We start from the raw sequence: 72089 nt of genomic DNA, 5'->3' as shown, positions 1-72089 counted from the left end.
TCCTTTATCTTGAGCTCATGACCCGCCCTTAATGTAATATACTTTGGTTCATAGTACATATCATCATCCTTTATCTTGAGCTCATGACCCGCCCTTTGTGTAATATACTCTGGCTCATAGTACATATCATCATCCTTTATCTTGAGCTCATGACCCGCCCTTTGTGTAATATACTTTGGGTCATAGTACATATCATCATCCTTTATCGTGATCTCATGACCCGCCCTTTGTGTAATATACTTTGGGTCATAGTACATATCATCATCCTTTATCTTGAGCTCATGACCCGCCCTTTGTGTAATATGCTTTGGGTCATAGTACATATCATCATCGTTTATCTTGAGCTCATGATCCGCCCTTTGTGTAATATACTTTGGGTCATAGTACATATCATCATCCTTTATCGTGATCTCATGACCCGCCCTTTGTGTAATATACTTTGGGTCATAGTACATATCATCATCCTTTATCTTCATCTCATGACCCGCCCTTTGTGTAATATACTTTGTGTCATAGTACATATCATCATCCTTTATCTTGAGCTCATGACCCGGCCTCTGTGTAATATACTTTGGGTCATAGTACATATCATCATTGTTTATCTTGAGCTCATGACCCACCCTTTGTGTAATATACTTTGTGTCATAGTACATATCATCATCCTTTATCTTGATCTCATGACCCGCCCTTTGTGTAATATACTCTGGGTCATAGTACATATCATCATCCTTTATCTTGATCTCATGACCCGGCCTCTGTGTAATATGCTTTGGGTCATAGTACATATCATCATCCTTTATCTTGAGCTCATGACCCGCCCTTTGTGTAATATACTCTGGGTTATAGTATATATCATCATCCTTTATCTTGATCTCATGACCGGGTCTCTGTGTAATATACTTTGGGTCATAGTACATATCATCATCCTTTATCTTGATCTCATGACCCGCCCTTTGTGTAATATGCTTTGGGTCATAGTACATATCATCATCCTTTATCTTGAGCTCATGACCCGCCCTTTGTGTAATATACTCTGGGTTATAGTATATATCATCATCCTTTATCTTGATCTCATGACCGGGTCTCTGTGTAATATACTTTGGGTCATTGTACATATCATCATCCTTTATCTTGAGCTCATGACCCGGCCTCTGTGTAATATACTTTAGGTCATAGTACATATCATCATCCTTTATCTTGATCTCATGACCCGCCCTTTGTGTCATATACTTTGGGTCATAGTACATATCATCATCGTTTATCTTGAGCTCATGACCCGCCCTTTGTGTAATATACTTTGTGTCATAGTACATATCATCATCCTTTATCTTGAGCTCATGACCCGCCCTTTGTGTAATATACTTTGTGTCATAGTACATATCATCATCCTTTATCTTGAGCTCAATACCCGCCCTTTGTGTAATATACTCTGGCTCATAGTACATATCATCATCCTTTATCTTGAGCTCATGACCCGCCCTTTGTGTAATATACTCTGTGTCATAGTACATATCATCCTCCTTTATCTTGAGCTCATGACCCGCCCTTTGTGTAATATACTTTGGGTCATAGTACATATCATCATCCTTTATCGTGATCTCATGACCCGCCCTTTGTGTAATATACTTTGGGTCGTAGTACATATCATCATCGTTTATCTTGAGCTCATGATCCGCCCTTTGTGTAATATACTCTGGCTCATAGTACATATCATCAACCTTTATCTTGAGCTCATGACCCGCCCTTTGTGTAATATACTTTGGGTCATAGTACATATCATCATCCTTTATCTTGAGCTCATGACCCGCCCTTTGTGTAATATACTTTGGGTCATAGTACATATCATCATCCTTTATCTTGAGCTCATGACCCGCCCTTTGTGTAATATACTTTGGTTCATAGTACATATCATCATCCTTTATCTTGAGCTCATGACCCGCCCTTTGTGTAATATACTTTGGGTCATAGTACATATCATCATCCTTTATCTTGATCTCATGACCCGCCCTTTGTGTAATATACTTTGGGTCATAGTACATATCATCATCCTTTATCTTGAGCTCATGACCCGCCCTTTGTGTAATATGCTTTGGGTCATAGTACATATCATCACCCTTTATCTTGATCTCATGACCCGCCCTTTGTGTAATATACTTTGGGTCATAGTACATATCATCACCCTTTATCTTGATCTCATGACCCGCCCTTTGTGTAATATACTTTGGGTCATAGTACATATCATCATCCTTTATCTTGAGCTCATGACCCGCCCTTTGTGTAATATGCTTTGGGTCATAGTACATATCATCATCCTTTATCTTGAGCTCATGACCCGCCCTTTGTGTAATATACTTTGGTTCATAGTACATATCATCATCCTTTATCTTGAGCTCATGACCCGCCCTTGTGTAATATACTTTGTGTCATAGTACATATCATCATCCTTTATCTTCATCTCATGACCCGCCCTTTGTGTAATATACTCTGGCTCATAGTACATATCATCATCCTTTATCTTGAGCTCATGACCCGCCCTTAATGTAATATACTTTGGTTCATAGTACATATCATCATCCTTTATCTTGAGCTCATGACCCGCCCTTAATGTAATATACTTTGGGTCATAGTACATATCATCATCCTTTATCTTGAGCTCATGACCCGCCCTTAATGTAATATACTTTGGGTCATAGTACATATCATCATCCTTTATCTTGAGCTCATGACCCGCCCTTTGTGTAATATACTTTGTGTCATAGTACATATCATCATCCTTTATCTTCATCTCATGACCCGCCCTTTGTGTAATATACTCTGGCTCATAGTACATATCATCATCCTTTATCTTGAGCTCATGACCCGCCCTTAATGTAATATGCTTTGGGTCATAGTACATATCATCATCCTTTATCTTGAGCTCATGACCCGCCCTTTGTGTAATATACTTTGGGTCATAGTACATATCATCATCCTTTATCTTGATCTCATGACCCGCCCTTGTGTAATATAGTTTGGGTCATAGTACATATCATCATCCTTTATCTTGAGCTCATGACCCGCCCTTTGTGTAATATACTTTGTGTCATAGTACATATCATCATCCTTTATCTTCATCTCATGACCCGCCCTTTGTGTAATATACTCTGGCTCATAGTACATATCATCATCCTTTATCTTGAGCTCATGACCCGCCCTTAATGTAATATACTTTGGTTCATAGTACATATCATCATCCTTTATCTTGAGCTCATGACCCGCCCTTTGTGTAATATACTCTGGCTCATAGTACATATCATCATCCTTTATCTTGAGCTCATGACCCGCCCTTTGTGTAATATACTCTGGCTCATAGTACATATCATCATCCTTTATCTTGAGCTCATGACCCGCCCTTAATGTAATATACTCTGGCTCATAGTACATATCATCATCCTTTATCTTGAGCTCATGACCCGCCCTTAATGTAATATGCTTTGGGTCATAGTACATATCATCATCCTTTATCTTGAGCTCAAGACCCGCCCTTAATGTAATATACTTTGGGTCATAGTACATATCATCATCCTTTATCTTGAACTCATGACCCACCCTTTGTGTAATATACTTTGTGTCATAGTACATATCATCATCCTTTATCTTCATCTCATGACCCGCCCTTAATGTAATATGCTTTGTGTCATAGTACATATCATCATCCTTTATCTTGAGCTCATGACCCGCCCTTAATGTAATATGCTTTGGGTCATAGTACATATCATCATCCTTTATCTTGAGCTCATGACCCGCCCTTTGTGTAATATACTTTGTGTCATAGTACATATCATCATCCTTTATATTCATCTCATGACCCGCCCTTAATATAATATGCTTTGTGTCATAGTACATATCATCATCCTTTATCTTGAGCTCATGACCCGCTCTTAATGTAATATGCTTTGGGTCATAGTACATATCATCATCCTTTATCTTCATCTCATGACCCGCCCTTAATGTAATATACTTTGGGTCATAGTACATATCATCATCCTTTATCTTGATCTCATGACCCGCCCTTGTGTAATATACTTTGGGTCATAGTACATACCATCATCCGTTATCTTGAGCTCATGACCCGCCCTTTGTGTAATATACTTTGTGTCATAGTACATATCATCATCCTTTATCTTCATCTCATGACCCGCCCTTTGTGTAATATGCTCTGGCTCATAGTACATATCATGATCCTTTATCTTGAGCTCATGACCCGCCCTTAATGTAATATAATTTGGTTCATAGTACATATCATCATCCTTTATCTTGAGCTCATGACCCGCCCTTTGTGTAATATGCTTTGGGTCATAGTACATATAATCATCCTTTATCTTGAGCTCATGACCCGCCCTTTGTGTAATATACTTTGGTTCATAGTACATATCATCATCCTTTATCCTGAGCTCAAGACCCGCCCTTTGTGTAATATACTTTGGGTCATAGTACATATCATCATCCTTTATCTTGATCTCATGACCCGCCCTTGTGTAATATACTTTGGGTCATAGTACATATCTTCATCCTTTATCTTGAGCTCATGACCCGCCCTTTGTGTAATATACTTTGTGTCATAGTACATATCATCATCCTTTATCTTCATCTCATGACCCGCCCTTTGTGTAATATACTCTGGCTCATAGTACATATCATCATCCTTTATCTTGAGCTCATGACCCACCCTTAATGTAATATACTTTGGGTCATAGTACATATCATCATCCTTTATCTTGAGCTCATGACCCGCCCTTAATGTAATATGCTTTGGGTCATAGTACATATCATCATCCTTTATCTTGAGCTCAAGACCCGCCCTTAATGTAATATACTTTGGGTCATAGTACATATCATCATCCTTTATCTTGAACTCATGACCCACCCTTTGTGTAATATACTTTGTGTCATAGTACATATCATCATCCTTTATCTTCATCTCATGACCCGCCCTTAATGTAATATGCTTTGTGTCATAGTACATATCATCATCCTTTATCTTGAGCTCATGACCCGCCCTTAATGTAATATGCTTTGGGTCATAGTACATATCATCATCCTTTATCTTGAGCTCATGACCCGCCCTTTGTGTAATATACTTTGTGTCATAGTACATATCATCATCCTTTATCTTCATCTCATGACCCGCCCTTAATATAATATGCTTTGTGTCATAGTACATATCATCATCCTTTATCTTGAGCTCATGACCCGCTCTTAATGTAATATGCTTTGGGTCATAGTACATATCATCATCCTTTATCTTCATCTCATGACCCGCCCTTAATGTAATATACTTTGGGTCATAGTACATATCATCATCCTTTATCTTGATCTCATGACCCGCCCTTGTGTAATATACTTTGGGTCATAGTACATACCATCATCCGTTATCTTGAGCTCATGACCCGCCCTTTGTGTAATATACTTTGTGTCATAGTACATATCATCATCCTTTATCTTCATCTCATGACCCGCCCTTTGTGTAATATACTCTGGCTCATAGTACATATCATGATCCTTTATCTTGAGCTCATGACCCGCCCTTAATGTAATATAATTTGGTTCATAGTACATATCATCATCCTTTATCTTGAGCTCATGACCCGCCCTTTGTGTAATATGCTTTGGGTCATAGTACATATAATCATCCTTTATCTTGAGCTCATGACCCGCCCTTTGTGTAATATACTTTGGTTCATAGTACATATCATCATCCTTTATCCTGAGCTCAAGACCCGCCCTTTGTGTAATATACTTTGGGTCATAGTACATATCATCATCCTTTATCTTGATCTCATGACCCGCCCTTGTGTAATATACTTTGGGTCATAGTACATATCTTCATCCTTTATCTTGAGCTCATGACCCGCCCTTTGTGTAATATACTTTGTGTCATAGTACATATCATCATCCTTTATCTTCATCTCATGACCCGCCCTTTGTGTAATATACTCTGGCTCATAGTACATATCATCATCCTTTATCTTGAGCTCATGACCCACCCTTAATGTAATATACTTTGGGTCATAGTACATATCATCATCCTTTATCTTGAGCTCATGACCCGCCCTTAATGTAATATGCTTTGGGTCATAGTACATATCATCATCCTTTATCTTGAGCTCAAGACCCGCCCTTAATGTAATATACTTTGGGTCATAGTACATATCATCATCCTTTATCTTGAACTCATGACCCACCCTTTGTGTAATATACTTTGTGTCATAGTACATATCATCATCCTTTATCTTCATCTCATGACCCGCCCTTAATGTAATATGCTTTGTGTCATAGTACATATCATCATCCTTTATCTTGAGCTCATGACCCGCCCTTAATGTAATATGCTTTGGGTCATAGTACATATCATCATCCTTTATCTTGAGCTCATGACCCGCCCTTTGTGTAATATACTTTGTGTCATAGTACATATCATCATCCTTTATCTTCATCTCATGACCCGCCCTTAATATAATATGCTTTGTGTCATAGTACATATCATCATCCTTTATCTTGAGCTCATGACCCGCTCTTAATGTAATATGCTTTGGGTCATAGTACATATCATCATCCTTTATCTTCATCTCATGACCCGCCCTTAATGTAATATACTTTGGGTCATAGTACATATCATCATCCTTTATCTTGATCTCATGACCCGCCCTTGTGTAATATACTTTGGGTCATAGTACATACCATCATCCGTTATCTTGAGCTCATGACCCGCCCTTTGTGTAATATACTTTGTGTCATAGTACATATCATCATCCTTTATCTTCATCTCATGACCCGCCCTTTGTGTAATATACTCTGGCTCATAGTACATATCATCATCCTTTATCTTGAGCTCATGACCCGCCCTTAATGTAATATAATTTGGTTCATAGTACATATCATCATCCTTTATCTTGAGCTCATGACCCGCCCTTTTTGTAATATGCTTTGGGTCATAGTACATATCATCATCCTTTATCTTAATCTCATGACCCGCCCTTTGTGTAATATACTTTGGGTCATAGTACATATCATCATCCTTTATCTTGAGCTCATGACCCGCCCTTAATGTAATATACTTTGGGTCATAGTACATATCATCATCCTTTATCTTGAGCTCATGACCCGCCCTTAATGTAATATACTTTGGGTCATAGTACATATCATCATCCTTTATCTTGAGCTCATGACCCGCCCTTAATGTAATATACTTTGGGTCATAGTACATATCATCATCCTTTATCTTGAGCTCATGGCCCGCCCTTTGTGTAATATGCTTTGGGTCATAGTACATATCATCATCCTTTATCTTGAGCTCATGACCCGCCCTTTGTGTAATATACTTTGGGTCATAGTACATATCATCATCCTTTATCTTAATCTCATGACCCGCCCTTTGTGTAATATACTTTGGGTCATAGTACATATCATCATCCTTTATCTTGAGCTCATGACCCGCCCTTTGTGTAATATGCTTTGGGTCATAGTACATATAATCATCCTTTATCTTGAGCTCATGACCCGCCCTTTGTGTAATATACTTTGGTTCATAGTACATATCATCATCCTTTATCCTGAGCTCAAGACCCGCCCTTTGTGTAATATACTTTGGGTCATAGTACATATCATCATCCTTTATCTTGATCTCATGACCCGCCCTTGTGTAATATACTTTGGGTCATAGTACATATCTTCATCCTTTATCTTGAGCTCATGACCCGCCCTTTGTGTAATATACTTTGTGTCATAGTACATATCATCATCCTTTATCTTGAGCTCATGACCCGCCCTTGTGTAATATACTTTGGGTCATAGTACATATCATCATCCTTTATCTTGAGCTCATGACCCGCCCTTTGTGTAATATACTTTGTGTCATAGTACATATCATCATCCTTTATCTTCATCTCATGACCCGCCCTTTGTGTAATATACTCTGGCTCATAGTACATATCATCATCCTTTATCTTGAGCTCATGACCCGCCCTTAATGTAATATACTTTGGTTCATAGTACATATCATCATCCTTTATCTTGAGCTCATGACCCGCCCTTTGTGTAATATGCTTTGGGTCATAGTACATATCATCATCCTTTATCTTAATCTCATGACCCGCCCTTTGTGTAATATGCTTTGGGTCATAGTACATATCATCATCCTTTATCTTAATCTCATGACCCGCCCTTTGTGTAATATACTTTGGTTCATAGTACATATCATCATCCTTTATCTTGAGCTCATGACCCGCCCTTTGTGTAATATGCTTTGGGTCATAGTACATATCATCACCCTTTATCTTAATCTCATGACCCGCCCTTTGTGTAATATGCTTTGGGTCATAGTATATATCATCATCCTTTATATTGAGCTCATGACCCGCCCTTAATGTAATATACTTTGGTTCATAGTACATATCATCATCCTTTATCTTGAGCTCATGACCCGCCCTTTGTGTAATATACTCTGGCTCATAGTACATATCATCATCCTTTATCTTGAGCTCATGACCCGCCCTTTGTGTAATATACTTTGGGTCATAGTACATATCATCATCCTTTATCGTGATCTCATGACCCGCCCTTTGTGTAATATACTTTGGGTCATAGTACATATCATCATCCTTTATCTTGAGCTCATGACCCGCCCTTTGTGTAATATGCTTTGGGTCATAGTACATATCATCATCGTTTATCTTGAGCTCATGATCCGCCCTTTGTGTAATATACTTTGGGTCATAGTACATATCATCATCCTTTATCGTGATCTCATGACCCGCCCTTTGTGTAATATACTTTGGGTCATAGTACATATCATCATCCTTTACCTTCATCTCATGACCCGCCCTTTGTGTAATATACTTTGTGTCATAGTACATATCATCATCCTTTATCTTGAGCTCATGACCCGGCCTCTGTGTAATATACTTTGGGTCATAGTACATATCATCATCCTTTATCTTGATCTCATGAGCCGCCCTTTGTGTAATATACTCTGGGTCATAGTAAATATCATCATCCTTTATCTTGAGCTCATGACCCGCCCTTTGTGTAATATACTCTGGGTCATAGTACATATCATCATCCTTTATCTTGATCTCATGACCCGGCCTCTGTGTAATATACTTTGTGTCATAGTACATATCATCATCCTTTATCTTGAGCTCATGACCCACCCTTTGTGTAATAAACTTTGGGTAATAGTACATATCATCATCCTTTATCTTGATCTCATGACCCGCCCTTTGTGTAATATACTTTGTGTCATAGTACATATCATCCTTTATCTTGAGCTCATGACCCGCCCTTTGTGTAATATACTTTGTGTCATAGTACATATCATCATCCTTTATCTTGAGCTCATGACCCACCCTTTGTGTAATATACTTTGTGTCATAGTACATATCATCACCCTTTATCTTGATCTCATGACCCGCCCTTTGTGTAATATACTTCGGGTCATAGTACATATCATCATCCTTTATCTTGATCTCATGACCCGCCCTTTGTGTAATATACTCTGGCTCATAGTACATATCATCACCCTTTATCTTAATCTCATGACCCGCCCTTTGTGTAATATACTTTGGGTCATAGTACATATCATCATCCTTTATCTTGAGCTCATGACCCGCCCTTTGTGTAATATACTTTGTGTCATAGTACATATCATCATCCTTTATCTTAATCTCATGACCCGCCCTTTGTGTAATATACTTTGGGTCATAGTACATATCATCATCCTTTATCTTAATGTCATGACCCGCCCTTTGTGTAATATACTCTGGCTCATAGTACATATCATCATCCTTTTATCTTGAGCTCATGACCCGCCCTTTGTGTAATATACTTTGTGTCATAGTACATATCATCATCCTTTATCTTGAGCTCATGACCCGCCCTTTGTGTAATATACTTTGGGTCATAGTACATATCATCATCCTTTATCTTGAGCTCATAACCCGCCCTTTGTGTAATATACTTTGTGTCATAGTACATATCATCATCCTTTATCTTGATCTCATGACCCGCCCTTTGTGTAATATACTCTGGCTCATAGTACATATCATCACCCTTTATCTTAATCTCATGACCCGCCCTTTGTGTAATATACTCTGGGTCATCGTACATATCCTCATCCTTTATCTTGAGCTCATGACCCGCCCTTTGTGTAATATACTTTGTGTCATAGTACATATCATCATCCTTTATCTTAATCTCATGACCCGCCCTTTGTGTAATATACTTTGGGTCATAGTACATATCATCATCCTTTATCTTGATCTCATGACCCGCCCTTTGTGTAATATACTTTGTGTCATAGTACATATCATCATCGTTTATCTTGAGCTCATGATCCGCCCTTTGTGTAATATACTTTGGTTCATAGTACATATCATCATCCTTTATCTTGAGCTCAAGACCCGCCCTTTGTGTAATATACTTTGTGTCATAGTACATATCATCATCCTTTATCTTAATCTCATGACCCGCCCTTTGTGTAATATACTTTGGTTCATAGTACATATCATCATCCTTTATCTTGAGCTCAAGACCCGCCCTTTGTGTAATATACTTTGTGTCATAGTACATATCATCATCCTTTATCTTGAGCTCATGACCCGCCCTTTGTGTAATATACTTTGGGTCATAGTACATATCATCATCCTTTATCTTGAGCTCATGACCCGCCCTTTGTGTAATATGCTTTGGGTCATAGTACATATCATCATCCTTTATCGTGATCTCATGACTCGCCCTTTGTGTAATATACTCTGGGTCATAGTACATATCATCATCCTTTATCTTGAGCTCATAACCCGCCCTTTGTGTAATATACTTTGGGTCATAGTACATATCATCATCCTTTATCTTAATGTCATGACCCGCCCTTTGTGTAATATACTCTGGCTCATAGTACATATCATCATCCTTTATCTTAATCTCATGACCCGCCCTTTGTGTAATATACTTTGTGTCATAGTACATATCATCATCCTTTATCTTGAGCTCATGACCCGCCCTTTGTGTAATATACTTTGGGTCATCGTACATATCCTCATCCTTTATCTTGAGCTCATGACCCGCCCTTTGTGTAATATACTCTGGCTCATAGTACATATCATCATCCTTTATCTTGAGCTCATGACCCACCCTTTGTGTAATATACTTTGTGTCATAGTACATATCATCACCCTTTATCTTAATCTCATGACCCGCCCTTTGTGTAATATACTCTGGGTCATCATACATATCCTCATCCTTTATCTTGAGCTCATGACCCGCCCTTTGTGTAATATACTTTGGGTCATAGTACATATCATCATCCTTTATCTTAATCTCATGACCCGCCCTTTGTGTAATATACTTTGGGTCATAGTACATATCATCATCCTTTATCTTGAGCTTATGACCCGCCCTTAATGTAATATCCTCTGGGTCATCGTACATATCCTCATCCTTTATCTTGAGCTCATGACCCGCCCTTTGTGTAATATACTTTGGGTCATAGTACATATCATCATCCTTTATCTTAATCTCATGACCCGCCCTTTGTGTAATATACTTTGGGTCATAGTACATATTGTTGGACCTAGATTACCCAAGCCTACATATGGTAGCTTGGCACAGTAGTGGTCTACAGCTAACTCCAAGCGTTGGTTAAGTACTTACAAATCTTACCCACAGTAACACAGTGATGAACCACCAAAATAAAGACACAACACCTCTGTTTGGAAAAATACCGTTACCTTTTTATAAAAATAATATGCTCTTCTTGTTATGCTTTTTAGTCAGGGATAAAAGACAATCAAATTACACATCCACATGAAACTTAAATTACTCTTCCATATTTTTCCTGCGCAGAATTTGAGAATCAAAGGTACATTTAGGTTCTGTAGTTATTCAGGACACAAGACACTTCACTAATAAATTTACAGGAAGGCAAAATACAGTCTAGCAGTGTAATATGTTTTTAAAGACACATTTGCAGGTACATTACCCCACAGCTCTTAAGCACTGCTCAGCCCAACAGAATGATCTGGTTGTAGAACCTCACAGCATTTAAACACCAGTAATGTGACTAAAAGGAAAGACACAATGATATTAGCAAGGTACACCCCACTGGTAGGGGATCTACTCCCTCTGTTACCAAAGCTCTGTAAGGGCTTTAGCCCAGGAACCCTGTGGTTCCCTTTACCACTTTCACTTCTCTCCCCCTTACACAGTTAATGGAAAGGTTTGACTCTTTATTGGCCAGTTCACTAGCTTGTTTTCCCTTCAAGTAGGCTTTGTACTGTTCAGTTACTTTTTGGGGTTACCTCCCCACTGTCTGGCTCCTTCGGCATTCAACACTGCCGACTCCCACTTCCCCCTCCACTACCCGGCTTACTTGTGGGGCTTGAGGAGCTTTCACTGATCCAGGCGCGCTCCCACTGTGTAGCGCTGGGCGGAAGGGTCCGGGTTGGTAGTCAGCGCGTTGCACTGACTCTGGTGTCTGGGGCTTGAAGGGGCAGTGCGCACTTCTCTCTACCCGTTGTGCCTCCGCTTTTCAACGCTGGCGGTGGGGAGGGGGCCTCGCTGCCGATCGGCGCCTTCGCTCCTTGCTCTCCTGGTGAGAGGCTGTCCCGCCGGATCTCCTCAGCTTCTTCCGTGAGGAGTCGACACTCCACTGGGCGCGCGCGACGCTCTCCTGAACTCTGCCTCCCACGTCGCTCTACTCCTCGGCGCCTGCGCGGACCTCGCCTCTCGAGGTAGACGCTACTCTCCTGGGCCTGCTCGAACCTAGGCCCCTCCTGCCTCACCAAAGCGTCTAGCGGCTGGGCATGCGCGGACGCGCCTCCTCCTTCACTTGACGCGGCCGGTGCCCCCGGGGTCCCGATGCCGGTCGGAGCAGCGCCGCTGCTTCCCTTCAGTCCCTCCTCACCTTGGCCTCACAGGAAGGATGTCCCCACACGGCGCCCTCGCTCATCAGGTCGCCAGGGTGCCACAGTTCCCCAACTTCACCAAGGCGCTTCAAGGGGTCCACCACTGACTCGACACCCTGGTAGGTGCAGCGCTGGGCAGGGAATATGGGATTGGGTTTCAGAAGGAAGGTCCTGTCAGTTTCTACAGGAATGCTGACTAAGAAGAGTCTTCCTTCTCACGTAGCTCGACTTCCTTATCAATAGTTGATGTCTTGAGAGAGGGATCGGTCAAAGGCTGAAGGGGGAACAATCCTCTGAAGTAACTGTCAGCCTCAGTGACAAACTAGCTGCTCTCAGTGTGTCCACCTCCTCTCACCACTGCCTCACTCCTCTACTCTGGTCAGCACAAAATGGCTGCTGGTCACTGGCCTTATATAGGTTGGCCTCAGACCTGCAGAAGTCTCTAGTAGATTCTAGAAAGTTCCTTAATGCTATCCTATGGACCTATCCTCCAGTAGTGTCCGTTATGACAGTTGGTGGACACCATTTTAGGTCCCTGGAGATCCCTAAGGTTTCAAGGGGGTGACTAGGCCTCACAAGTGATGAGGGAAAAATGGCGTCATTGCCAAGGAACACCTAGCCCCCTGACAGCATAAAAAAAACCTCCGGATGGACACATGTAAAAATAAAAATAGAAACTCTGGGAGGCTAAGGGGGACAAAACTAAATCATGGTGGTTAGAGTCTTCCCAGAAGCAGACAGGTCTAACACGCGTCCCCCCCAGCTGAAAGTGGGGAGAACTACCCAACCCCTTGGGAGTCCTCATCACTAAGGCGGAAATACCTGGATAGACCGTCTGCGTTGGCATGGTCTGCCCCAGGTCGATGTTCCACCCTGAAGTCCATTCCCTGTAGGGAGATGGACCACCTTAGCAACTTGGGATTCTCCCCCTTCATTTGCATCAGCCAACGAAGGGGGCGATGGTCAGTCTGAACTAGGAAGTGCGAACCAAACAGGTATGGTCGCAGCTTCTTCAGAGCCCAGACCACCGCAAAGGCTTCTCTCTCAATTGTACTCCACCTCCTTTCCCTGGGGAGTAGTCTCCTGGACAGGAAGACCACGGGTTGATCCAAGCCCTCATCATTTAGCTGCCATAACACTGCCCCAATGCCATGTTCTGACGCATCTGTTTGGACAATGAATTCTCTAGCAAAATCAGGGGCCTTGAGAATGGGAGCGGAACACAATGCTTGTTTCAAGGTCAGGAAGGCTCGTTGGCAAGCCTCCGTCCAGACTACCCGTCGGGGTTGCTTCTTGGAAGTAAGCTCAGTGAGAGGGGCCACGATAGTGCCATACCCCTTCACGAAGCGACGGTAATATCCAGTGAGGCCCAGGAAGGCTCGGACCTCTGTTTGAGTCTTGGGGGGCTCCCAGGCGATGATAGCCTCAATCTTTGCCTGGAGGGGCTGCACTGTCCCTCTGCCCACCAAGTGACCTAGGTACACCACCGACCCCTGTCCGATCTGACACTTGCTGGCCTTGATTGTCAATCCAGCCTGTTGCAGGGCATGTAGAACAGCTTGCAGATGCTGCAAATGGTCCTCCCAGCTGCTACTGAAGACAGCAATGTCGTCCAGGTATGCAGCAGAAAAAGCTTCCATTCCAGAAAGGACCCTGTTCACCAGCCGCTGAAAAGTGGCAGGGGCATTCTTGAGCCCAAAGGGCATCACGCGAAATTGGTAGTGTCCCTCAGGTGTAGAGAAGGCTGACCTTTCCTTCGCCTCCTCTGTAAGGGAAATCTGCCAGTACCCTGAAGTTAGGTCAAAGGTACTTAAGTATTGAGCAGCTCCCAGCCGGTCAATCAGCTCATCCGCCCGGGGGATAGGATGGGCATCAGTTTTGGTCACTGAGTTCAAGCCTCGGTAGTCCACACAGAACCTCAATTCCGGTGTGGTGCCTGGTGGGGCAGCCTTTGGTACCAAAACCACCGGGCTAGACCAAGGGCTTCCAGAAGGTTCAATCACTCCCAGCTCCAGCATCTTGGCGACTTCACCCTTGATGCTGGCCTTCACCTTGTCCGACAGCCGGTAGATTTTAGACTTCACAGGTGGGCTGTCTCCTGTGTCCACGTCATGGGTACACAGGTGGGTCCTACCTGGGACAAGGGAGAACAGAGAAGAAAATTGCCCCAGAATCTGGCGGCAATCATCCTGCTGTTCAGGAGTTAGGGATGGCGAGAGAATAACTCCCTCCACCGACCCATCCTTTTCTTGGGACGAGAGAAGATCAGGGAGAGGTTCGCTTTCTTCTTCCTCTGCTCCATCGGTTACCATCATCAAGACAACCGCGGGCCTCTCATGATGTGGCTTGAGGCGATTGGCATGCAGCACCCTGTGGGGCTGCCTTGGGGCTTTAAGATCCACCAAGTAGGTGGACTTCCCCTTCTTCTCCAACACCTCAAAGGGGCCTGTCCAACGGTCCTGGAGGGCATTTAGCTCTCCAGGTTCCATCACCCACACCTTCTGTCCAGGCTCCAGTTCCACTGGGTGAGCGTTGTGGTCATACCACTCTTTCATCACTGCTTGGCTGGCCTCCAAGTTGTCTGAAGCTTGCTTCCACAACTTAGCCATTTGGCTCCGGAAGGCCAGCATGTAGCTCACCACGTCCTGGGGAAGCTTTCTGGGAGTCCGTTCCCATCCGTCTTTCACCAGGCTGAGAGGTCCCCGTACAGGGTGCCCGTACAAAAGTTCGAAGGGGCTGAAGCCCACCCCCTTTTGTGGCACTTCCCTGTAAGAAAACAAGAGACAGGGTAGGAGGATGTCCCATTTCCTCCGCAGGCTCTCAGGTAGACTCCTGATCATACCTTTCAAGGTTTTGTTAAACCTTTCCACAAGACCATTGGTTTGTGGGTGATAAGGAGTGGTAAACCGATAGGTAACCCCACACTCCTTCCACATAGCCCGCATGTACGCTGAAAGGAAGTTAGTCCCCCTGTCGGACACAACCTCCTTGGGGAAACCCACTCGGGTAAAGATCCCCATCAGGGCCCTTGCCACCACAGGTGCAGTGATGGTCCTCAGAGGTATGGCCTCTGGGTACCGTGTGGCATGATCCACCAAAACCAGTATGAACCGGTGGCCAGCTGAAGTTGGTGGATCCAATGGCCCAACAATGTCGATGCCCACCCTCTCAAAGGGGGTGCTAACGACAGGTAGTGGTTCCAGGGGAGCTTTAAGCTTCACTCCTGTTTTCCCACTAGCTTGGCAGGACTCACACGTCCGACAGTATGTGTCAGACGCCACTTTCATTCGAGGCCAATAGAAGTGGGGGACAAGCCGGGCAAAGGTCTTGTCCTGTCCTAGATGTCCTGCCAATGGTATCTCATGAGCCAATTCCAGTAGAAAGGCTCTAAAGCATTGAGGGACCACCAAGGCTCTGGCTGAACCGTGGCCAGGTGCCTTGGGCTCACTGTAGAGGAGTCCATCCTCCCAGTAAATCCGGTAGCTCCCTTCAATGTTTCCTGCTGCCTGGGCGTTGGCCTGTTGCCGCAGCCCCTCGAGAGTAGGACACTCTTTCTGAGCTGCACAGAATTCTTCCCTGGACGGACCTCCCTCCACATGCCACTCTGTAGGGATGGGTAGGTTCTCCAAGGAAGCAACATTCTCCCCTGTGGACTCCAGATCCACCTCCGCAGGTGGCCCAGCTGTCTCACGAGGCGGAGATGTCGAGGCAGGGTCCTCCGGCCTCTTGTCCTTCTCCTCTCTGGCAGCCGGCTGGGCCATTGTTCCAGGCTCCAGCGTAAGCAACTTTTCCCTTCGGGCAGTTGCTGACCTTGTGCTGACACAAGTCCAGTCAGGGGGTCCCAGCATCTCAGAGTGAGTCTGGTACTCCACCCTCCTCCAAGCATTGTGCTCCATATCATTCCCTAACAGGCAGTCAACAGGCACGGCAGGGCTTACGGCAACTCGAAGTGGACCTGCAACCCCTCCCCACTCAAAGGGAACCTCAGCCACAGGGTAGTGGCCCAATCTGCCGTCAGCCATTACGGCGGGATGGAGTACATCTGGGATGACCTGCTCTGGAGACACCAGCTGACTCCTTACCATAGTCATGCTGGCTCCTGTGTCTCTCAGAGCCTCCCCTCTACGGCCATTGATGGTGACCCACTGCTCATACTTAATAGTATTGGAGGGCAGCTGGGTCTTGGGAACCATCTCCTTATCTCCCAGGGACACTAAAGTGACACCCGCCCGCTCCCCTCCATTAACCAAAGGCATCTCCTCCCCGAGCACTACACTAGTGATTCCCGGGGCTTTTCCTCCAGTGGGAGGGGGTGGTCTTTTTGGGCATCTCACATCTCCTTTATAGTGTCCCACACCACCACACTCAAAACAATGAACAACCCTTGGCTGCTGGCTTTGGCCAGGGGTAGGGTTGCGAGGGGGGTTACTCTTGGGGATGAATCCTCTGCCCCTTCCTTGCGAAGTATTTTGTGGCCCTTTAGAGAACTCCCTCTTAGTTTCCCCTCCCTCTTTCTTCTGGGGGGCGCCCTGTCCTTGCTTCTGGGAATTCCCTCCAGTCCCCTTAGTCGGCACCCGGGTACTAACCCAGATGTCCGCCTCCTCAGCAAGCTTCCTGGGGCTGGTCAGCTTGCTGTCCACCAGATGCTGTCTTAGCTCGGGAAGACACTTCTCGAGTAGGTGTTCCTTGAGTATGAGGTCATATAGTCCCTCATAGTCCCCTACTTCGCTGCCTCTTACCCAACCCTCCAGGGCCTTCCTGGAGTAGTCCAAGAAATCTACCCAGTTTTGTGTGCCCAGCTTGTAGCTGCCCCGGAACTTTTGTCTATATTTCTCAGGGGTCAACCCAAACTTCTTGAGCAGCGCTAATTTCATAGCCGGATAATAGGTCTGTTCACTCGAGTCAAGGGCCAACAAAGTATCCCTGCCAGTGGGGGGCATGTATTTGTATAACCCACCTCCCCAGTGGACTTCCAGAATCCCATGGGCCCTCAGCGAGACCTCGTAGGCGGCTAGCCATTTAGCAATGTCGTCACTGGGTACATACCAAGCCATTATGTCTTTTGGTAGGTACGGTCTAGGTTCTCGGGTGTTGGTTTGGTTATCGCTGCCACCATTCTCTGGTTTGGGGGTACGTAAGTTTAGGGCTTGCAAATCCATCTCCTTGATGGTCCGCTCATGCTCCAACCTCTTTTCCTCCCTCACCATGTCCATCCTGGCTAGTTCTATTCTCATCCTCCTCTCCTCCCTCCTGTCTTCTAACTCGGCGTCGGTCAAGCCCCTCTCTGACACACTACTGCCCACTCTAGAAGGTGTTCTAGGACCTGTTACAAGGTTCTCCCCTCCCGCCTGGTACAGTGTTGTGGTCTCCAGGACAGTGTCCTTGTCACTCTCTTCAGGATCTACCTCCTCCCCGGAATGAGCCTCTACCCATGCCCGAATACTGGTCAGCAGCTCAACTTTCCTGGCGCCTTTCTTGAAAAACACCCCCTGCTGCTGACACCATTCTTTCAATTGAGGCACAGTATAATCGTCTAGCTCTTCCACATTTATCTCCATTCTTGTTGGAAGTATAAAATGCTATACAGGAGAAATCCACAGAGTGACCTGAGGTCAACCTCCACCCACCGCCAGAAGTCAATTTAGAAAAACCAAAAATGTAAATTAGGAGGGCCGCAGGGAGAAAACTCCAGGTGGGGTCTCGTGGTTGTCACTGCGTTACTAATAAGTAAGTGTAAGTACAGATCCGCTATCCCACTGCTGAAACACCAATTATGTTGGACCTAGATTACCCAAGCCTACATATGGTAGCTTGGCACAGTAGTGGTCTACAGCTAACTCCAAGCGTTGGTTAAGTACTTACAAATCTTACCCACAGTAACACAGTGATGAACCACCAAAATAAAGACACAACACCTCTGTTTGGAAAAATACCGTTACCTTTTTATAAAAATAATATGCTCTTCTTGTTATGCTTTTTAGTCAGGGATAAAAGACAATCAAATTACACATCCACATGAAACTTAAATTACTCTTCCATATTTTTCCTGCGCAGAATTTGAGAATCAAAGGTACATTTAGGTTCTGTAGTTATTCAGGACACAAGACACTTCACTAATAAATTTACAGGAAGGCAAAATACAGTCTAGCAGTGTAATATGTTTTTAAAGACACATTTGCAGGTACATTACCCCACAGCTCTTAAGCACTGCTCAGCCCAACAGAATGATCTGGTTGTAGAACCTCACAGCATTTAAACACCAGTAATGTGACTAAAAGGAAAGACACAATGATATTAGCAAGGTACACCCCACTGGTAGGGGATCTACTCCCTCTGTTACCAAAGCTCTGTAAGGGCTTTAGCCCAGGAACCCTGTGGTTCCCTTTACCACTTTCACTTCTCTCCCCCTTACACAGTTAATGGAAAGGTTTGACTCTTTATTGGCCAGTTCACTAGCTTGTTTTCCCTTCAAGTAGGCTTTGTACTGTTCAGTTACTTTTTGGGGTTACCTCCCCACTGTCTGGCTCCTTCGGCATTCAACACTGCCGACTCCCACTTCCCCCTCCACTACCCGGCTTACTTGTGGGGCTTGAGGAGCTTTCACTGATCCAGGTGCGCTCCCACTGTGTAGCGCTGGGCGGAAGGGTCCGGGTTGGTAGTCAGCGCGTTGCACTGACTCTGGTGTCTGGGGCTTGAAGGGGCAGTGCGCACTTCTCTCTACCCGTTGTGCCTCCGCTTTTCAACGCTGGCGGTGGGGAGGGGGCCTCGCTGCCGATCGGCGCCTTCGCTCCTTGCTCTCCTGGTGAGAGGCTGTCCCGCCGGATCTCCTCAGCTTCTTCCGTGAGGAGTCGACACTCCACTGGGCGCGCGCGACGCTCTCCTGAACTCTGCCTCCCACGTCGCTCTACTCCTCGGCGCCTGCGCGGACCTCGCCTCTCGAGGTAGACGCTACTCTCCTGGGCCTGCTCGAACCTAGGCCCCTCCTGCCTCACCAAAGCGTCTAGCGGCTGGGCATGCGCGGACGCGCCTCCTCCTTCACTTGACGCGGCCGGTGCCCCCGGGGTCCCGATGCCGGTCGGAGCAGCGCCGCTGCTTCCCTTCAGTCCCTCCTCACCTTGGCCTCACAGGAAGGATGTCCCCACACGGCGCCCTCGCTCATCAGGTCGCCAGGGTGCCACAGTTCCCCAACTTCACCAAGGCGCTTCAAGGGGTCCACCACTGACTCGACACCCTGGTAGGTGCAGCGCTGGGCAGGGAATATGGGATTGGGTTTCAGAAGGAAGGTCCTGTCAGTTTCTACAGGAATGCTGACTAAGAAGAGTCTTCCTTCTCACGTAGCTCGACTTCCTTATCAATAGTTGATGTCTTGAGAGAGGGATCGGTCAAAGGCTGAAGGGGGAACAATCCTCTGAAGTAACTGTCAGCCTCAGTGACAAACTAGCTGCTCTCAGTGTGTCCACCTCCTCTCACCACTGCCTCACTCCTCTACTCTGGTCAGCACAAAATGGCTGCTGGTCACTGGCCTTATATAGGTTGGCCTCAGACCTGCAGAAGTCTCTAGTAGATTCTAGAAAGTTCCTTAATGCTATCCTATGGACCTATCCTCCAGTAGTGTCCGTTATGACAGTTGGTGGACACCATTTTAGGTCCCTGGAGATCCCTAAGGTTTCAAGGGGGTGACTAGGCCTCACAAGTGATGAGGGAAAAATGGCGTCATTGCCAAGGAACACCTAGCCCCCTGACAGCATAAAAAAAACCTCCGGATGGACACATGTAAAAATAAAAATAGAAACTCTGGGAGGCTAAGGGGGACAAAACTAAATCATGGTGGTTAGAGTCTTCCCAGAAGCAGACAGGTCTAACACATATCATCATCCTTTATCTTAATCTCATGACCCGCCCTTTGTGTAATATACTCTGGCTCATAGTACATATCATCACCCTTTATCTTAATCTCATGACCCGCCCTTTGTGTAATATACTCTGGGTCATCGTACATATCATCATCCTTTATCTTGAGCTCATGACCCGCCCTTTGTGTAATATACTTTCGGTCATAGTACATATCATCATCCTTTATCTTGATCTCATGACCCGCCCTTTGTTTAATATACTTTGGTTCATAGTACATATCATCATCCTTTATCTTGATCTCATGACCCGCCCTTTGTGTAATATACTTTGGGTCATAGTACATATCATCATCCTTTATCTTGATCTCATGACCCGCCCTTTGTGTAATATACTTTGGGTCATAGTACATATCATCATCCTTTATTTTGAGCTCATGAACCGCCCTTTGTGTAATATACTTTGGGTTATAGTACATATCATCATCCTTTATCTTAATCTCATGACCCGCCCTTTGTGTAATATACTCTGGCTCATAGTACATATCATCACCCTTTATCTTAATCTCATGACCCGCCCTTTGTGTAATATACTCTGGGTCATCGTACATATCCTCATCCTTTATCTTGAGCTCATGACCCGCCCTTTGTGTAATATACTTTGGGTCATAGTACATATCATCATCCTTTATCTTGAGCTCATGACCCGCCCTTTGTGTAATATACTTTGGGTCATAGTACATATCATCATCCTTTATCTTGATCTCATGACCCGCCCTTAATGTAATATACTTTGGGTCATAGTACATATCATCATCCTTTATCTTGAGCTCATGACCCGCCCTTTGTGTAATATACTTTGGGTCATAGTACATATCATCATCCTTTATCGTGATCTCATGACCCGCCCTTTGTGTAATATACTGTGGGTCATAGTACATATCATCATCCTTTATCTCGAGCTCATGAACCGCCCTTTGTGTAATATACTTTGGGTCATAGTACATATCATCACCCTTTATCTTAATCTCATGACCCGCCCTTTGTGTAATATGCTTTGGGTCATAGTACATATCATCATCCTTTATCTTGAGCTCATGGCCCGCCCTTTGTGTAATATGCTTTGGGTCATAGTACATATCATCATCCTTTATCTTGAGCTCATGACCCGCCCTTTGTGTAATATACTTTGGGTCATAGTACATATAATCATCCTTTATCTTGAGCTCATGACCCGCCCTTTGTGTAATATACTCTGGGTCATAGTACATATCATCATCCTTTATCTTGATCTCATGACCCGCCCTTAATGTAATATACTTTGGGTCATAGTACATATCATCATCCTTTATCTTGAGCTCATGACCCGCCCTTTGTGTAATATACTTTGGGTCATAGTACATATCATCATCCTTTATCGTGATCTCATGACCCGCCCTTTGTGTAATATACTGTGGGTCATAGTACATATCATCATCCTTTATCTCGAGCTCATGAACCGCCCTTTGTGTAATATACTTTGGGTCATAGTACATATCATCACCCTTTATCTTAATCTCATGACCCGCCCTTTGTGTAATATGCTTTGGGTCATAGTACATATCATCATCCTTTATCTTGAGCTCATGGCCCGCCCTTTGTGTAATATACTTTGGTTCATAGTACATATCATCATCCTTTATCTTGAGCTCATGACCCGCCCTTGTGTAATATACTTTGTGTCATAGTACATATCGTCATCCTTTATCTTGAGCTCATGATCCGCCCTTGGTGTAATATACTTTGGGTCATAGTACATATCATCATCCTTTATCTTCATCTCATGACCCGCCCTTTGTGTAATATGCTTTGGGTCATAGTACATATCATCATCCTTTATCTTGAGCTCATGACCCGCCCTTTGTGTAATATACTTTGGGTCATAGTACATATCATCATCCTTTATCTTGATCTCATGACCCGCCCTTGTGTAATATACTTTTGGTCATAGTACATATCATCATCCTTTATCTTAATCTCATGACCCGCCCTTTGTGTAATATACTTTGGGTCATAGTACATATCATCATCCTTTATCTTGAGCTCATGACCCGCCCTTTGTGTAATATACTCTGGCTCATAGTACATATCATCATCCTTTATCTTGAGCTCATGACCCGCCCTTAGTGTAATATACTCTGGCTCATAGTACATATCATCATCCTTTATCTTGAGCTCATGACCCGCCCTTAATGTAATATGCTTTGGGTCATAGTACATATCATCATCCTTTATCTTGAGCTTATGACCCGCCCTTAATGTAATATACTTTGGGTCATAGTACATATCATCATCCTTTATCTTGAACTCATGACCCACCCTTTGTGTAATATACTTTGTGTCATAGTACATATCATCATCCTTTATCTTCATCTCATGACCCGCCCTTAATGTAATATGCTTTGTGTCATAGTACATATCATCATCCTTTATCTTGAGCTCATGACCCGCCCTTGTGTAATATACTTTGGGTCATAGTACATATCATCATCCTTTATCTTGAGCTCATGACCCGCCCTTGTGTAATATACTTTGGGTCATAGTACATATCATCATCCTTTATCTTGAGCTCATGACCCGCCCTTTGTGTAATATACTTTGTGTCATAGTACATATCATCATCCTTTATCTTCATCTCATGACCCGCCCTTTGTGTAATATACTCTGGCTCATAGTACATATCATCATCCTTTATCTTGAGCTCATGACCCGCCCTTAATGTAATATACTTTGGTTCATAGTACATATCATCATCCTTTATCTTGAGCTCATGACCCGCCCTTTGTGTAATATGCTTTGGGTCATAGTACATATCATCATCCTTTATCTTAATCTCATGACCCGCCCTTTGTGTAATATGCTTTGGGTCATAGTACATATCATCATCCTTTATCTTAATCTCATGACCCGCCCTTAGTGTAATATACTTTGGTTCATAGTACATATCATCATCCTTTATCTTGAGCTCATGACCCGCCCTTTGTGTAATATGCTTTGGGTCATAGTACATATCATCACCCTTTATCTTAATCTCATGACCCGCCCTTTGTGTAATATGCTTTGGGTCATAGTATATATCATCATCCTTTATCTTGAGCTCATGACCCGCCCTTAATGTAATATACTTTGGTTCATAGTACATATCATCATCCTTTATCTTGAGCTCATGACCCGCCCTTTGTGTAATATACTCTGGCTCATAGTACATATCATCATCCTTTATCTTGAGCTCATGACCCGCCCTTTGTGTAATATACTTTGGGTCATAGTACATATCATCATCCTTTATCGTGATCTCATGACCCGCCCTTTGTGTAATATACTTTGGGTCATAGTACATATCATCATCCTTTATCTTGAGCTCATGACCCGCCCTTTGTGTAATATGCTTTGGGTCATAGTACATATCATCATCGTTTATCTTGAGCTCATGATCCGCCCTTTGTGTAATATACTTTGGGTCATAGTACATATCATCATCCTTTATCGTGATCTCATGACCCGCCCTTTGTGTAATATACTTTGGGTCATAGTACATATCATCATCCTTTATCTTCATCTCATGACCCGCCCTTTGTGTAATATACTTTGTGTCATAGTACATATCATCATCCTTTATCTTGAGCTCATGACCCGGCCTCTGTGTAATATACTTTGGGTCATAGTACATATCATCATCCTTTATCTTGAGCTCATGACCCGCCCTTTGTGTAATATGCTTTGGGTCATAGTACATATCATCATCGTTTATCTTGAGCTCATGATCCGCCCTTTGTGTAATATACTTTGGGTCATAGTACATATCATCATCCTTTATCGTGATCTCATGACCCGCCCTTTGTGTAATATACTTTGGGTCATAGTACATATCATCATCCTTTATCTTCATCTCATGACCCGCCCTTTGTGTAATATACTTTGTGTCATAGTACATATCATCATCCTTTATCTTGAGCTCATGACCCGGCCTCTGTGTAATATACTTTGGGTCATAGTACATATCATCATCGTTTATCTTGAGCTCATGACCCACCCTTTGTGTAATATACTTTGTGTCATAGTACATATCATCATCCTTTATCTTGATCTCATGACCCGCCCTTTGTGTAATATACTTTGGGTCATAGTACATATCATCATCCTTTATCTTGATCTCATGACCCGCCCTTTGTGTAATATACTCTGGGTCATAGTACATATCACCATCCTTTATTTTGAGCTCATGACCCGCCCTTTGTGTAATATACTCTGGGTCATAGTACATATCATCATCCTTTATCTTGATCTCATGACCGGGTCTCTGTGTAATATACTCTGGCTTATAGTACATATCATCATCCTTTATCTTGAGCTCATGACCCACCCTTTGTGTAATATACTCTGGCTCATAGTACATATCATCATCCTTTATCTTAAGCTCATGACCCGCCCTTAACGTAATATACTCTGGCTCATAGTACATATCATCATCCTTTATCTTGAGCTCATGACCCGCCCTTAATGTAATATACTTTGGGTCATAGTACATATCATCATCCTTCATCTTGAGCTCATGACCCACCCTTTGTGTAATATACTTTGGGTCATAGTACATATCATCATCCTTCATCTTGAGCTCATGACCCGCCCTTTGTGTAATATGCTTTGGGTCATAGTACATATCATCATCCTTTATCTTGAGCTCATGACCCACCCTTTGTGTAATAAACTTTGGGTAATAGTACATATCATCATCCTTTATCTTGAGCTCATGACCCGCCCTTTGTGTAATATGCTTTGGGTCATAGTACATATCATCATCCTTTATCTTGAGCTCATGACCCACCCTTTGTGTAATAAACTTTGGGTAATAGTACATATCATCATCCTTTATCTTGAGCTCATGACCCGCCCTTTGTGTAATATGCTTTGGGTCATAGTACATATCATCATCCTTTATCGTGATCTCATGACCCGCCCTTTGTGTAATATACTCTGGCTCATAGTACATATCATCACCCTTTATCTTGATCTCATGACCCGCCCTTTGTGTAATATACTTTGTGTCATAGTACATATCATCCTTTATCTTGAGCTCATGACCCGCCCTTTGTGTAATATACTTTGTGTCATAGTACATATCATCATCCTTTATCTTGAGCTCATGACCCACCCTTTGTGTAATATACTTTGTGTCATAGTACATATCATCACCCTTTATCTTGATCTCATGACCCGCCCTTTGTGTAATATACTTCGGGTCATAGTACATATCATCATCCTTTATCTTGATCTCATGACCCGCCCTTTGTGTAATATACTCTGGCTCATAGTACATATCATCACCCTTTATCTTAATCTCATGACCCGCCCTTTGTGTAATATACTTTGGGTCATAGTACATATCATCATCCTTTATCTTGAGCTCATGACCCGCCCTTTGTGTAATATACTTTGTGTCATAGTACATATCATCATCCTTTATCTTAATCTCATGACCCGCCCTTTGTGTAATATACTTTGGGTCATAGTACATATCATCATCCTTTATCGTGATCTCATGACCCGCCCTTTGTGTAATATACTTTGGGTCATAGTACATATCATCATCCTTTATCTTGAGCTCATGACCCGCCCTTTGTGTAATATGCTTTGGGTCATAGTACATATCATCATCGTTTATCTTGAGCTCATGATCCGCCCTTTGTGTAATATACTTTGGGTCATAGTACATATCATCATCCTTTATCGTGATCTCATGACCCGCCCTTTGTGTAATATACTTTGGGTCATAGTACATATCATCATCCTTTATCTTCATCTCATGACCCGCCCTTTGTGTAATATACTTTGTGTCATAGTACATATCATCATCCTTTATCTTGAGCTCATGACCCGGCCTCTGTGTAATATACTTTGGGTCATAGTACATATCATCATCCTTTATCTTGAGCTCATGACCCGCCCTTTGTGTAATATGCTTTGGGTCATAGTACATATCATCATCGTTTATCTTGAGCTCATGATCCGCCCTTTGTGTAATATACTTTGGGTCATAGTACATATCATCATCCTTTATCGTGATCTCATGACCCGCCCTTTGTGTAATATACTTTGGGTCATAGTACATATCATCATCCTTTATCTTCATCTCATGACCCGCCCTTTGTGTAATATACTTTGTGTCATAGTACATATCATCATCCTTTATCTTGAGCTCATGACCCGGCCTCTGTGTAATATACTTTGGGTCATAGTACATATCATCATCGTTTATCTTGAGCTCATGACCCACCCTTTGTGTAATATACTTTGTGTCATAGTACATATCATCATCCTTTATCTTGATCTCATGACCCGCCCTTTGTGTAATATACTTTGGGTCATAGTACATATCATCATCCTTTATCTTGATCTCATGACCCGCCCTTTGTGTAATATACTCTGGGTCATAGTACATATCACCATCCTTTATTTTGAGCTCATGACCCGCCCTTTGTGTAATATACTCTGGGTCATAGTACATATCATCATCCTTTATCTTGATCTCATGACCGGGTCTCTGTGTAATATACTCTGGCTTATAGTACATATCATCATCCTTTATCTTGAGCTCATGACCCACCCTTTGTGTAATATACTCTGGCTCATAGTACATATCATCATCCTTTATCTTAAGCTCATGACCCGCCCTTAACGTAATATACTCTGGCTCATAGTACATATCATCATCCTTTATCTTGAGCTCATGACCCGCCCTTAATGTAATATACTTTGGGTCATAGTACATATCATCATCCTTCATCTTGAGCTCATGACCCACCCTTTGTGTAATATACTTTGGGTCATAGTACATATCATCATCCTTCATCTTGAGCTCATGACCCGCCCTTTGTGTAATATGCTTTGGGTCATAGTACATATCATCATCCTTTATCTTGAGCTCATGACCCACCCTTTGTGTAATAAACTTTGGGTAATAGTACATATCATCATCCTTTATCTTGAGCTCATGACCCGCCCTTTGTGTAATATGCTTTGGGTAATAGTACATATCATCATCCTTTATCTTGAGCTCATGACCCGCCCTTTGTGTAATATGCTTTGGGTCATAGTACATATCATCATCCTTTATCGTGATCTCATGACCCGCCCTTTGTGTAATATACTCTGGCTCATAGTACATATCATCACCCTTTATCTTGATCTCATGACCCGCCCTTTGTGTAATATACTTTGTGTCATAGTACATATCATCCTTTATCTTGAGCTCATGACCCGCCCTTTGTGTAATATACTTTGTGTCATAGTACATATCATCATCCTTTATCTTGAGCTCATGACCCACCCTTTGTGTAATATACTTTGTGTCATAGTACATATCATCACCCTTTATCTTGATCTCATGACCCGCCCTTTGTGTAATATACTTCGGGTCATAGTACATATCATCATCCTTTATCTTGATCTCATGACCCGCCCTTTGTGTAATATACTCTGGCTCATAGTACATATCATCACCCTTTATCTTAATCTCATGACCCGCCCTTTGTGTAATATACTTTGGGTCATAGTACATATCATCATCCTTTATCTTGAGCTCATGACCCGCCCTTTGTGTAATATACTTTGTGTCATAGTACATATCATCATCCTTTATCTTAATCTCATGACCCGCCCTTTGTGTAATATACTTTGGGTCATAGTACATATCATCATCCTTTATCTTAATGTCATGACCCGCCCTTTGTGTAATATACTCTGGCTCATAGTACATATCATCATCCTTTTATCTTGAGCTCATGACCCGCCCTTTGTGTAATATACTTTGTGTCATAGTACATATCATCATCCTTTATCTTGAGCTCATGACCCGCCCTTTGTGTAATATACTTTGGGTCATAGTACATATCATCATCCTTTATCTTGAGCTCATGACCCACCCTTTGTGTAATATACTTTGGGTCATAGTACATATCATCATCCTTTATCGTGATCTCATGACTCGCCCTTTGTGTAATATACTCTGGGTCATAGTACATATCATCATCCTTTATCTTGAGCTCATAACCCGCCCTTTGTGTAATATACTTTGTGTCATAGTACATATCATCATCCTTTATCTTGATCTCATGACCCGCCCTTTGTGTAATATACTCTGGCTCATAGTACATATCATCACCCTTTATCTTAATCTCATGACCCGCCCTTTGTGTAATATACTCTGGGTCATCGTACATATCCTCATCCTTTATCTTGAGCTCATGACCCGCCCTTTGTGTAATATACTTTGTGTCATAGTACATATCATCATCCTTTATCTTAATCTCATGACCCGCCCTTTGTGTAATATACTTTGGGTCATAGTACATATCATCATCCTTTATCTTGATCTCATGACCCGCCCTTTGTGTAATATACTTTGTGTCATAGTACATATCATCATCCTTTATCTTAATCTCATGACCCGCCCTTTGTGTAATATACTTTGGTTCATAGTACATATCATCATCCTTTATCTTGAGCTCAAGACCCGCCCTTTGTGTAATATACTTTGTGTCATAGTACATATCATCATCCTTTATCTTGAGCTCATGACCCGCCCTTTGTGTAATATACTTTGGGTCATAGTACATATCATCATCCTTTATCTTGAGCTCATGACCCGCCCTTTGTGTAATATGCTTTGGGTCATAGTACATATCATCATCCTTTATCTTGAGCTCATGACCCACCCTTTGTGTAATATACTTTGTGTCATAGTACATATCATCACCCTTTATCTTAATCTCATGACCCGCCCTTTGTGTAATATACTCTGGGTCATCGTACATATCCTCATCCTTTATCTTGAGCTCATGACCCGCCCTTTGTGTAATATACTTTGGGTCATAGTACATATCATCATCCTTTATCTTAATCTCATGACCCGCCCTTTGTGTAATATACTTTGGGTCATAGTACATATCATCATCCTTTATCTTAATCTCATGACCCGCCCTTTGTGTAATATACTCTGGCTCATAGTACATATCATCACCCTTTATCTTAATCTCATGACCCGCCCTTTGTGTAATATACTCTGGGTCATCGTACATATCCTCATCCTTTATCTTGAGCTCATGACCCGCCCTTTGTGTAATATACTTTGTGTCATAGTACATATCATCATCCTTTATCTTGAGCTCATGACCCGCCCTTTGTGTAATATACTTTGGGTCATAGTACATATCATCATCCTTTATCTTGAGCTCATGACCCGCCCTTTGTGTAATATACTTTGGGTCATAGTACATATCATCATCCTTTATTTTGAGCTCATGAACCGCCCTTTGTGTAATATACTTTGGGTTATAGTACATATCATCATCCTTTATCTTAATCTCATGACCCGCCCTTTGTGTAATATACTCTGGCTCATAGTACATATCATCACCCTTTATCTTAATCTCATGACCCGCCCTTTGTGTAATATACTCTGGGTCATCGTACATATCCTCATCCTTTATCTTGAGCTCATGACCCGCCCTTTGTGTAATATACTTTGGGTCATAGTACATATCATCATCCTTTATCTTGAGCTCATGACCCGCCCTTTGTGTAATATACTTGGGGTCATAGTACATACCATCATCCTTTATCTTGATCTCATGACCCGCCCTTTGTGTAATATACTTTGGGTCATAGTACATATCATCATCCTTTATCTTGAGCTCATGAACCGCCCTTTGTGTAATATACTTTGGGTTATAGTACATATCATCATCCTTTATCTTAATCTCATGACCCGCCCTTTGTTAATATACTCTGGCTCATAGTACATATCATCACCCTTTATCTTAATCTCATGACCCGCCCTTTGTGTAATATACTCTGGGTCATCGTACATATCCTCATCCTTTATCTTGAGCTCATGACCCGCCCTTTGTGTAATATACTTTGGGTCATAGTACATATCATCATCCTTTATCTTGAGCTCATGACCCGCCCTTTGTGTAATATACTTTGGGTCATAGTACATATCATCATCCTTTATCTTGATCTCATGACCCGCCCTTAATGTAATATACTTTGGGTCATAGTACATATCATCATCCTTTATCTTGAGCTCATGACCCGCCCTTTGTGTAATATACTTTGGGTCATAGTACATATCATCATCCTTTATCTTGAGCTCATGACCCGCCCTTTGTGTAATATACTTTGGGTCATAGTACATATCATCATCCTTTATCTTGATCTCATGACCCGCCCTTAATGTAATATACTTTGGGTCATAGTACATATCATCATCCTTTATCGTGATCTCATGACCCGCCCTTTGTGTAATATACTGTGGGTCATAGTTCATATCATCATCCTTTATCTTGAGCTCATGAACCGCCCTTTGTGTAATATACTTTGGGTCATAGTACATATCATCACCCTTTATCTTAATCTCATGACCCGCCCTTTGTGTAATATGCTTTGGGTCATAGTACATATCATCATCCTTTATCTTGAGCTCATGGCCCGCCCTTTGTGTAATATGCTTTGGGTCATAGTACATATCATCATCCTTTATCTTGAGCTCATGACCCGCCCTTTGTGTAATATACTTTGGGTCATAGTACATATCATCATCCTTTATCTTGAGCTCATGACCCGCCCTTTGTGTAATATACTTTGGGTCATAGTACATATCATCATCCTTTATCTTGAGCTCATGACCCGCCCTTTGTGTAATATACTTTGGGTCATAGTACATATCATCATCCTTTATCTTGAGCTCATGACCCGCCCTTTGTGTAATATACTCTGGCTCATAGTACATATCATCATCCTTTATCTTGAGCTCATGACCCGCCCTTAGTGTAATATACTCTGGCTCATAGTACATATCATCATCCTTTATCTTGAGCTCATGACCCGCCCTTAATGTAATATGCTTTGGGTCATAGTACATATCATCATCCTTTATCTTGAGCTCATGACCCGCCCTTAATGTAATATACTTTGGGTCATAGTACATATCATCATCCTTTATCTTGAACTCATGACCCACCCTTTGTGTAATATACTTTGTGTCATAGTACATATCATCATCCTTTATCTTCATCTCATGACCCGCCCTTAATGTAATATGCTTTGTGTCATAGTACATATCATCATCCTTTATCTTCATCTCATGACCCGCCCTTTGTGTAATATACTCTGGCTCATAGTACATATCATCATCCTTTATCTTGAGCTCATGACCCGCCCTTAATGTAATATACTTTGGTTCATAGTACATATCATCATCCTTTATCTTGAGCTCATGACCCGCCCTTTGTGTAATATGCTTTGGGTCATAGTACATATCATCATCCTTTATCTTAATCTCATGACCCGCCCTTTGTGTAATATGCTTTGGGTCATAGTACATATCATCATCCTTTATCTTAATCTCATGACCCGCCCTTAGTGTAATATACTTTGGTTCATAGTACATATCATCATCCTTTATCTTGAGCTCATGACCCGCCCTTTGTGTAATATGCTTTGGGTCATAGTACATATCATCACCCTTTATCTTAATCTCATGACCCGCCCTTTGTGTAATATGCTTTGGGTCATAGTATATATCATCATCCTTTATCTTGAGCTCATGACCCGCCCTTAATGTAATATACTTTGGTTCATAGTACATATCATCATCCTTTATCTTGAGCTCATGACCCGCCCTTTGTGTAATATACTCTGGCTCATAGTACATATCATCATCCTTTATCTTGAGCTCATGACCCGCCCTTTGTGTAATATACTTTGGGTCATAGTACATATCATCATCCTTTATCGTGATCTCATGACCCGCCCTTTGTGTAATATACTTTGGGTCATAGTACATATCATCATCCTTTATCTTGAGCTCATGACCCGCCCTTTGTGTAATATGCTTTGGGTCATAGTACATATCATCATCGTTTATCTTGAGCTCATGATCCGCCCTTTGTGTAATATACTTTGGGTCATAGTACATATCATCATCCTTTATCGTGATCTCATGACCCGCCCTTTGTGTAATATACTTTGGGTCATAGTACATATCATCATCCTTTATCTTCATCTCATGACCCGCCCTTTGTGTAATATACTTTGTGTCATAGTACATATCATCATCCTTTATCTTGAGCTCATGACCCGGCCTCTGTGTAATATACTTTGGGTCATAGTACATATCATCATTGTTTATCTTGAGCTCATGACCCACCCTTTGTGTAATATACTTTGTGTCATAGTACATATCATCATCCTTTATCTTGATCTCATGACCCGCCCTTTGTGTAATATACTCTGGCTCATAGTACATATCATCATCCTTTATCTTGATCTCATGACCCGCCCTTTGTGTAATATACTCTGGGTCATAGTACATATCATCATCCTTTATCTTGAGCTCATGACCCGCCCTTTGTGTAATATACTCTGGGTTATAGTACATATCATCATCCTTTATCTTGATCTCATGACCGGGTCTCTGTGTAATATACTTTGGGTCATTGTACATATCATCATCCTTTATCTTGAGCTCATGACCCGGCCTCTGTGTAATATACTTTAGGTCATAGTACATATCATCATCCTTTATCTTGATCTCATGACCCGCCCTTTGTGTCATATACTTTGGGTCATAGTACATATCATCATCGTTTATCTTGAGCTCATGACCCGCCCTTTGTGTAATATACTTTGTGTCATAGTACATATCATCATCCTTTATCTTGAGCTCATGACCCGCCCTTTGTGTAATATACTTTGTGTCATAGTACATATCATCATCCTTTATCTTGAGCTCAATACCCGCCCTTTGTGTAATATACTCTGGCTCATAGTACATATCATCATCCTTTATCTTGAGCTCATGACCCGCCCTTTGTGTAATATACTCTGTGTCATAGTACATATCATCATCCTTTATCTTGAGCTCATGACCCGCCCTTTGTGTAATATACTTTGGGTCATAGTACATATCATCATCCTTTATCGTGATCTCATGACCTGCCCTTTGTGTAATATACTTTGGGTCGTAGTACATATCATCATCGTTTATCTTGAGCTCATGATCCGCCCTTTGTGTAATATACTCTGGCTCATAGTACATATCATCAACCTTTATCTTGAGCTCATGACCCGCCCTTTGTGTAATATACTTTGGGTCATAGTACATATCATCATCCTTTATCTTGAGCTCATGACCCGCCCTTTGTGTAATATACTTTGGGTCATAGTACATATCATCATCCTTTATCTTGAGCTCATGACCCGCCCTTTGTGTAATATACTTTGGGTCATAGTACATATCATCATCCTTTATCTTGAGCTCATGACCCGCCCTTTGTGTAATATACTTTGGGTCATAGTACATATCATCATCCTTTATCTTGATCTCATGACCCGCCCTTTGTGTAATATACTTTGGGTCATAGTACATATCATCATCCTTTATCTTGAGCTCATGACCCGCCCTTTGTTTAATATGCTTTGGGTCATAGTACATATCATCACCCTTTATCTTGATCTCATGACCCGCCCTTTGTGTAATATACTTTGGGTCATAGTACATATCATCACCCTTTATCTTGATCTCATGACCCGCCCTTTGTGTAATATACTTTGGGTCATAGTACATATCATCATCCTTTATCTTGAGCTCATGACCCGCCCTTTGTGTAATATGCTTTGGGTCATAGTACATATCATCATCCTTTATCTTGAGCTCATGACCCGCCCTTTGTGTAATATACTTTGGTTCATAGTACATATCATCATCCTTTATCTTGAGCTCATGACCCGCCCTTGTGTAATATACTTTGTGTCATAGTACATATCATCATCCTTTATCTTCATCTCATGACCCGCCCTTTGTGTAATATACTCTGGCTCATAGTACATATCATCATCCTTTATCTTGAGCTCATGACCCGCCCTTAATGTAATATACTTTGGTTCATAGTACATATCATCATCCTTTATCTTGAGCTCATGACCCGCCCTTAATGTAATATACTTTGGGTCATAGTACATATCATCATCCTTTATCTTGAGCTCATGACCCGCCCTTAATGTAATATACTTTGGGTCATAGTACATATCATCATCCTTTATCTTGAGCTCATGACCCGCCCTTTGTGTAATATACTTTGTGTCATAGTACATATCATCATCCTTTATCTTCATCTCATGACCCGCCCTTTGTGTAATATACTCTGGCTCATAGTACATATCATCATCCTTTATCTTGAGCTCATGACCCGCCCTTAATGTAATATGCTTTGGGTCATAGTACATATCATCATCCTTTATCTTGAGCTCATGACCCGCCCTTTGTGTAATATACTTTGGGTCATAGTACATATCATCATCCTTTATCTTGATCTCATGACCCGCCCTTGTGTAATATAGTTTGGGTCATAGTACATATCATCATCCTTTATCTTCATCTCATGACCCGCCCTTTGTGTAATATACTCTGGCTCATAGTACATATCATCATCCTTTATCTTGAGCTCATGACCCGCCCTTAATGTAATATACTTTGGTTCATAGTACATATCATCATCCTTTATCTTGAGCTCATGACCCGCCCTTTGTGTAATATACTCTGGCTCATAGTACATATCATCATCCTTTATCTTGAGCTCATGACCCGCCCTTAATGTAATATACTCTGGCTCATAGTACATATCATCATCCTTTATCTTGAGCTCATGACCCGCCCTTAATGTAATATGCTTTGGGTCATAGTACATATCATCATCCTTTATCTTGAGCTCAAGACCCGCCCTTAATGTAATATACTTTGGGTCATAGTACATATCATCATCCTTTATCTTGAACTCATGACCCACCCTTTGTGTAATATACTTTGTGTCATAGTACATATCATCATCCTTTATCTTCATCTCATGACCCGCCCTTAATGTAATATGCTTTGTGTCATAGTACATATCATCATCCTTTATCTTGAGCTCATGACCCGCCCTTAATGTAATATGCTTTGGGTCATAGTACATATCATCATCCTTTATCTTGAGCTCATGACCCGCCCTTTGTGTAATATACTTTGTGTCATAGTACATATCATCATCCTTTATCTTCATCTCATGACCCGCCCTTAATATAATATGCTTTGTGTCATAGTACATATCATCATCCTTTATCTTGAGCTCATGACCCGCTCTTAATGTAATATGCTTTGGGTCATAGTACATATCATCATCCTTTATCTTCATCTCATGACCCGCCCTTAATGTAATATACTTTGGGTCATAGTACATATCATCATCCTTTATCTTGATCTCATGACCCGCCCTTGTGTAATATACTTTGGGTCATAGTACATACCATCATCCGTTATCTTGAGCTCATGACCCGCCCTTTGTGTAATATACTTTGTGTCATAGTACATATCATCATCCTTTATCTTCATCTCATGACCCGCCCTTTGTGTAATATACTCTGGCTCATAGTACATATCATCATCCTTTATCTTGAGCTCATGACCCGCCCTTAATGTAATATACTTTGGTTCATAGTACATATCATCATCCTTTATCTTGAGCTCATGACCCGCCCTTTTTGTAATATGCTTTGGGTCATAGTACATATCATCATCCTTTATCTTAATCTCATGACCCGCCCTTTGTGTAATATACTTTGGGTCATAGTACATATCATCATCCTTTATCTTGAGCTCATGACCCGCCCTTAATGTAATATACTTTGGGTCATAGTACATATCATCATCCTTTATCTTGAGCTCATGACCCGCCCTTAATGTAATATACTTTGGGTCATAGTACATATCATCATCCTTTATCTTGAGCTCATGACCCGCCCTTAATGTAATATACTTTGGGTCATAGTACATATCATCATCCTTTATCTTGAGCTCATGGCCCGCCCTTTGTGTAATATGCTTTGGGTCATAGTACATATCATCATCCTTTATCTTGAGCTCATGACCCGCCCTTTGTGTAATATACTTTGGGTCATAGTACATATCATCATCCTTTATCTTAATCTCATGACCCGCCCTTTGTGTAATATACTTTGGGTCATAGTACATATCATCATCCTTTATCTTGAGCTCATGACCCGCCCTTTGTGTAATATGCTTTGGGTCATAGTACATATAATCATCCTTTATCTTGAGCTCATGACCCGCCCTTTGTGTAATATACTTTGGTTCATAGTACATATCATCATCCTTTATCCTGAGCTCAAGACCCGCCCTTTGTGTAATATACTTTGGGTCATAGTACATATCATCATCCTTTATCTTGATCTCATGACCCGCCCTTGTGTAATATACTTTGGGTCATAGTACATATCTTCATCCTTTATCTTGAGCTCATGACCCGCCCTTTGTGTAATATACTTTGTGTCATAGTACATATCATCATCCTTTATCTTCATCTCATGACCCGCCCTTTGTGTAATATACTCTGGCTCATAGTACATATCATCATCCTTTATCTTGAGCTCATGACCCGCCCTTAATGTAATATACTTTGGTTCATAGTACATATCATCATCCTTTATCTTGAGCTCATGACCCGCCCTTAATGTAATATACTTTGGGTCATAGTACATATCATCATCCTTTATCTTGAGCTCATGACCCGCCCTTAATGTAATATACTTTGGGTCATAGTACATATCATCATCCTTTATCTTGAGCTCATGACCCGCCCTTTGTGTAATATACTTTGTGTCATAGTACATATCATCATCCTTTATCTTCATCTCATGACCCGCCCTTTGTGTAATATACTCTGGCTCATAGTACATGTCATCATCCTTTATCTTGAGCTCATGACCCGCCCTTAATGTAATATGCTTTGGGTCATAGTACATATCATCATCCTTTATCTTGAGCTCATGACCCGCCCTTTGTGTAATATACTTTGGGTCATAGTACATATCATCATCCTTTATCTTGATCTCATGACCCGCCCTTGTGTAATATAGTTTGGGTCATAGTACATATCATCATCCTTTATCTTGAGCTCATGACCCGCCCTTTGTGTAATATACTTTGTGTCATAGTACATATCATCATCCTTTATCTTCATCTCATGACCCGCCCTTTGTGTAATATACTCTGGCTCATAGTACATATCATCATCCTTTATCTTGAGCTCATGACCCGCCCTTAATGTAATATACTTTGGTTCATAGTACATATCATCATCCTTTATCTTGAGCTCATAACCCGCCCTTTGTGTAATATACTCTGGCTCATAGTACATATCATCATCCTTTATCTTGAGCTCATGACCCGCCCTTTGTGTAATATACTCTGGCTCATAGTACATATCATCATCCTTTATCTTGAGCTCATGACCCGCCCTTAATGTAATATACTCTGGCTCATAGTACATATCATCATCCTTTATCTTGAGCTCATGACCCGCCCTTAATGTAATATGCTTTGGGTCATAGTACATATCATCATCCTTTATCTTGAGCTCATGACCCGCCCTTAATGTAATATACTTTGGGTCATAGTACATATCATCATCCTTTATCTTGAACTCATGACCCACCCTTTGTGTAATATACTTTGTGTCATAGTACATATCATCATCCTTTATCTTCATCTCATGACCCGCCCTTAATGTAATATGCTTTGTGTCATAGTACATATCATCATCCTTTATCTTGAGCTCATGACCCGCCCTTGTGTAATATACTTTGGTTCATAGTACATATCATCATCCTTTATCTTGAGCTCATGACCCGCCCTTGTGTAATATACTTTGGTTCATAGTACATATCATCATCCTTTATCTTGAGCTCATGACCCGCCCTTTGTGTAATATGCTTTGGGTCATAGTACATATCATCATCCTTTATCTTAATCTCATGACCCGCCCTTCGTGTAATATGCTTTGGGTCATAGTACATATCATCATCCTTTATCTTAATCTCATGACCCGCCCTTTGTGTAATATACTTTGGTTCATAGTACATATCATCATCCTTTATCTTGAGCTCATGACCCGCCCTTTGTGTAATATGCTTTGGGTCATAGTACATATCATCACCCTTTATCTTGATCTCATGACCCGCCCTTTGTGTAATATACTCTGGGTCATAGTACATATCATCATCCTTTATCTTAATCTCATGACCCGCCCTTTGTGTAATATGCTTTGGGTCATAGTATATATCATCATCCTTTATCTTGAGCTCATGACCCGCCCTTAATGTAATATACTTTGGTTCATAGTACATATCATCATCCTTTATCTTGAGCTCATGACCCGCCCTTTGTGTAATATACTCTGGCTCATAGTACATATCATCATCCTTTATCTTGAGCTCATGACCCGCCCTTTGTGTAATATACTTTGGGTCATAGTACATATCATCATCCTTTATCTTGAGCTCATGACCCGGCCTCTGTGTAATATACTTTAGGTCATAGTACATATCATCATCCTTTATCTTGAGCTCATGACCCGCCCTTTGTGTAATATACTTTGGGTCATAGTACATATCATCAACCTTTATCGTGATCTCATGACCCGCCCTTTGTGTAATATACTTTGGTTCATAGTACATATCATCATCCTTTATCTTGAGCTCATGACCCGCCCTTTGTGTAATATGCTTTGCGTCATAGTATATATCATCATCCTTTATCTTGAGCTCATGACCCGCCCTTAATGTAATATACTTTGTGTCATAGTACATATCATCATCCTTTATCTTGAGCTCATGACCCGCCCTTTGTGTAATATACTCTGGCTCATAGTACATATCATCATCCTTTATCTTGAGCTCATGACCCGCCCTTTGTGTAATCTACTCTGTGTCATAGTACATATCATCATCCTTTATCGTGATCTCATGACCCGCCCTTTGTGTAATATACTTTGGGTCATAGTACATATCATCATCCTTTATCTTGATCTCATGACCCGCCCTTTGTGTAATATGCTTTGGGTCATAGTACATATCATCATCCTTTATCTTGAGCTCATGACCCACCCTTTGTGTAATATACTTTGGGTCATAGTACATATCATCATCCTTTATCTTGATCTCATGACCCGCCCTTTGTGTAATATGCTTTGCGTCATAGTATATATCATCATCCTTTATCTTGAGCTCATGACCCGCCCTTAATGTAATATACTTTGTGTCATAGTACATATCATCATCCTTTATCTTGAGCTCATGACCCGCCCTTTGTGTAATATACTCTGGCTCATAGTACATATCATCATCCTTTATCTTGAGCTCATGACCCGCCCTTTGTGTAATATACTTTGTGTCATAGTACATATCATCATCCTTTATCTTGAGCTCATGACCCGGCCTCTGTGTAATATACTTTGGGTCATAGTACATATCATCATCGTTTATCTTGAGCTCATGACCCGCCCTTTGTGTAATATACTTTGTGTCATAGTACATATCATCATCCTTTATCTTGAGCTCATGACCCGCCCTTTGTGTAATATACTTTGGGTCATAGTACATATCATCATCCTTTATCTTGAGCTCATGACCCGCCCTTTGTGTAATATGCTTTGTGTCATAGTACATATCATCATCCTTTATCTTGAGCTCATGACCCGCCCTTTGTGTAATATACTTTCGGTCATAGTACATATCATCATCCTTTATCTTGAGGTCATGACCCGCCCTTTGTGTAATATACTCTGGCTCATAGTACATATCATCATCCTTTATCTTGATCTCATGACCCGCCCTTTGTGTAATATACTTTGGGTCATAGTACATATCATCATCCTTTATCTTGAGCTCATGACCCGCCCTTTGTGTAATATACTCTGGGTCATAGTACATATCATCATCCTTTATCTTGAGCTCATGACCCGCCCTTTGTGTAATATACTCTGGGTCATAGTACATATCATCATCCTTTATCTTGAGCTCATGACCCGCCCTTTGTGTAATATACTCTGGGTCATAGTACATATCATCATCCTTTATCTTGATCTCATGACCGGGTCTCTGTGTAATATACTTTGGGTCATTGTACATATCATCATCCTTTATCTTGAGCTCATGACCCGGCCTCTGTGTAATATACTTTAGGTCATAGTACATATCATCATCCTTTATCTTGAGCTCAATACCCGCCCTTTGTGTAATATACTCTGGCTCATAGTACATATCATCATCCTTTATCTTGAGCTCATGACCCGCCCTTTGTGTAATATACTCTGTGTCATAGTACATATCATCATCCTTTATCTTGAGCTCATGACCCGCCCTTTGTGTAATATACTTTGGGTCATAGTACATATTGTTAGACCTGTCTGCTTCTGGGAAGACTCTAACCGTCATGATTTATTTTTGTCCCCTTAACCTCCCAGAGTTTCTATTTTTATTTTTGCATATGTCCATCAGGAACCCTTTTTTTTTAATGCTGTCAGGTGGCTAGGTGTTCCTTGGCGATGACGCCATTTTTCCCTCATAACTTGTGAGGCCTAGTCAGCCCCCTTGAAACCTTAGGAATCTCCAGAGACCTAAAATGGTGTCCACCAACTGCCATAACGGACACTACTGGAGGACAGGTCCATAGGATAACATTAGGGAACTTTCTGGAATTGACTAGAGACTTCTGCAGGTCTCAGGCCACCCTATATAAGGCCAGTGACCAGCAGCCATTTTGTGCTGACCCCAGAGTAGAGGAGTGAGGCAGTGGTGAGAGGAGGTGGACACACTGAGAGCAGCTAGTTTGTCTCTGAGGCTGACAGTTTCTTCAGAGGATTGTTCCCCCTTCAACCTTTGACCGATCCCTCTCTCAAGATAACAACTGTTGATAAAGAAATCGAGCTACTTGAGGAAGCAGACCCTCCTATCTTGGAGCCCCAGTAAATCCTCTCAGGACACCCTTAACTGAAGGTATTCCTGGCTGCCCATACCCAGCGCTGTGCTTACCGGTGTTGTGGAGCAGCTGAAGTGAAGGCGGGGGTCTGTGGCACCCTGGCGACCTGAGGAGCGAGGGCGCCGTGTGTGGACATCCTTCCTGTGAGGCCGAAGTGAGAAGTGTCTGGGCAGAAGCAGCGGCGCTGCTCCGATCGGCATCGGGACCCCGGGGGCACCGGCCGCGTCAATCGAGGAGGTAGGCGCTTCCCCGCATGTCCGGCAGGTAAACACTTCTGTGGAGGCAGGAGGGGCCTAGGATCGGGCAGGCCCAGAAGAAACAGAGCAGCGTCCCTGTGGAGAACAGCGTCCTTCCTGAGAGCCGGCGCGCAGAGGCGGAAGAAGAGCGAGCGATTCCGCGCATGCCCGGAGATTCAGCGCGACTGTCGACTCGGCTGAGGAGGCGCCAGAAGGTTTCCCGGAGCGCCGCATCAGCCACAACTATTCCCCCCGTGCTCGAGCGCTATCTGCGAAGCCAGCGCTTGAGCGGAAGACTGCCCAGCCATCCCCTAGCGTCCCGCTGACTCCTAGAATCATCGCGCTGAGCTGTAAGGAGGCCCATTAGTCCAGCGCTGACAAGTAGAAGCGCGCTTGGGCTTTGAAGGACAACAAGGTTTCCCCCACGCCAGCAACAGGAAAGCAGCTGGTCGGGGAAGCCCAAGAGGCAGGTGCCATCTGAAGGCCTGTGGACTGTGGCGTATCCGCCACAAAGACAGTAAGGAGAGTGGGGGTGTGGAAAGGTAGTGCTGGGCACTAAGGTGTAAAAGTTAAAAGATACCTTAACAGTTCTAACAACAAACAAGGTGCCTTGACCATTTCAATTCCCTTGGAATTCATACTGTGATATAGTAGATAAGGGGATAGAGGGTATAGCCCTGAAGGTGATAGAATAACCAGGGAATTGGCAGGTTTTATTGGTGAAGTATTGGTGTCATTGTGTATTGATGTAAAGTAACCCTACATAGTGTGAAACTAATGAGATTCACTCAATTATCCAAAGAGTTACCTTTATGCATTACTGAATCCTTGTCAATAGTATGTGGTTTACTGCCCTTTTTCCACAGCAGGAAGAGTGAAAAGTAATTTCTCAAAGCAAAAGTGTAATGTTTACTCCTGAAAGAAATTGATGTATCCTGTATGATTTAAATCCAAAGAGCCATATTATTTTTATAAAAGGTAACGGTATTTTTTCAAACAGTGGTGTTGTGTCTTTATTTTAGTGGTTCATCACTGAGTTACTGTGAGTGAGACTTGTAAGTACTTAGCCAACGCCTTGAGTTAGCTGTAACCACTACTGTGCCAAGCTACCATATGTAGACTTGGGTAATCTAGGTCCAACATAATTGGTGTTTCAGCGGTGGGATCACGGATTTGTACTTACACTCACTTATTAGTAACGCAGTGCCAACCACGAGACCTCACCTGGAGTTTTCTCCCTGCAGCCCTCCTAATTTACATTTTGATTTTTCTAAATTTACTTCTGGCGGTGGGTGGAGGTTGACCTCAGGTCACTTTGTGGATTTCTCCTGTGAAGCAGTTTATACTCCAAATAGAAATGGAGATAAATGTGGAAGAGCTGGAAAATTATACTGTGACCCAATTGAAGGAATGGTGTCAGCAGCAGGGGGTGTTTTTCAAGAAAGGCGCCAGAAAAGTGGAGCTGCTGACCAGTATCCGGGCATGGGTAGAGGCTCATTCCGGGGAGGAGGTAGATCCTGAGGAGAGTGACAAGGACACTGTCCTGGAGACCGCAACACTGTACCAGGCGGGAGGGGAGAACCTTGTAACAGGTCCTAGAACACCTTCCAGAGTGGGCAGTAGTGTGTCAGAGAGGGGCCTGACCGACGCCGAGTTAGAAGATAGGAGGGAGGAGAGGAGGATGAGAATAGAACTAGCCAGGATGGACATGGTGAGGGAGGAAAAGAGGTTGGAGCATGAGCGGACCATCAAAGAGATGGATTTGCAAGCCCTAAATTTACGTACCCCCAAACCAGAGAATGGTGGCAGCGATATCCAGACCAACACCAGGGAACCTAGACCGGCAACAGGCCAACGCCCAGGCAGCAGGAAACATTGAAGGGAGCTACCGGATTTACTGGGAGGATGGACTCCTCTACAGTGAGCCCAAGGCACCTGGCCACGGTTCAGCCAGAGCCTTGGTGGTCCCTCAATGCTTTAGAGCCTTTCTACTGGAACTGGCTCACGAAATACCATTGGCAGGACATCTAGGACAGGACAAGACCTTTGCCCGGCTTGTCCCCCACTTCTACTGGCCTCGAATGAAAGTGGCGTCTGATACATATTGTCGGACGTGTGTGTCCTGCCAAGCTAGTGGGAAAACAGGAGTGAAGCTTAAAGCTCCCCTGGAACCACTACCTGTCGTTAGCACCCCCTTTGAGAGGGTGGGCATCGACATTGTGGGGCCATTGGATCCACCAACTTCAGCTGGTCACCGGTTCATACTGGTTTTGGTGGATCATGCCACACGGTACCCAAAGGCAATACCTCTGAGGACCATCACTGCACCTGTGGTGGCAAGGGCCCTGATGGGGATCTTTACCCGAGTGGGTTTCCCCAAGGAGGTTGTGTCCGACAGGGGGACTAACTTCCTTTCAGCATACATGCGGGCTATGTGGAAGGAGTGCGGAGTTACCTATCGGTTTACCACTCCTTATCACCCACAAACCAATGGTCTTGTGGAAAGGTTTAACAAAACCTTGAAAGGTATGATACGGAGTCTACCTGAGAGCCTGCGGAGGAAATGGGACATCCTCCTACCCTGTCTCTTGTTTTCTTACAGGGAAGTGCCGCAAAAGGGAGTGGGCTTCAGCCCCTTTGAACTTTTGTACGGGCACCCTGTACGGGGACCTCTCAGCCTGGTGAAAGACGGATGGGAACGGACTCCCAGGAAGCTTCCCCAGGACGTGGTGAGCTACATGCTGGCCTTCCGGAGCCAAATGGCTAAGTTGTGGAAGCAAGCTTCAGACAACTTGGAGGCCAGCCAAGCAGTTATGAAAGAGTGGTATGACCACAACGCTCACCCAGTGGAACTGGAGCCTGGACAGAAGGTGTGGGTGATGGAACCTGGAGAGCTAAATGCCCTCCAGGACCGTTGGACAGGCCCCTTTGAGGTTTTGGAGAAGAAGGGGAAGTCTACCTACTTGGTGGATCTTAAGGCCCCGAGGCAGCCCCACAGGGTGCTGCATGCCAATCGCCTCAAGCCACATCATGAGAGGCCCGCGGTTGTCTTAATGATGGTGACCGATGGAGCAGAGGAAGAAGAAAGCGAACCTCTCCCTGATCTTCTCTCGTCCCAAGAAAAGGATGGGTCGGTGGAGGGAGTAAATCTCTCGCCATCCCTAACTCCTGAACAGCAGAGTGATTGCCGCCAGATCCTGGAGCAATTTTCTTCTCTGTTCTCCCTTGTCCCGGGTAGGACCCACCTGTGTACCCATGACGTGGACACAGGAGACAGCCCACCTGTGAAGTCTAAAATCTACCGGCTGTCGGACAAGGTGAAGGCCAGCATCAAGAGTGAAGTCGCCAAGATGCTGGAGCTGGGAGTGATTGAACCTTCTGGAAGCCCTTGGTCTAGCCCGGTGGTTTTGGTACCAAAAGCTGCCCCCCCAGGCACCACACCTGAATTGAGATTCTGTGTGGACTACCGAGGCTTGAACTCAGTAACTAAAACTGATGCCCATCCTATCCCACGGGCGGATGAGCTTCTTGACCGGCTGGGAGCTGCTCAATACTTAAGTACCTTTGACCTAACTTCAGGGTACTGGCAGATTTCCCTTACCGAGGAGGCGAAGGAAAGGTCAGCCTTCTCTACACCTGAGGGACACTACCAATTTCGTGTGATGCCCTTTGGACTCAAGAATGCCCCTGCCACTTTTCAGCGGCTGGTGAACAGGGTCCTTTCTGGAATGGAAGCTTTTTCTGCTGCATACCTGGATGACATTGCTGTCTTCAGTAGCAGCTGGGAGGACCATTTGCAGCATCTGCAAGCTGTTCTTCATGCCCTGCAACAGGCTGGATTGACAATCAAGGCCAGCAAGTGTCAGATCGGGCAGGGGTCGGTGGTGTACCTAGGTCACTTGGTGGGCAGAGGGACGGTGCAGCCCCTCCAGGCAAAGATTGAGGCTATCATCGCCTGGGAGCCCCCCAAGACTCAAACAGAGGTCCGAGCCTTCCTGGGCCTCACTGGATACTACCGTCGCTTCGTGAAGGGGTATGGCACTATCGTGGCACCCCTCACTGAACTTACTTCCAAGAAGCAACCCCGACGGGTAGTCTGGACGGAGGCTTGCCAGCGAGCCTTCATGACCTTGAAACAAGCATTGTGTTCCGCTCCCATTCTCAAGGCCCCTGATTTTGCTAGAGAATTCATTGTCCAAACAGATGCGTCAGAACATGGCATTGGGGCAGTGTTATCACAGCTAAATGATGAGGGCTTGGATCAACCCGTGGTCTTCCTGTCCAGGAGACTACTCCCCAGGGAAAGGAGGTGGAGTACAATTGAGAGAGAAGCCTTTGCGGTGGTTTGGGCTCTGAAGAAGCTGCGACCATACCTGTTTGGCTCGCACTTCCTAGTTCAGACTGACCATCGCCCCCTTCGTTGGCTGATGCAAATGAAGGGGGAGAATCCCAAGTTGCTAAGGTGGTCCATCTCCCTACAGGGAATGGACTTTAGGGTGGAACACCGACCTGGGGCGGACCATGCCAACGCAGACGGTCTATCCAGGTATTTCCGCCTTAGTGATGAGGACTCCCAAGGGGTTGGGTAGTTCTCCCCACTTTCAGCTGGGGGGGACGCGTGTTAGACCTGTCTGCTTCTGGGAAGACTCTAACCGTCATGATTTATTTTTGTCCCCCTTAACCTCCCAGAGTTTCTATTTTTATTTTTGCATATGTCCATCAGGAACCCTTTTTTTTTAATGCTGTCAGGGGGCTAGGTGTTCCTTGGCGATGATGCCATTTTTCCCTCATAACTTGTGAGGCCTAGTCAGCCCCCTTGAAACCTTAGGAATCTCCAGAGACCTAAAATGGTGTCCACCAACTGCCATAACGGACACTACTGGAGGACAGGTCCATAGGATAACATTAGGTCATAGTACATATCATCATCCTTTATCTTGATCTCATGACCCGCCCTTTGTGTCATATACTTTGGGTCATAGTACATATCATCATCGTTTATCTTGAGCTCATGACCCGCCCTTTGTGTAATATACTTTGTGTCATAGTACATATCATCATCCTTTATCTTGAGCTCATGACCCGCCCTTTGTGTAATATACTTTGTGTCATAGTACATATCATCATCCTTTATCTTGAGCTCAATACCCGCCCTTTGTGTAATATACTCTGGCTCATAGTACATATCATCATCCTTTATCTTGAGCTCATGACCCGCCCTTTGTGTAATATACTTTGGGTGATAGTACATATTGTTAGACCTGTCTGCTTCTGGGAAGACTCTAACCGTCATGATTTATTTTTGTCCCCCTTAACCTCCCAGAGTTTCTATTTTTATTTTTGCATATGTCCATCAGGAACCCTTTTTTTTTAATGCTGTCAGGTGGCTAGGTGTTCCTTGGCGATGACGCCATTTTTCCCTCATAACTTGTGAGGCCTAGTCAGCCCCCTTGAAACCTTAGGAATCTCCAGAGACCTAAAATGGTGTCCACCAACTGCCATAACGGACACTACTGGAGGACAGGTCCATAGGATAACATTAGGGAACTTTCTGGAATTGACTAGAGACTTCTGCAGGTCTCAGGCCACCCTATATAAGGCCAGTGACCACCAGCCATTTTGTGCTGACCCCAGAGTAGAGGAGTGAGGCAGTGGTGAGAGGAGGTGGACACACTGAGAGCAGCTAGTTTGTCTCTGAGGCTGACAGTTTCTTCAGAGGATTGTTCCCCCTTCAACCTTTGACCGATCCCTCTCTCAAGATAACAACTGTTGATAAAGAAATCGAGCTACTTGAGGAAGCAGACCCTCCTATCTTGGAGCCCCAGTAAATCCTCTCAGGACACCCTTAACTGAAGGTATTCCTGGCTGCCCATACCCAGCGCTGTGCTTACCGGTGTTGTGGAGCAGCTGAAGTGAAGGCGGGGGTCTGTGGCACCCTGGCGACCTGAGGAGCGAGGGCGCCGTGTGTGGACATCCTTCCTGTGAGGCCGAAGTGAGAAGTGTCTGGGGAGAAGCAGCGGCGCTGCTCCGATCGGCATCGGGACCCCGGGGGCACCGGCCGCGTCAATCGAGGAGGTAGGCGCTTCCGCGCATGTCCGGCAGGTAAACACTTCTGTGGAGGCAGGAGGGGCCTAGGATCGGGCAGGCCCAGAAGAAACAGAGCAGCGTCCCTGTGGAGAACAGCGTCCTTCCTGAGAGCCGGCGCGCAGAGGCGGAAGAAGAGCGAGCGCTTCCGCGCATGCCCGGAGATTCAGCGCGACTGTCGACTCGGCTGAGGAGGCGCCAGAAGGTTTCCCGGAGCGCCGCATCAGCCACAACTATTCCCCCCGTGCTCGAGCGCTATCTGCGAAGCCAGCGCTTGAGCGGAAGACTGCCCAGCCATCCCCTAGCGTCCCGCTGACTCCTAGAATCATCGCGCTGAGCTGTAAGGAGGCCCATTAGTCCAGCGCTGACAAGTAGAAGCGCGCTTGGGCTTTGAAGGACAACAAGGTTTCCCCCACGCCAGCAACAGGAAAGCAGCTGGTCGGGGAAGCCCAAGAGGCAGGTGCCATCTGAAGGCCTGTGGACTGTGGCGTATCCGCCACAAAGACAGTAAGGAGAGTGGGGGGGTGGAAAGGTAGTGCTGGGCACTAAGGTGTAAAAGTTAAAAGATACCTTAACAGTTCTAACAACAAACAAGGTGCCTTGACCATTTCAATTCCCTTGGAATTCATACTGTGATATAGTAGATAAGGGGATAGAGGGTATAGCCCTGAAGGTGATAGAATAACCAGGGAATTGGCAGGTTTTATTGGTGAAGTATTGGTGTCATTGTGTATTGATGTAAAGTAACCCTACATAGTGTGAAACTAATGAGATTCACTCAATTATCCAAAGAATTACCTTTATGCATTACTGAATCCTTGTCAATAGTATGTGGTTTACTGCCCTTTTTCCACAGCAGGAAGAGTGAAAAGTAATTTCTCAAAGCAAAAGTGTAATGTTTACTCCTGAAAGAAATTGATGTTGTATCCTGTATGATTTAAATCCAAAGAGCCATATTATTTTTATAAAAGGTAACGGTATTTTTCCAAACAGTGGTGTTGTGTCTTTATTTTAGTGGTTCATCACTGAGTTACTGTGAGTGAGACTTGTAAGTACTTAGCCAACGCCTTGAGTTAGCTGTAACCACTACTGTGCCAAGCTACCATATGTAGACTTGGGTAATCTAGGTCCAACACATATCATCATCCTTTATCGTGATCTCATGACCCGCCCTTTGTGTAATATACTTTGGGTCGTAGTACATATCATCATCGTTTATCTTGAGCTCATGATCCGCCCTTTGTGTAATATACTCTGGCTCATAGTACATATCATCAACCTTTATCTTGAGCTCATGACCCGCCCTTTGTGTAATATACTCTGGCTCATAGTACATATCATCATCCTTTATCTTGAGCTCATGACCCGCCCTTTGTGTAATATGCTTTGGGTCATAGTACATATCATCATCCTTTATCTTCATCTCATGACCCGCCCTTTGTGTAATATACTCTGGCTCATAGTACATATCATCATCCTTTATCTTGAGCTCATGACCCGCCCTTAATGTAATATACTTTGGGTCATAGTACATATCATCATCCTTTATCTTGAGCTCATGACCCGCCCTTTGTGTAATATACTCTGGCTCATAGTACATATCATCATCCTTTATCTTAAGCTCATGACCCGCCCTTTGTGTAATATACTTTGGGTCATAGTACATATCATCATCCTTTATCGTGATCTCATGACCCGCCCTTTGTGTAATATACTTTGGGTCATAGTACATATCATCATCCTTTATCTTGAGCTCATGACCCGCCCTTTGTGTAATATACTTTGGGTCATAGTACATATCATCATCCTTTATCGTGATCTCATGACCCGCCCTTTGTGTAATATACTCTGGCTCATAGTACATATCATCATCCTTTATCTTGAGCTCATGACCCGCCCTTAATGTAATATACTTTGGGTCATAGTACATATCATCATCCTTTATCTTGATCTCATGACCCGCCTTTTGTGTAATATACTTTGTGTCATAGTACATATCATCATCCTTTATCTTGAGCTCATGACCCGCCCTTTGTGTAATATACTCTGGCTCATAGTACATATCATCATCCTTTATCTTGAGCTCATGACCCGCCCTTTGTGTAATATGCTTTGGGTCATAGTACATATCATCATCCTTTATCGTGATCTCATGACCCGCCCTTTGTGTAATATACTCTGGCTCATAGTACATATCATCATCCTTTATCTTGAGCTCATGACCCGCCCTTAATGTAATATACTTTGGGTCATAGTACCTTTATCGTGATCTCATGACCCGCCCTTTGTGTAATATACTCTGGCTCATAGTACATATCATCATCCTTTATCTTGAGCTCATGACCCGCCCTTAATGTAATATACTTTGGGTCATAGTACATATCATCATCCTTTATCTTGAGCTCATGACCCGCCCTTAATGTAATATACTCTGGCTCATAGTACATATCATCATCCTTTATCTTCATCTCATGACCCGCCCTTTGTGTAATATACTCTGGCTCATAGTACATATCATCATCCTTTATCTTGAGCTCATGACCCGCCCTTAATGTAATATACTTTGGGTCATAGTACATATCATCATCCTTTATCTTGAGCTCATGACCCGCCCTTTGTGTAATATACTCTGGCTCATAGTACATATCATCATCCTTTATCTTGAGCTCATGACCCGCCCTTTGTGTAATATACTTTGGGTCATAGTACATATCATCATCCTTTATAGTGATCTCATGACCCGCCCTTTGTGTAATATACTTTGGGTCATAGTACATATCGTCATCCTTTATCTTGAGCTCATGACCCGCCCTTTGTGTAATATACTTTGGGTCATAGTACATATCGTCATCCTTTATCTTGAGCTCATGACCCGCCCTTTGTGTAATATACTTTGGGTCATAGTACATATCGTCATCCTTTATCTTGAGCTCATGACCCGCCCTTTGTGTAATATACTTTGGGTCATAGTACATATCGTCATCCTTTATCTTGAGCTCATGACCCGCCCTTTGTGTAATATGCTTTGGGTCATAGTACATATCATCATCCTTTATCTTGAGCTCATGACCCGCCCCTTTGTGTAATATACTCTGGCTCATAGTACATATCATCATCCTTTATCTTGAGCTCATGACCCGCCCTTTGTGTAATATACTCTGGCTCATAGTACATATCATCATCCTTTATCTTGAGCTCATGACCCACCCTTTGTGTAATATACTTTGGCTCATAGTACATATCATCATCCTTTATCTTGAGCTCATGACCCGCCCTTTGTGTAATATGCTTTGGGTCATAGTACATATCATCATCCTTTATCTTGAGCTCATGACCCGCCCTTTGTGTAATATACTCTGGCTCACAGTACATATCATCATCCTTTATCTTGAGCTCATGACCCACCCTTTGTGTAATATACTTTGGGTCATAGTACATATCATCACCCTTTATCTTGAGCTCATGACCCGCCCTTTGTGTAATATGCTTTGGGTCATAGTACATATCATCATCCTTTATCTTGAGCTCATGACTCGCCCTTTGTGTAATATACTTTGGGTCATAGTACATATCATCATCCTTTATCTTGAGCTCATGACCCACCCTTTGTGTAATATACTTTGGGTCATAGTACATATCATCACCCTTTATCTTGAGCTCATGACCCGCCCTTTGTGTAATATGCTTTGGGTCATAGTACATATCATCATCCTTTATCTTGAGCTCATGACTCGCCCTTTGTGTAATATACTTTGGGTCATAGTACATATCATCATCCTTTATCTTGAGCTCATGACCCACCCTTTGTGTAATATACTTTGGCTCATAGTACATATCATCATCCTTTATCTTGAGCTCTGACCCGCCCTTTGTGTAATATGCTTTGGGTCATAGTACATATCATCATCCTTTATCTTGAGCTCATGACCCGCCCTTTGTGTAATATGCTTTGGGTCATAGTACATATCATCATCCTTTATCTTGAGCTCATGACCCACCCTTTGTGTAATATACTTTGGCTCATAGTACATATCATCATCCTTTATCTTGAGCTCATGACCCGCCCTTTGTGTAATATGCTTTGGGTCATAGTACATATCATCATCCTTTATCTTGAGCTCATGACCCACCCTTTGTGTAATATACTTTGGGTCATAGTACATATCATCATCCTTTATCTTGAGCTCATGACCCACCCTTTGTGTAATATACTTTGGGTCATAGTACATATCATCATCCTTTATCTTGAGCTCATGACCCGCCCTTTGTGTAATATGCTTTGGGTCATAGTACATATCATCATCCTTTATCTTGAGCTCATGACCCGCCCATTGTGTAATATACTCTGGCTCATGGTACATATCATCATCCTTTATCTTCATCTCATGACCCGCCCTTTGTGTAATATACTTTGGCTCATAGTACATATCATCATCCTTTATCTTGAGCTCATGACCTGCCCTTAATGTAATATACTTTGGTTCATAGTACATATCATCATCCTTTATCTTGAGCTCATGACCCGCCCTTTGTGTAATATACTTTGGGTCATAGTACATATCATCATCCTTTATCGTGATCTCATGACCCGCCCTTTGTGTAATATACTTTGGGTCATAGTACATATCATCATCCTTTATCGTGATCTCATGACCCGCCCTTTGTGTAATATACTTTGGGTCATAGTACATATCATCATCCTTTATCTTGAGCTCATGACCCGCCCTTTGTGTAATATACTTTGGGTCATAGTACATATCATCATCCTTTATCGTGATCTCATGACTCGCCCTTTGTGTAATATACTCTGGCTCATAGTACATATCATCATCCTTTATCTTGAGCTCATGACCCGCCCTTAATGTAATATACTTTGGGTCATTGTACATATCATCATCCTTTATATTGATCTCATGACCCGCCCTTTGTGTAATATACTTTGTGTCATAGTACATATCATCATCCTTTATCTTGAGCTCATGACCCGCCCTTTGTGTAATATACTTTGGGTCATAGTACATATCATCACCCTTTATCTTGATCTCATGACCCGCCCTTTGTGTAATATACTTTGGGTCATAGTACATATCATCATCCTTTATCTTGAGCTCATGACCCGCCCTTTGTGTAATATGCTTTGGGTCATAGTACATATCATCATCCTTTATCTTGAGCTCATGACCCGCCCTTTGTGTAATATACTTTGGTTCATAGTACATATCATCATCCTTTATCTTGAGCTCATGACCCGCCCTTGTGTAATATACTTTGTGTCATAGTACATATCATCATCCTTTATCTTAATCCCATGACCCGCCCTTTGTGTAATATGCTTTGGGTCATAGTACATATCTTCATCCTTTATCTTGAGCTCATGACCCGCCCTTTGTGTAATATACTTTGGGTCATAGTACATATCATCACCCTTTATCTTGATCTCATGACCCGCCCTTTGTGTAATATACTTTGGGTCATAGTACATATCATCATCCTTTATCTTGAGCTCATGACCCGCCCTTTGTGTAATATGCTTTGGGTCATAGTACATATCATCATCCTTTATCTTGAGCTCATGACCCGCCCTTTGTGTAATATGCTTTGGGTCATAGTACATATCATCATCCTTTATCTTGAGCTCATGACCCACCCTTTGTGTAATATACTTTGGGTCATAGTACATATCATCATCCTTTATCTTGAGCTCATGACCCACCCTTTGTGTAATATACTTTGGGTCATAGTACATATCATCATCCTTTATCTTGAGCTCATGACCCGCCCTTTGTGTAATATGCTTTGGGTCATAGTACATATCATCATCCTTTATCTTGAGCTCATGACCCGCCCATTGTGTAATATACTCTGGCTCATAGTACATATCATCATCCTTTATCTTCATCTCATGACCCGCCCTTTGTGTAATATACTTTGGCTCATAGTACATATCATCATCCTTTATCTTGAGCTCATGACCTGCCCTTAATGTAATATACTTTGGTTCATAGTACATATCATCATCCTTTATCTTGAGCTCATGACCCGCCCTTTGTGTAATATACTTTGGGTCATAGTACATATCATCATCCTTTATCGTGATCTCATGACCCGCCCTTTGTGTAATATACTTTGGGTCATAGTACATATCATCATCCTTTATCTTGAGCTCATGACCCGCCCTTTGTGTAATATACTTTGGGTCATAGTACATATCATCATCCTTTATCGTGATCTCATGACTCGCCCTTTGTGTAATATACTCTGGCTCATAGTACATATCATCATCCTTTATCTTGAGCTCATGACCCGCCCTTAATGTAATATACTTTGGGTCATAGTACATATCATCATCCTTTATATTGATCTCATGACCCGCCCTTTGTGTAATATACTTTGTGTCATAGTACATATCATCATCCTTTATCTTGAGCTCATGACCCGCCCTTTGTGTAATATACTTTGGGTCATAGTACATATCATCACCCTTTATCTTGATCTCATGACCCGCCCTTTGTGTAATATACTTTGGGTCATAGTACATATCATCATCCTTTATCTTGAGCTCATGACCCGCCCTTTGTGTAATATGCTTTGGGTCATAGTACATATCATCATCCTTTATCTTGATCTCAAGACCCGCCCTTTGTGTAATATACTTTGGGTCATAGTACATATCATCATCCTTTATCTTGAGCTCATGGCCCGCCCTTTGTGTAATATGCTTTGGGTCATAGTACATATCATCATCCTTTATCTTCATCTCATGACCCGCCCTTTGTGTAATATACTCTGGCTCATAGTACATATCATCATCCTTTATCTTGAGCTCATGACCCGCCCTTAATGTAATATACTTTGGGTCATAGTACATATCATCATCCTTTATCTTGAGCTCATGACCCGCCCTTTGTGTAATATACTTTGGGTCATAGTACATATCATCATCCTTGATCGTGATCTCATGACCCGCCCTTTGTGTAATATACTTTGGGTCATAGTACATATCATCATCCTTTATCTTGAGCTCATGACCCGCCCTTTGTGTAATATACTTTGGGTCATAGTACATATCATCATCCTTTATCGTGATCTCATGACCCGCCCTTTGTGTAATATACTCTGGCTCATAGTACATATCATCATCCTTTATCTTGAGCTCATGACCCGCCCTTAATGTAATATACTTTGGGTCATAGTACATATCATCATCCTTTATCTTGATCTCATGACCCGCCTTTTGTGTAATATACTTTGTGTCATAGTACATATCATCATCCTTTATCTTGAGCTCATGACCCGCCCTTTGTGTAATATACTCTGGCTCATAGTACATATCATCATCCTTTATCTTGAGCTCATGACCCGCCCTTTGTGTAATATGCTTTGGGTCATAGTACATATCATCATCCTTTATCGTGATCTCATGACCCGCCCTTTGTGTAATATACTCTGGCTCATAGTACATATCATCATCCTTTATCTTGAGCTCATGACCCGCCCTTAATGTAATATACTTTGGGTCATAGTACATATCATCATCCTTTATATTGATCTCATGACCCGCCCTTTGTGTAATATACTTTGTGTCATAGTACATATCATCATCCTTTATCTTGAGCTCATGACCCGCCCTTTGTGTAATATACTTTGGGTCATAGTACATATCATCACCCTTTATCTTGATCTCATGACCCGCCCTTTGTGTAATATACTTTGGGTCATAGTACATATCATCATCCTTTATCTTGAGCTCATGACCCGCCCTTTGTGTAATATGCTTTGGGTCATAGTACATATCATCATCCTTTATCTTGAGCTCATGACCCGCCCTTTGTGTAATATACTTTGGTTCATAGTACATATCATCATCCTTTATCTTGAGCTCATGACCCGCCCTTGTGTAATATACTTTGTGTCATAGTACATATCATCATCCTTTATCTTAATCTCATGACCCGCCCTTTGTGTAATATGCTTTGGGTCATAGTACATATCATCATCCTTTATCTTGATCTCAAGACCCGCCCTTTGTGTAATATACTTTGGGTCATAGTACATATCATCATCCTTTATCTTGAGCTCATGGCCCGCCCTTTGTGTAATATGCTTTGGGTCATAGTACATATCATCATCCTTTATCTTCATCTCATGACCCGCCCTTTGTGTAATATACTCTGGCTCATAGTACATATCATCATCCTTTATCTTGAGCTCATGACCCGCCCTTAATGTAATATACTTTGGGTCATAGTACATATCATCATCCTTTATCTTGAGCTCATGACCCGCCCTTTGTGTAATATACTCTGGCTCATAGTACATATCATCATCCTTTATCTTGAGCTCATGACCCGCCCTTTGTGTAATATACTTTGGGTCATAGTACATATCATCATCCTTTATCGTGATCTCATGACCCGCCCTTTGTGTAATATACTTTGGGTCATAGTACATATCATCATCCTTTATCTTGAGCTCATGACCCGCCCTTTGTGTAATATACTTTGGGTCATAGTACATATCATCATCCTTTATCGTGATCTCATGACCCGCCCTTTGTGTAATATACTCTGGCTCATAGTACATATCATCATCCTTTATCTTGAGCTCATGACCCGCCCTTAATGTAATATACTTTGGGTCATAGTACATATCATCATCCTTTATCTTGATCTCATGACCCGCCTTTTGTGTAATATACTTTGTGTCATAGTACATATCATCATCCTTTATCTTGAGCTCATGACCCGCCCTTTGTGTAATATACTCTGGCTCATAGTACATATCATCATCCTTTATCTTGAGCTCATGACCCGCCCTTTGTGTAATATGCTTTGGGTCATAGTACATATCATCATCCTTTATCGTGATCTCATGACCCGCCCTTTGTGTAATATACTCTGGCTCATAGTACATATCATCATCCTTTATCTTGAGCTCATGACCCGCCCTTAATGTAATATACTCTGGCTCATAGTACATATCATCATCCTTTATCTTCATCTCATGACCAGCCCTTTGTGTAATATACTCTGGCTCATAGTACATATCATCATCCTTTATCTTGAGCTCATGACCCGCCCTTAATGTAATATACTTTGGGTCATAGTACATATCGTCATCCTTTATCTTGAGCTCATGACCCGCCCTTTGTGTAATATACTTTGGGTCATAGTACATATCATCATCCTTTATCTTGAGCTCATGACCCGCCCTTTGTGTAATATACTCTGGCTCATAGTACATATCATCATCCTTTATCTTGAGCTCATGACCCGCCCTTTGTGTAATATACTTTGGGTCATAGTACATATCATCATCCTTTATAGTGATCTCATGACCCGCCCTTTGTGTAATATACTTTGGGTCATAGTACATATCATCATCCTTTATCTTGAGCTCATGACCCGCCCTTTGTGTAATATACTTTGGGTCATAGTACATATCGTCATCCTTTATCTTGAGCTCATGACCCGCCCTTTGTGTAATATACTTTGGTTCATAGTACATATCGTCATCCTTTATCTTGAGCTCATGACCCGCCCTTTGTGTAATATACTTTGGGTCATAGTACATATCATCATCCTTTATCTTGAGCTCATGACCCGCCCTTTGTGTAATATGCTTTGGGTCATAGTACATATCATCATCCTTTATCTTGAGCTCATGACCCGCCCTTTGTGTAATATACTCTGGCTCATAGTACATATCATCATCCTTTATCTTGAGCTCATGACCCGCCCTTTGTGTAATATACTCTGGCTCATAGTACATATCATCATCCTTTATCTTGAGCTCATGACCCACCCTTTGTGTAATATACTTTGGCTCATAGTACATATCATCATCCTTTATCTTGAGCTCATGACCCGCCCTTTGTGTAATATGCTTTGGGTCATAGTACATATCATCATCCTTTATCTTGAGCTCATGACCCACCCTTTGTGTAATATACTTTGGGTCATAGTACATATCATCATCCTTTATCTTGAGCTCATGACCCACCCTTTGTGTAATATACTTTGGGTCATAGTACATATCATCACCCTTTATCTTGAGCTCATGACCCGCCCTTTGTGTAATATACTTTGGGTCATGGTACATATCATCACCCTTTATCTTGAGCTAATGACTCGCCCTTTGTGTAATATACTTTGGGTCATAGTACATATCATCAACCTTTATCTTAAGCTCATGACCCGCCCTTTGTGTAATATACTTTGGCTCATAGTACATATCATCATCCTTTATCTTGAGCTCATGACCCGCCCTTTGTGTAATATGCTTTGGGTAATAGTACATATCATCATCCTTTATCTTGAGCTCATGACCCGCCCTTTGTGTAATATGCTTTGGGTCATAGTACATATCATCATCCTTTATCTTGAGCTCATGACCCACCCTTTGTGTAATATGCTTTGGGTCATAGTACATATCATCATCCTTTATCTTGAGCTCATGACCCACCCTTTGTGTAATATACTTTGGGTCATAGTACATATCATCATCCTTTATCTTGAGCTCATGACCCACCCTTTGTGTAATATACTCTGGCTCATAGTACATATCATCATCCTTTATCTTGAGCTCATGACCCGCCCTTAATGTAATATACTTTGGTTCATAGTACATATCATCATCCTTTATCTTGAGCTCATGACCCGCCCTTAATGTAATATACTTTGGCTCATAGTACATATCATCATCCTTTATCTTAATCTCATGACCCGCCCTTTGTGTAATATGCTTTGGGTCATAGTACATATCGTCATCCTTTATCTTGAGCTCATGACCCGCCCTTTGTGTAATATACTTTGGGTCATAGTACATATCGTCATCCTTTATCTTGAGCTCATGACCCGCCCTTTGTGTAATATACTTTGGGTCATAGTACATATCATCATCCTTTATCTTGAGCTCATGACCCGGCCTCTGTGTAATATACTTTGGGTCATAGTACATATCGTCATCCTTTATCTTGAGCTCATGACCCGCCCTTTGTGTAATATACTTTGGGTCATAGTACATATCATCATCCTTTATCTTGAGCTCATGACCCACCCTTTGTGTAATATGCTTTGGGTCATAGTACATATCATCACCCTTTATCTTGATCTCATGACCCGCCCTTTGTGTAATATAATTTGTGTCATAGTACATATCGTCATCCTTTATCTTGAGCTCATGACCCGCCCTTTGTGTAATATACTTTGGGTCATAGTACATATCGTCATCCTTTATCTTGATCTCATGACCCGCCCTTTGTGTAATATGCTTTGGGTCATAGTACATATCATCATCCTTTATCTTGAGCTCATGACCCACCCTTTGTGTAATATGCTTTGGGTCATAGTACATATCATCACCCTTTATCTTGATCTCATGACCCGCCCTTTGTGTAATATACTTTGGGTCATAGTACATATCCTCATCCTTTATCTTGAGCTCATGACCCGCCCTTTGTGTAATATGCTTTGGGTCATAGTACATATCATCACCCTTTATCTTGATCTCATGACCCGCCCTTTGTGTAATATACTTTGTGTCATAGTACATATCATCATCCTTTATCTTGAGCTCAAGACCCGCCCTTTGTGTAATATACTTTGTGTCATAGTACATATCATCATCCTTTATCTTAATCTCATGACCCGCCCTTTGTGTAATATACTTTGGTTCATAGTACATATCATCATCCTTTATCTTGAGCTCATGACCCGCCCTTTGTGTAATATACTTTGGGTCATAGTACATATCATCACCCTTTATCTTGAACTCATGACCCGCCCTTTGTGTAATATACTTTGGGTCATAGTACATATCATCATCCTTTATCTTGAGCTCATGACCCGCCCTTTGTGTAATATACTTTGGGTCATAGTACATATCATCATCCTTTATCTTCATCTCATGACCCGCCCTTAATATAATATGCTTTGTGTCATAGTACATATCATCATCCTTTATCTTGAGCTCATGACCCGCCCTTAATGTAATATGCTTTGGGTCATAGTACATATCATCATCCTTTATCTTCATCTCATGACCCGCCCTTTGTGTAATATACTCTGGCTCATAGTACATATCATCATCCTTTATCTTGAGCTCATGACCCGCCCTTAATGTAATATGCTTTGGGTCATAGTACATATCATCATCCTTTATCTTCATCTCATGACCCGCCCTTTGTGTAATATACTTTTGGTCATAGTACATATCATCATCCTTTATCTTGAGCTCATGACCCGCCCTTAATGTAATATACTTTGTGTCATAGTACATATCATCATCCTTTATCTTGAGCTCATGACCCGCCCTTTGTGTAATATACTTTGTGTCATAGTACATATCATCACCCTTTATCTTAATCTCATGACCCGCCCTTTGTGTAATATGCTTTGGGTCATAGTACATATCATCATCCTTTATCTTAATCTCATGACCCGCCCTTTGTGTAATATACTTTGTGTCATAGTACATATCATCACCCTTTATCTTAATCTCATGACCCGCCCTTTGTGTAATATGCTTTGGGTCATAGTACATATCATCATCCTTTATCTTGAGCTCATGACCCGCCCTTTGTGTAATATACTTTGGGTCATAGTACACATCATCATCCTTTATCTTGAGCTCATGACCCACCCTTTGTGTAATATACTTTGGGTCATAGTACATATCATCATCCTTTATCTTGAGCTCATGACCCGCCCTTTGTGTAATATACTCTGGCTCATAGTACACATCATCATCCTTTATCTTGAGCTCATGACCCACCCTTTGTGTAATATACTTTGGGTCATAGTACATATCATCATCCTTTATCTTGATCTCATGACCCGGCCTCTGTGTAATATACTCTGGCTCATAGTACATATCATCATCCTTTATCTTGAGCTCATGACCCGCCCTTTGTGTAATATACTTTGGGTCATAGTACACATCATCATCCTTTATCTTGATCTCATGACCCGGCCTCTGTGTAATATACTCTGGCTCATAGTACATATCATCATCCTTTATCTTGAGCTCATGACCCGCCCTTTGTGTAATATACTTTGGGTCATAGTACATATCATCACCCTTTATCTTAATCTCATGACCCGCCCTTTGTGTAATATGCTTTGGGTCATAGTACATATCGTCATCCTTTATCTTGAGCTCATGACCCGCCCTTGTGTAATATACTTTGGGTCATAGTACATATCATCATCCTTTATCTTGAGCTCATGACCCGCCCTTTGTGTAATATACTTTGTGTCATAGTACATATCATCATCCTTTATCTTAATCTCATGACCCGCCCTTTGTGTAATATGCTTTGTGTCATAGTACATATCATCATCCTTTATCTTGAGCTCATGACCCGCCCTTTGTGTAATATACTTTGGGTCATAGTACATATCATCATCCTTTATCTTGAGCTCAAGACCCGCCCTTTGTGTAATATACTTTGGGTCATAGTACATATCATCATCCTTTATCGTGATCTCATGACCCGCCCTTTGTGTAATATACTTTGTGTCATAGTACATATCATCATCCTTTATCTTGAGCTCATGACCCGCCCTTTGTGTAATATACTTTGTGTCATAGTACATATCATCATCCTTTATCTTGAGCTCATGACCCGCCCTTTGTGTAATATACTTTGGGTCATAGTACATATCATCATCCTTTATCTTGAACTCATGACATCCTGTTGATTAGAAGCAATTTGATCCATTGTGTTCTCACAATCATTTAATGCTGTTCCTTTTTTACTTCCGCATCAATCAAGGCTTTACCTCGTGATACATAGTCCTTGGAGGAGGTGTGTGCAGCACATTCCACAATTGCAACTCTCTTTGGTAGCAACGGGGCTTGCAATAGCTGTGCTATTAAGGCTGGATGCTGTATTTGTTGGCCAGCTGAGGTAAGGATCCCCACATAGCCCACAGTGGGCCAAGATCCGGGGCCACCCCAAATACATTGGCTGCCGGTGTAAATGTCCACTATTCTTCCTTTACGTTGTTAATCTTGCCCCCTTCCAGTACGTTTGTAGCCGTGCCCACTGTGTAATTATTTTGCAGTGAGTCTGTAGGGCAATGAAGGAAAGAACCGAAAAATTATATTGTCATCTCCTTAAAGGACTTTAAAAAAAATCAATTTTCTGCAAAAGAAGAATGAAAACCTTGTACTAGAGCTTGTCCCAATAGCAAACACAGTTGAAGGTCTGTCACAGCAACACCTTTGGGAATCAAAATACTCATAGTTGTCAAACTGAGCCAATCCATTATACCTTCAAACCTATTTGCAAACACCCCTAAAGACTGCACCTCTATACTAAAAGACATATTAAATCTGTCCACATCGTATCCATAAAACATTATAATACGAAGCACAGTTATTCAAAGCACACTGTCCTTATGTATTTTTCTTATGCTCATATTCTTATTACTAAACCACAGTAGATAAATATAAAATTACTACATATTATACATCGTTTGTAGTCCCTGGCAAATGCACTGCATTAGAATGCATTTTAGCACATTCTTCTCACAATCTAAGCCCTTTTGAATGGTATCTTCTGCAAGCCTGAAAATCCTAGAAAATGAAAAACATTAACATACATACACATTCTTTTTTTTAAATACACACATAAAATAGTACTTCTCCTTGTGCCGTTCAATTAGGCAAAACCCTTCAAGAACTCACCACACCTAGTGCTATTCTTATATGTGCTTGTGAGGATGGCGGTGTTGTATGTTAGGCGGCGGTCTGTGGAATGAGATATGCCAGCTACCTAACCTGACCTAATTGTGTGATCCTGGGCATTACATTTCCTTTAATACTTTTGCTTTACTATTATCCTTAAAGTGACGCTGTGCAGGGCCCTCTAGCTGACTCCCTTCAATAATGTAACTTGACCTTTAAGCAAATGTTTGCCTCCATATCTTAACTTCTCTCTTCTTCCATCACTTAGTCATCAGCACCCTTCTGCTGTTCATGGGCCCAGATGTGACCGGCAGGAGGGCCGTATGTGCCCCCCAGGCAGCACTTTCACTATCGGGGTGGCCGTTGTCCAGTCACACATACTTGCCGTTAACCACCTATAAAACTTGCCCCCTGCCTTTTAATTAAGTAGCTATTTGCGCAATGTAATTACGGCTCCCTGTTTTCCGTTTTTACTGATTTTTACAGATAAATACAGACCGAAAGCATTAATTTTCTTGTCGGAAATTGAGTTGCTTTTTTAGCAATTCTAAATACCGTCTACCATGACTGCCAGGCCAATAAATGTGTGGATTAATAGATAAGGGGGTTAAAAAAGAAAGGAATTATAGTAAAGAGGTTTTAACAGCTGTAGATATGCACAAGGATGAAACTGAAATTTGCATATTTTCATATAAGTGCACTGATTTATTGTTCTGCGTGTGTTCACAGCACTGAAACCTGGCAGGCATTCAAGCATGAATGCATATTTATAGGTTAAATAAATGTGGAAAAAGCCTAATTTTAGCTTACTTTTTCTACAAAACCCAAAATAAATATGGATAAATGCAGATAAAATTAGCAAAAAATAAATATGGATAAATACAGACGAAAATGGCCAAAAAATAAATGCCATAAAATCGGTAGCCCTAAATGTAATGCAATATTTTGTTCTTTAAAACAGCAAATGTCTCCTGTTGTAAATGACTCTGGGAGATGGGGGTGGGGAACCTGTGGAAGCCATCAATCTGGCCCTTACAATGTCCATTGACAAGAGACGTACCATGAAACAAGACCAGACATAAATCAGACACGTACCAGGAACAAACATCTTTTCACCGACGTTCTTGCATCTGAAAATGAAAATGTTAGGAAACAAACCGTTGCACCAAAACTCATTAAAGTGCATATACACAAAATAACACTTTTCTTCGTTAAGTATTTGCACTCCTTTCAATTCTCGGCTGCGAAGAATATATATTTTTTTTAACCAGTCATACCCACAAAAAACTGTTGTAGTGTGTGGTTTGGTCTTGGCGCAATGCCCAGGGTCTGTGGCCAGCCAGGATCGTTATTTCAAAGCCAGTCCAAAAGAGTTTTCTTTAACCCTTCAATACATCATAATATCAAAGGCCTTGCTGGGCAGAACATTTCTCAGTAACTATTGTTTTTCACTCTTTTTACTCTACAAAATGATCAGGGGTGCAAAGTGCCTCAGGAGAGGTCAGGTCTCCTCAAGAAGTTTGAAACACACTTCCCAGTGTATTTTCGTGCCTTACATGCTTGAAATCAGATGTGGCCAGCTCCAAGCACGTTAATTGAGAGACTATAACTGCTGTATTTAAATCTAGTGGTCCTGTAACAATGGGTGCAGTTAGTGGGCATTCCACTCCACCTATTTGTCTCCCTTCCTGTCTCATTAGTTCTGTGTACCCTCTTCTTTGTTCTTCTCGTATTTTCGGAAAGTCTTTGGTAAAGGACATGAGATCTGCTCTGAACCATGGGATGTGTAGATATGCCACTTTATTTTCCTTCTCCCCAGGTGGAGGGGACACATTTCACAGGGGCATTATTAATGCGGGTGTTGTTGGTACTTTGAAAGGAATCTGTGAAAGTAAATTTAGCTACATCCCAACTATTATCTGGCGAGAGGGGGGCTATTCTTGTATTCCGTCTTTTCTCAGGGGCGTGGCTTGCAGCTCATACGCACCGTGGGCCTCAGGACGTTGCCTATTAATTCTACACGTGCTAGCGAGAGCACTGTATTCTGGTATGACCTGGAGTTAGTGGCTCTTTTTCTGTGCATAATTTTAATTGCAAATCTATGTCGAGGTCACATCGGGTAGATAGCGGATCTAAATAGGGACCAGAAAAACGCGTAAGAAAGAAATGGCACAAATTCAAGAGAGCCGAAGTCTCTCATAGCTTGTGAAAAGAACACTAAACAAAATCAAGAGACAAGTAAAAAAAATACCTATATATGAAATAAACAAAGGCATATAGATTGGATCTTAAATACAGGCTATTAAGGATAAATATGAATGAAGATGGAACCGGGTGGTCCCAATTGGATCTGAGAGGAAACGCCTCGAAGATAAACTACAATAGAAGCATACCCAAAAAAAGGGGAAGAACCAGGAAAAAGCATGATGGAAAATTCTGTGCTGGTGTACAGAAAACAAAAATGTCCCATAACTGTATAGCTCATATAAGTTATTGAGATGAAATAAAAGGAAATGGAACATGTTTTACCATGGGTCGTCGGCAGACAAAGTAAGGCGAATCCTGAAATGCATCCTAAGACGTGAACGAGGGTCAGTGTAGGTATCCAAATGCTGAGTCTGGAATAAAAACAGGATATCCAGAAATACTTGGTATCAGCTGACCGCAAGAACAGATCGACAGAGATAGGGGACTACTGCAAGTAATAGCGGCCGCCATGATGGAATGGGGCCCACATAGAAGATAACAGCCAAATGTCAGGCCTAGATAGTTAGGTAAAGATACTGGTCCACAGTCCACGAGACCTGTTAGATCTAAAGGGGGGGTGAGGCATGACGAGTTATAGATATGGATAGTGGGCGTCCGTGATCAAAAGGAGTGACCCACATGAAGGTTCCCAAATATGATGGAACAATATTAGCTACAAAATGCAGAAGAACCTCTACGCAGAGAATCACAAATAAGACCCAGCAGCAGAGGACTCGAATAAGGTGGAAAACATACAACAATCGACCTAATCAAACTAAGGAAACATGGAAGAAATCTCTGGAAAAGGGCGAGACAGAGAGAAAAAGGCTGAACTGTCAACAAGCTCACGGCAAAACAAAAAGTAATGATATAGTCCAAGAATAAGGTGGTCACAGCTGAAACGGCCGGCACACGAGCCCGAAAGGAGAGTGGATGCAAGGAGAAAGGGCACCTCAGAGAAGAGGGGGTAAAACTGGGGAAGCAGGCAGGGTAGGGGGCCTCGGAGTGAGCTGGGGGGCGGGGGTAGGCTGGGCGCCAAAATGAAGGTAGTAAGTTTAGAGCGCATTTTCCTACGTTGTAGATTCATTGAAACCTCTACGTTCTGGGTCCAAATAAAAGATGCAGAAGATCTCTCGCTTCTTGCAATATGTGGAATTGTCCCTTCCTTTTAGTGGATACATTTTTTCGAGAATGGTCCATCACAGATCTTTTTCTAAGTGGTTATTCGAAAGCGAATGCTGAACAATGGGAGCTGAAGTTCTTTAGGTGCGGATGTTAGATTTATGCTCCCCTATTCTGGTTCTGCATTCTCGTCAGGTTTCCCCCACATACCCCAGTCCGCATGGGCATAGGATAAGGTAGACCATGTCTGAAGTTCTGCAGTTGGTCATGCCTCCCACTTTGATGTTTTTTTGGCCAACATAAATGGTCTCTGACACCAACGCATTCTCGCAAGCATGGCAAGAACCACATTTGTGGTACCACTCTCTGGTATTGTCCCAAAGATGGATCTTCGGGTAAACGTTTTTTCCGTCTCCCTTTCAGGCTTTCACCAGCAGGTTACGTACATTTCTATTGCGTCTAAAGGCAAATGTAGGTCGTGTCAATTTGGTATCTTCACTGCTGATGTTGAGAAGGTGCCATTGGGAGATGATAGTTTGCCTGATCTTATGGTCAAAGTTGGAGTGACGGGTGACGCATACCAGTTTGTCTTCCATCTGTCTGTTCGGCTCAAACATGCTTTCTCTATCAAAGTATCGGGCCCTTTTCAAGGCATCTCAGACTATATTCTTAGGATAACCTCTCTCAAGACGTTTAGCACTAAGGTTTATCAAGTTCACCCACAAAATTTTCAATAGAAGCATCAAGGGTGTTGGTCTTTCTCCTGGCTGCTTTGACCGTCACGCTCCCCACTTTCGAATCAAGATTCAGTTTGGACATCCTCCTTTAGAATGTGGCACCCCTCATGGGACAGGAAATACTATAAAGACTCAATCCATCTTAGTCTATATTGGGCTGCTTAAAATACGGTAGAAACTGGGTTTTAAATATACCAGAGGAAGAAAAATAAACTAACAGAAGAATGCTTACCCCCCCCAGGCCCTCCTGAGTGGGCAGTATTAGAGGGGTGGTCAGTTTTAGAGAGGTGGCCAAGCCTCACCCGGCCACAGATGGGGCAACCTTGGCACGCCCGCTCGTGTTCCATGCTGCAACGGTCTTCTTTCGCTTTAGCACGTCGGGAGGCAAACCCCTCCTCTTCCTATTGTAACATGAGAGCTGGGGGCCGTGTCCCACCCCAACCAGGTATCAACAGCAGACCACCAAGGCGTTGTGGGCAGAAAGCGCCCGGTAAGTCTGACCCCAATGTGATATGGGCCTCCTTAGGTTCTCAGCAGTAGTAAAGGTCCCAGTAATCACAGATTATAGTGTAGGCATATTTTGTCAAGATTGCTTGCAACACTGCAGACTGTGAAACAACATCTATCACAGATCATGGAGAACCTAGATATCCCTGTGTCTATTTTGGGCAGCCTACTCCTAGAATACAAAGCATGAATTATATTGTTTATAATCGCTAATGGAAAGATTCACAGCAGGAAGCAGCTGAAAGACTTAGGCAGATTGATAAAGAACATTTAGAAAAAGCTTTCAACGTGGTTGACAACAGTATAAATACTTTATCTAGACGCCAATATTCCCTGAATAAAATGTAATTTGTATTTGATTTAATAATAATGGAAATGGGTATGTTACAACAGGGCCTAGTTCAGGTAAGAGCTATAATCCGCTTGGTCACTGCCTGCTGGATGCGTTCCTTGGCAATATGTGAATATTTTAGAAATTTTTCAGCCATACAGTCTAACTCTATGTGAGAAGTTGGCCTGATATATGATGTTTACAATTCTGGAACCACCTTGTATCAGTCCAAACAATCCCTTATGGTGTCTGGTTGTAAGTCAACCTTATTAGACAAGCTATCCTAGTGGTAGCATGGACTAAGCAGCCTTAAAGGCTAAACTCAAGAGGTCGTGTTAAGCGAGCTGTTTTACCAATCACAATCCTGTAATATCAAATGAAAGGACACCACACAAGTATATATTATAAAAACATATGTGTTTATTACTAAAATAATCCCCAGTACTCTTTATGAGCAAAGGGGGACAAGCGTTAAATCAAAAGCACAGTATAACATATGAAAGTTGCACAATTATGGATGAGGGCGGGTGGCCACTCAAACCATATATTAAGAAAGTGGTATAAGAGATACCAATCGAACAGTGGTTAGGCCTAGGGCCTAGGGAATCGCTGGGAGCAGTCGGGACAAGCAATGCTGAAGTCGGGAAAAGCCCGCGGGATTCGGGTGCAGCGCTTAAAGCACACGCATGCACCAATGCAAAGTCAATGGTGCGTAAAAGTTACACAAATAGAGTTTAAGGATACTTCCGCTGAACCTAGAAGGACAAAACTTTAGACACAGACCCTAGAGGTGTGTACCAGTGTGGGAACACCGGCGTTGCTGAGTTACCTCACCCACAGGAAGCGGGTGCATAGGGTCGAAGTGGCGTCGGGTTTTGTCACGCAGGTTGTTGGTGCTTGAAGATGAAGATGCTGCAGGCGATGTGAAGGAGAAGTGTCCGGTGTGATCCAAGGATGGATCAGAGTAGAAAAGTACCTGAAAAGCAGAGGGGACAGAGTCTGGGTCACTCAGCAGTGACCAGGGTGGAACCAGGACGGAACCAGGCAATGTTGGGCGCAATCAGGTGGTTGTCGAGGACCTTCTCTCCGCTGCCACGTGGGCTCTGGGGCATCTGCGACGTCCAGGAGCGGGTCACGAGCTGTCCCACGCAGGCTCTCACCGTCGGTGCTGTCGGCTTCAAGATCGGAGCAAACAACACTTGGCAAGAGCAATCCATGCAGGACTGGAAGATTGCTTCTCACTCGGACCAGGAGGGTCAGAGCGGGTGCTCCTTTTCAGAGGAGCTGGTGCAAGTCTGGAGCAACCAGAATCGCAAGCCGTATTTAGGTTTTCGCCGGCACAGGGGCCACAAGCCAGTTGGCAAGTGACCGGGACAACGCGTCGAGCCAAAGAAAGCAGAAGGGCCCCACGCAGCACTCGTCGAGTGTAGAGGGGTGAGCTTCGGTGCAAAAGTGGCTCAGGGTTCGGGTTTCTCAAACCCCGGCGTACAGCTTCGAGGGTCACTCGTGGGCTGCACGGTCAGCGTCTCGTGGTCTTTTCAAGATGGCGTGCCCCACGCTTCCGGTCGCCTCCACAGGTCTCAGCTCTGCAGGGACTGTAGATCGGGCTGTGAGAAGGCAGGCAAGCTTGATCTCGTTGATCTCTGTCGCTCGAGTTCTGGCAGGAACTGCAACAAAGCAGACGTTGAGGTGCTGGATGGTACCTGTTTGCACAGGGTGGTCACTCCTTGACCACAAGGTAGATTCTTCAGTCTTCTACGTTGAGTAGGATGTCGAAGGGTCCAGAGTTTCATTTCAAATGTTTCATCAGGATAATCTGAGTGCGTTGGCACTGCTCGCATTCTTATACCAATCTAGGGAGCTGGATTACCTGCTAGGTCCCCTCCTATGGGTGGGACCCAGGAAGGGGGTGGATGCACCCCTTTCCTTTGATCCAGGCCGTGCTGGGACTGGGGCTGGTGTGCCCCAGAACCGGTTTGGCCGGATTATGCAAGGGGCAGCCTTGTGCGCCCCAGGCAGTGTCTGGTTTCTTTCAAACCTCCCTGCTACAATCCACTATCTCCTGTCTGGGGTGGTGTAACACCTCCCTGCGACAGGAAAGCCTTTGTCCAGGCCTCCTCTGCTGAGTTTCGGTCAGCAGCAGGAGGTCAGACTTGTGTCTGTGGTAGAAGCATCCATTTTGTGGATCTGAGGCTCTTTTAAAAATCAACCGCGTTTCAGTGAAGTAACATGTCTTCTCCCTCTAGAGGGATGGAATGCTATCCCCGTCCACAGAACTGTAGATCATGCCAGAGCTCCATCTCACATAAAACCATGCACTCTGCCTCCAGGATTGTTAAGGCCTGCCATAGGAGTGACTGATAGGTATATATGTGTCCAGATAGGTTTAGATATAGGCATACTATATCTAAGCAAGGGGTGATTACACCACCTTGCCCCAGCTGAGTAATCAGCCAGTTGTGTCAATTTTGGATAGCCAGCCAGGGGTGGCAAAAGATATGCTGCAGCCCCTGGTAGGCCTTGGATGCACCTATGCCCTGGGCACCTATAGTGCTCTGTACAGGGGCTGATAAGGTGACCCAAGCCAATTTAGTTATGCACCTAGGGTACATGGAATCCATTTTACAGAGAGAGCAGATAGCCTGGGGCCCTGATTAGCAGGGAACCAGGCCAATAAAGTCGAAAACCAGCTAAACACAAGGCAAAACATCTGGGGTAACCATAGTCAGGTAGCCACCTTCCTACACTCTAACAAAGAGAACGATGGCAAAAAAGAGTCTCATACACTTAATTGAAGATTGAGCATCCATACCATGGCTGTTGCACTCCCTGTGTCCAGAAGTCAGAAGTACCAGTCCTTGCGATGGTGTAAATATGAATGATCAATTCCTGCCCCAGAAATGGAACCTTCTTGTTGAATGCAGGTGTCTCAATGCAGACATGAGGTGTTTATAGATGTGAATAGCTGCAAAAATCCACTTGGCCAATCGCTATTGTGTGATTTTTTTATCATCACTTCAGTCTGACGGCTTTAGCATGATTTCTATCACAAACTCTTACATTGACCATTCAAACACAACATGCGTTGTTAGGGATAAAGTACTTTTGATTGCTAGTTGCACGTGTTCTCTATATTTTTTCCGTGAGTAGATTTGCACATATGCCCTTATTTCCTCCAGTGTCTTATTGCAGCTCCTTCTGTTTGTGCTCTGTTAGTGCTGAGGTGGTTTTGGCAGCTGGTTGTGCCCATGCTCTGGTTTGCTTTGTGAGTACTTTTGTACATATGGTATTTCTGGCCTGCAGCCATTATTGTGGATCCTTTCAAAGTTTCCTGGATGCTCCAGCTCAGCAGACATCTTTATTTAATGGTTTTCTATTTTGGGTTACTTTTGAAGTCTGTCCCCCTGATTCAGAGTTGGCGGATAGGCCTCCATCTGCCAGTGGAGCAGAGGTAATAACCACCCACCACGATTACAGATCTCGTTAACCCGGCAATAGCTCCGCCTTCAGATAAGCCACAGCACCTGCTCTGAAAGTACTGGAACTGATAACTACTCTCAGATTTCACAAAGCTCCCTGGGGTGGCAGGAGTTTCACAGCAGCAGCCATTAAACTCTGGAACAGTCTCCCCATAGCCATTAGAACACTTCCCTCTCTGTTTGCCTTTAGGAAGGCCCTGAAAACCTGGTTGTTCAATAAATAGAGGTCCTTGCTCACTGTGGACTACCAGCAACAAGGCACCTTTTGTTATTCGTGTGCTTAAGAAATAAATTAAAATTCAAGTTTACTCGGTGGCTGTCATGTTTCACACGGCCACTCAGCAAACTTTTTTGTGTTTTGGTAAAACAAAATCAATAGTGACCTTCACACCCTGGAAGTTCTTTACCATGGAGTGGGGGGGGGATCATTTTTCTTTTTTATTCTTTGTTGTGTCTCCTTGGCCCACCAAGATTTTACTTGTGGTTACAAATAGAGGGAGGTGGATGTTTATTTATTTATTTATTTATTTATTTATTTAAATTCTTATATCGCGCAGGAATCAATCCCGTAAGGGTATCTCCGCGCTTTGCTCATCAGGGCATAGCGTTACAATAGCAGATACAGTGTAGGTAATTATTGCGGTTGGAATGCTTCTCGGAAGAGTAGAGTTTTTAGGGATTTTCTAAAGGACAGATGGTTAGTAGTCAGTCTCAAATCAGTGGGAAGTTTGTTCCATAGAGCGGGCCGATTGAGGAGAATGCTCGATCTCCCTGTCTAGATCTTTTTGTAACAGGTGGTTTCAAGAGAGCTTGGTTGCAAGAGCGAAGTGACCGACAGGGTTGATACAGCTCCAGTGATTGGGAAAGATATTTGGGACTATCTCCATATAGGCTTTTGTGAACCGTGCAACATATTTTAAAACTGATTCGCTGCCAGATAGGAAACC

Source organism: Lissotriton vulgaris, chromosome 1_1 (assembly GCF_964263255.1).
Source record: "Lissotriton vulgaris chromosome 1_1, aLisVul1.2, whole genome shotgun sequence".
Taxonomy (NCBI): domain Eukaryota; kingdom Metazoa; phylum Chordata; class Amphibia; order Caudata; family Salamandridae; genus Lissotriton; species Lissotriton vulgaris.
The sequence above is the reverse complement of the archived record's forward strand: the minus strand, read 5'-3'. Positions refer to the sequence as shown.